Source organism: Amblyomma maculatum, chromosome 9, assembly GCF_055883805.1.
Source record: "Amblyomma maculatum isolate TAMU_Amacu chromosome 9, ASM5588380v1, whole genome shotgun sequence".
Taxonomy (NCBI): domain Eukaryota; kingdom Metazoa; phylum Arthropoda; class Arachnida; order Ixodida; family Ixodidae; genus Amblyomma; species Amblyomma maculatum.
The window spans coordinates 38,801,932-38,874,020 of record NC_139352.1 but is presented as its reverse complement, the minus strand read 5'-3'; the positions used below and the strand labels follow the sequence as shown (position 1 = coordinate 38,874,020).

Below are 72,089 nucleotides of genomic sequence, written 5' to 3'. Positions count from 1 at the left end.
TGTCTCATTTACTTCCCTAGTACCTTCTCCGACATGCATCCTGTTAGCCTAACTTCTCATGCGTACAAGAGTCTGCGATGTGCCTTTTGTGGTTGCTTTGTTTTTGCCGGACCTCTGTCGCAGGCTTATGTTGCGTTCACATCCTATCACCGAAGCTGTGCGCTATAATCACTTCTCACCCGCGCGGCACACTATGATTAAATCCTTGATCCTGCGCTCTGTTTCTAAATGGCGAGGGCTGCCTGTCACCATAACACAATATTTCCTACCTCAAGACTCCGCTGTGTCCACCATTGTAAAGACAGCTCAGCGGCTCTCTTAGCTCCAGGCTGTTTCGAAGGCTTTTCTTTCCCCATTCCTTCTATGACCCCCTTCCATTTCTCGCATCTCATTGCATTCATTTCGCACCTGACATATAATCAGGACACCTTTGGTCTGAGATAATAGCCGGCAAGCCATACTGGCATGAGCGGTGGGGGTATCGGTGGTGGTGGTACAGTGATGGATGAATAAGGTATTATTTAGTTGTAAGGCGTAGATGCACATGCGCTCGTATTAGAATGTCCCTAAAGCTATACATCACGCTCACTTCACAGCATTGTGACAACTATGCAACTCCAACATGTCGGCAATGTTTGGGCATAACAAAAAAAAGCAATTGTATTGCATATGATCTCTATGTTATTCTTGGTGTATTGATCTCGAAACGATTCAATCTTGGCATCTTCATTGATTAGAAGCGGTAATATTCAATCCGTACCTCGTCCAGGCAGTAGCAGCAAAGCAGGACATCCTGTGGGTTGACAGGGATGCCCTCGAGTAGCAAGGCCCTGCGGTCGAAGTAGTCCTTGCAGAAAGCCGCGGGGAAGAAAGGGCTCGTGACAAACAGGAAAGCACAAGACAGCCTGAACTCGTCGCCGTCCGTCGTCTCAACCACGATGTCGCAGCACTCACTACCACCCTGCATCGAATTCACAAAGCCAGACATTTCGTCTCCAATGTTTGACGAGGAGATTGATATGCGGGACACGGGGTGCGCTTCTTTACTCATGGTGACAACACGAACCCAAAGCGGTGGTGCGTGAAACGCGCATGCGGCTCGTTGCGCTGCCCTTGGCTCTGTTGCATGCTGTCCACTACAGTAGACACATTTCTACAATCTTAAGGGAAGTTCAGTGCATTACAGATACCCACGTTTATACTGGTTACAATAGTAGCCAAAATCTTTGTTTCCGCCGCTCTAGATGGCACCGCAATAGCGAAGACTTAGTTTCAACAATGGGATCATCCTGCTCGGACGGAGAAGTGACGTCCATATCCAAATCACCTTTGCCTATAATTTGAAGTGTAGAATTATATAGAAGCGATACAAGAGGCACTCATAGATAAGCGCTATCAATACTGTCAATGAGTAAAGCGGACAGTTTTCATAACAGCGTTTGTAAAATGGCCACTACAGTGGACACCAAGCATGGATAGAAAAACCCCCCGTACAGAACATGCGAGCATCTCCCGCGCTCTATCGCTTTCTCTTCTTATAGCATCACCCACACAGTTTTTTTTTGTTTTTAAAATTTTTGGCATCGGTTTTCAATAGGATAGTGTGGGATGCGAACAAGAAATGTTAACTGATACCAAAATCGACGAAACATTTGACGCTTTTTTTCTCCGACTTGGCGGTTGTTAACGCATGGCTTTTACCACCGTCTCAGACAAGACTGTACCATCCAACTCATCTAGTTATCAATGGCTACAGGGCTGATAAAAACCGATTCAGTGGTCACATCTGATGACGTCGAGCTTTCTGTGGACCTACAAGCAGCTTCTGACGCTGTAGAAGTAAGGGCACCTGTGAAATCAACCGCTGTTTCCAACGGTGTGCTTGTCATTTTCCTCTCAACAGTCATATCCTGGTCAATCGTGTGAGATGAGCGCCCGCAAGAGCAAGAACACGTATCTCTGCGGAAGGTGCAAGGTGTACTTGTGTTGTGTTTTATGGCACATAGGCAGCTAAGGCCATCATGCGGAAAACTCGGGGTTTACATATCTGTTTGGTGAAAGGAAGCAAACGATTAATTTAATACACAGAGTAGGTTTAGGATGTTGGCATCTTTTGAGAAATCAACGAGAGACGTTTTAACCAGTGAGTTTTCTCCTAAGAGTAAGCTAGGGTGTAGGGGAATGTAGTTGTCATAGAACTGTGTGAAATGCATTTTTCTAAGTTGATCGAGTTTTATACAGGATATTAGGATGTGGTTTATGGTGACCGCCTCTCCGCAGTGTTTAGATATGGGTTTGTCTTTCTTTGCGTGAATGAAGTTATGAGTCAGGTGGGTGTGTCCGATACGAAGGCGGGATAAGATTACAATAAAACTTTCTTGATTGCTGCATGTTTTCCATTCTTCTCTAACTGGCTTTACTATGTGTAAGTTGTTATTAACTTTGTTATCCCATGCACCCTGCCACTTTTGTCTGAGTGTTTTTCGAATGAATTTTATGCCATAATTGCGTGGAATTCTCACTTTCTGTACTTGAGAGTGAGAATTCCACACAATGATGCCATAAAGTGTTGGTTGGCTGGTTTGTGGGGTTTAACGTCCCAAAGCAGCTCAGGCTATGAGAGACGCCGTAGTGGAGGGGAAATTTCGACCACCTGGGGTTCTTTAACGTGCACTGACATCGCACAGCACACGGGCGCCTTGCTTTTCGCCTCCATCGAAAAGCTGCCGCCGAGGCCGAAGATTGCAAAAGTTACTGCTTCTGCGTTATAATGCACAAGTCTCCTTTTCCTCAGCAGTAAACACTGATTGCCTGATTAAAAACATTACTTGTACATCCGCCTCCAGAGCTGGGGTGCATGGTGTCTACGGTAGTGGACATTCTATATCTTATGGAATAAACACTTTCAAAGCAGCAAAATGTTTCCTTGGTCTTTCGTGTAAGCTCAGAGAAAGAAAACCCGCAATGAAGTTTGCAGTTTACACATGTAATCTTTCATCATGTAACCAAGGGTTAATCTATCTTTCATCATGCAACAAAGGTTTGGTTTGTGGGGTTTTAACGTCCCAAAGCGACTCAGGCTATGAGAGACGCCGTAGTGAAGGACTCCGGAAATTTCGACCACCTGGGGTTCGTTAACGTGCACTGACATCGCACAGCACACGGGCGCCTTGCTTTTCGCCTCCATCGAAAAGCGGCCGCCGAGACCGGGTTAAGTTATGACATAATTTGCGCGCGAGGATCAAAATACCTGCAATTTTGAGGGAGTTGCCCAAAAGTTTATTCTCAGTTTGAGGCTGTAGTAGTGTGCCCCGTTCTACAATATATTTATGAATCCAGCTTCCACCTATTCTTGCTGAATCGCTGTAAATTTCCTTTTCATTGGAGATGGAAGCTAATTAGAAAAAAACGGGAAATTTATTTTCAACCCAGTGAAGATGTGTGAAATTTGTGCTATTCCTGGAAACTTTTTCCAGATATGCTTCATAGGAAAAATGTTTAGAGAAACAGTGAAAACGCCGAGCTGACCATTTTTGGGATTCAGATTTCATCCGGTCTTCACTTTCCTGCATGGCCGTGGTTGCAAAGCCAATCAATTGCGTGTGTGGCACACCGCACAAGTGCCCAGCGGGTGTCATATTCCAGATTCATTTTTAGGAAGGTTGAAGCGAGACAACTTTATTTTCTTATAGTCAGGTGTGTGGTAGATTCCAAAGTACATATTCATTCCCGCAACACAATAAGATACATTCCGAACAACTTTCTGTGGCTCTGTAGTCAAAGCCATGGAGGAGACAGATTTTTGTGTGCCATACACGATCAGGCTTGAGCTCAAGGGTGCGGAGTGGAGAAGGGGGTAATTAGGTTGCAGAAAAGTGCGGGGTGGCTTGAGGGAGGGGTTAGCGCAGGCAGCTACCGTCAGAATTTCCAAATAGCATATAGCTAGAAACTTTGTGACTAGTGTTAGATTGATAGATAGCTTCGAACTTTATGAGTAGGTATTATATTTTGATAGTTTTCCAAGGAATCTGACCGGAGATGATGACTCTAAAATTATTGTTTCACGAAAAATTATTTCGTCGAAAACAAAAAGGGAAATTTGCTGACAAGTGGAAAAATCCAGCCGAGCAGTGAGGTAGGACCGCTTTCCCATCCCAACACCGCAACAGGCTGCAAAACCGCCATTTACCAATGATGGCGCAATTTCACCCATGTTTATAGCACGCATTCGTTATTATATAATGTAATGTTGCAATGAAATAGCACCATTATGTTTATAGTAAGTAAAAAACAGCGCTCACCTGGACGAGGACGAATGAGGCAGAGTGGACACACGAGCGCTCGTGTGTCAACTGTACATCCTTTGCCCTTGTCCAGGTGGGCGCTTTTTTCGGATCGTGAATTTGCGCTCTTGTTAATGTATTGCTCCAATGAGGAGTCAGACGGTTACGACTACAACCGGTATTTTAAATTTAGATCGACTTCCCATAAATGTCAATCACCGTTGAAAGGGGCAAGTTTTCCTTGAAAGTAGTGATATACATTGAAGTTGGGCTAACACGATTGAATTTTGCGAAAGGACAGTAGCGAAAACATCACTAGGTTGTGTTGGTGAGGTGAAAATACGGACGCAAAATGTAGACTCATAGTGGATGTGAAAAGAGAAGCCACGCCTGTGTACGTTGTTGTTGCGGCTGCAGGAATATGGAAAAGAAAATACACGGGCCTGCTACTGGCTCTGTAGCTGAGCCACCTCCACTGCCTCGTGCAGACAGAACAGAGAGAGAGTAGAGAAGAAAGAAAATGAAGAGGGAGAGGAAGACGCGCGCCTCAACAGCCGTCGTCCACCACCTAAGCGGTAGCGGGTGCAATGACGGCCTACAACAGATGAAAATTCGGTGGCTTGCGAGCCCCCGCCGCAAGCGGCGCTAACCTACCAGTCCCAGCTTTATAGGGCCAGGAACAGCTACCCTTCACCGCCTCCCCGTGCGTGTATGCAGTGAAGTATAGTCTATGTGTCAAAGAAAAAAACTGACATATACTGCGCCTTTCCTTTCTTGTAAATCACTTACTTATCAATAAGAAAGTACTAGCTGGGACTACAAAAAAGAAATATTAATCGTGGTAACTATTATTATTCCTAAATTGGTCGTAATACTTTCTGACAGTGAACACTAGCGGTAAGAACAAAAAAGTAACAGATATATCAAATTTAAGTAGGATAATGTACAATCAAATGGACGAAAAGAAAAAATAAAAAAATAAAAATAATGAAATAAATATTGCAAAAACGTTACGGTGATGCTTATGCTTTCGCCTTATCACAATCTGGTTTGTGTGGTGACTTACGGCTTTCTTTTTACAGCTATAATAGCGCCGTCCCTATTGTTACAAATACAAGAGACACTGTCCAGAACATCAAAGGAGGGGACACTGAACTTTGAACGTGCGTGACCACGCAAGCGTTCAAATGCTCCGTCACAAGCTGTTTCATAGATGTTACAGGGTTTGGAAAATTTCCGGCTTGTAATCGCTGCCAGGCTATGGTCTCTTTATTATTTAAGCTAGGATCCAGTGGCGGCATTAGAAGTCTTCCCAATCTATAATTTTCGATTATTTCTTTATAGCTTTGCAAACGTTCGTCCATCGCCTGGTAGTCGGGCGGCTCCGCGTTTGCCCGGAAGTAGAGATCTCGGGCTAAATCATGGGCCGCCTCGTTGCCGGGGACGGACATGTGTGCTGGGACCCAAATTAGGGTAATTTTACGATCGATTTTAGCTACAGCTGTTAGAAATCGCGCGGCTTCTTGCGAGACCCTGCCTTTTCCAATATTCCAGAGAGCAGGTTTACTGTCGCTAAAGAACAATGTAGCCTTTGTTCCGACGCAAGCTAGCGCTATTGCGACCTCTTTCTGCTTCGGATGGTGGCGAAGACGACTGGTGCGCCGCTACTATCGACTACTGCGGCGACTGCCCCCACTGATCGGCCGCTTGCAGCGTCTACGTAGGAAACTTCTTTTACTCTGAATTCTTTTGCTCTTTTAACCAGTGCTTCTGCTCTCTTCTCCCGTCTCTCCTTGTGGTATTCTGGGTGCATGTTGCGGGGGAGAGAACGGACAATGATGTTCTCGCGACATTGTGGTGGTAGGGCAACCTTGTCGGCTGTGCCTCTATCTGTTTTTGGGCCCACCCATTCCAAGATGGTTCGATCCGTGCTCGACCTACTGTCTGGTTGTTTCACAGCCAGATAGATGAGAGAAAAAATGATAAATGTAAAGCCTGTGAAGCGAGGGGGACCCTCGACTATATACTTTGGGAATGCCCTAGTCTCCGGGCGCTAGGGACAACATTAAAAGTAGAGAAGCCTGGGTAACCCCGCTGTGAAGTGACGTCCCCGCTGACCAGCAAAAAGCCGTCCGCCTGGCGGCTGAGGCTGCGAATAACCAATTTATATTCGCCAGTCCTTAGTCGCGGAGGTTCCAGCCCCCGTTCCTCAGGCCTGCGTGCCAGAAGCGGGTAGTAGGGGGCCTCCTAAATTAGTGGAAATTGAAGTTTTAATCAATCAATCAATCATAGATGTTACAATGGTTACTTAGGTCCTCAAATGAGGAAAAATAAGCAAACGAGTAAAACTTTGCTGCCTGTGCTATACTCTGCACTGTGCATAGAAAGCAGCGCCCCGCCTCGATGGTGGAGAGGTACGACACTTGAGCACTGCCCCGCCGGGGTGGTGCAGTGGTTATGGCGCTCGACTACTGTTCCCAAGGATGCGGGATCGAATTCAGGTCTCGGCGGCAGCTTTTCGATGGAGGCGAAAAGCAAGGCGCCCATGTGCTGTGCGATTCAGTGCACGTTAAAGAACCCCAGGTGGTCGAAATTTCCGGAGTCCTCCACTACGGCGTCTCTCATAGCCTGAGTCGCTTTGGGACGTTAAACCTCCTAAACCAAACCAAACAAAACACTCGAGCACTGTACTAGAGTTTCCAGATTCGAGCCCAACTGTCGGCGGCTGCGTTTCGATGGAGGCGAAACGAAGTGGCGTTTGTGTGCTGCGCGATGTCAGCGCACCCTAAAGAAGCACAGGCGGTTCAAGATTGGCGTTCAAGATTGCGGAGTCCTCCACTACGGCTTCTGTCATAACCTGAGTATCTTGGAACGTTTGACCCTATATACCTGACTAATAACAGACCACAGGTTAAAACAATAAGCATTTCTGCCCCATGAGAACTACACAAGAGTGTGGTCGCAGGTTTTGTAATCAAAGAAAGGAGCCTTTGTAGACATTCTCATCAGTCGAGCTGATTGCGTGGTCACCGGTGTTGCCATCTGCCGCCGTAGCTCAGAGTGAGATATGTTGATTTAGTTGAGACAGTTGTGCAAGGGTAGCTCCGCCGCGAATAATCACTTTTCGGATATGGAAGCTTATGATAGCTTGTAGTGTAGCAAAAGGAACGCCAGCTTACGTGCTGTGGTGGTGGCAGCCTATCATGATCATAGAATTTTGTGTGCGAAACCCGAATGTAGTTCTTGTGATACGGCTAGAACAAAGAAAAAAATATATCGTGGGCTCTTCGCGAGCCGGAACACGTGGTCGGGATGCCTTTCAGAGCATGTTTCAAAATAGCGTTCTGCTCTCGGTTTTGAACAAGCTGCCCACAAAACACCTGGTTCGGCCCCTGAGTAACTGCTTCACTAAACAATTTGTCCGCATTGAAATATTTAAGAAGGTACTGAGGGAACTTACGTGCCGAGTAACTTGATCCTGGCTGCAGTGGACCATCACAGTGACGCCTTGGTAGTGGCAGTTGGGCCCGTCCAACACGTAGGTGTAGCTCCTCTCGGTACACTGGGCGTAGAAGCTGGCAGGAAGGACGTGACAGCAGAGGAGTATCGCCATATGCGAGCACACCGGATCGCAGTAGGCGATTAAAGGCCGGTGCTCCAGAATGCATGTTCCGTAATAGCATACGTCATTGCCAATCCTGTGGAGAGCATGAGGCCTAAGGGCTGCACTTTCTTCCACTACCGATGCCATTTGCACCGCCTCAGACAGAACGCAAGATTTAGTATCTGCCGCCTTAAAGAACCGTATAGTGATCGCTGTTACACTTAGTAGCAGCCACGGGCTTATAGTGATCGAGGGCTCCAAAGCACGACTGACACGGAGCCAGTGGAACGCTGAATACGGTTTTAAAATCACGTGCGCGCACGTTGGAATCCATTGCTGGCACGAGCCGAGGTGGTGGCATTGAATGACGTCAGTCGGTGAAACTCGAAAGGTTCTTACAATCATATTCACAAATGCCAAACGATTTCATGGAAATGTTTTTGAATATGCATATATTGATAACGCCAACTAAGAGGCTGCAATAGGGGCTACGAATGGCGCTATGTTTTGAAATTTCTAGGGAGGAAACCATGGAATCTTTTTCTTATCTTTGAACAAAATGCTGAAACAAAACGTAAAATCTATGATAAACGGGTCTTCGGTGTTTTGTCATGGTGACGTTTACAAGACCAGCGCAATTTTTCTCGTCTTTACCGTGACGACGTAATAAATTTAATAAATAAACGAGTCTTGGAAACAAAATACGAAACCCTACCCCAGCTCGGAATAAAAACAATCCGGGCTTTAAGCATGGCTTGAACCTAGTGATAGAGGGAAGCTGCAATGTTTACAGGGATAGCACAAGTAACACTGAATTTGCACAGTAGGAGAGGTGGGGGGGGGAGGGTGGCTGTTTATTTCCCTACGGGGCGGGGACTTGTACGTGAACACCGCTTGCGGCGGGGGCTAGCCTGCCACCGAATGTTATTGTGGCTGTAGGAAGAAGGAAAAGAAAATGCACGGGCCGCGTATTTGGGTTTGCTCGGTACGGTGGCTCCGCAAGGGACAAAACGACAGAAGAGACGAAGAAAGCGGGCTGTTCCGACTAGCATCTACCGCCCCCAGGAGCCGAGCAGCCTAGCGATTAGCGGCGCATGCTTTTTCAATGGGCGTCATGTTGGACGCGGCACTAGCTTGAGAAAGCCTATACTACTACTGATACTACTGTTACTACTACTACTACTACTACTACTACTACTACTACTACTACTACTACTACTATTATTATTATTATTATTATCACTAGCTTGAGAAAGCCTATACTACTACTGCTACTACTGTTACTACTACTACTACTGCTACTACTACTACTACTACTATTATTATTATTATTACTAGTAGTAGTAGTAGTAGTAGTAGTAATAGTAGTAGCAGTAGCAGTAGTAGTAGTAGTAGTAGTAGTAGTAGTAGTAGTAGTAGTAGTAGTAGTAGTATAGAGCAAGACTCGTTTCACTAAGTTGACATTGAATTGTCTGTAGGTAACGGCCAAATTAACTGGCTAAATATTATCTTCCCAGTTTTAATTATTAATGATAATAATAATTGGTTCACAGGAAGGGAAAGGCGCAGTATCTGTCACACTTGTGTCTGTGGATTGGTGTCCACAGACACAAGTGTGACAGATACTGCGCCTTTCTCTTCCTGTGAACCAATCATTATTATTATAAATAAAACTGTGAAGATAATATTTAGCCAGTTAATTCGGCCGTTAACTAGACAATTCAGTGCCGACTTCGTGAAACGAGTCTTCCTCTATAGTACTACTACTACTAATGATACTAATAATAATAATATTAATAATACTAATTAGCGGATAAATATTACTGTGTATTATTATTATTATTATTATTTAGTAGTAGTAGTAGTAGTAATAGTATCATAGGCTCTCTCAAGCTAGTGCCGCGTCCAACGTGACGCCCACTGAAAAAGCATGCGCCGCTAATCGCTAGGCTGCTCGGCTCCTGGGGGCGGTAGATGCTAGTCGGAACAGCCCGTTTTCTTCGTCTCTTCTGTTGCTTTGTCCCTTGCGGAGCCACCGTACCGAGCAAACCCAAATACGCGGATGCTCGGTACGGTGGCTCCGCAAGGGACAAAACGACAGAAGAGACGAAGAAAGCGGGCTGTTCCGACTAGCATCTACCGCCCCCAGGAGCCGAGCAGCCTAGCGATTAGCGGCGCATGCTTTTTCAATGGGCGTCATGTTGGACGCGGCACTAGCTAGAGAAAGCCTATACTACTACTGATACTACTGTTACTACTACTACTACTACTACTACTACTACTACTACTACTACTACTACTACTACTACTACTACTACTACTACTATTATTATTATTATCACTAGCTTGAGAAAGCCTATACTACTACTGCTACTACTGTTACTACTACTACTACTGCTACTACTACTACTATTATTATTATTATTATTATTATTATTACTACTAGTAGTAGTAGTAGTAGCAGGGCCTGCTACTGGCTCTGTAGCTGAGCCACCTCCGCTGCCTCGTGCGGATCGGAGAGATTATAATAATCTGTTCACAGGAAGAGAAAGGCGCAGTATCTGTCACACTTGTTTTTGTGGACACCTGAACCGCGCCGTACGGGAAGGGAGGAAGATGGGAGTAAAAGTGGATAGAGAAAAATAGGAGCCGTAGAGGAGAGCTACGGAATAATTTCGAGCACCTGGGGATATTTAACGTGTGCGGACATCGCACAGCACACGGACGCTTCTTCGTTTCGCCTCCATCGAAACGCAGCCACCGAAGTCGGGATCGAACCCGTGTGCTCGGGCACAGTAGTCGGGCGTCTTACCACTGCACCACCCCAGCGGGGCCCCAAAATGCCCCTGCACTCCCTTTTATTCCTTTGTCTTCCTCTCTCGTGACACATACATATGCTACAGTGGGGTTGTTTCGTGACGCTGTAAACTAGACTTCAAATACATGTGTCTGCAGTCTAGTATCTGTTCTATGAAACAAGTCAGAAATTGATCTCGCAAAAAAGTGAAAACCTAGCACAAGCCTCCCAGACGCCAGCCAATTGAAAGCTTTACATGCTAAATGCTTTTAAAGGCAACGCTCCCCTTGACCTCTCTGAATACAAGCAAATATTGAAAACTCACTAAATATCTCAAAGCAAGTTAGAATACTTTCAGGCATATTAGTCAATGTGCGCAGGAACTCCGTCTGGTGTATTATGCTGCATTGTGATTTTCGCTTTCCACACGCATATTATTCTAAACTGGACAAAACTAAAACTGGAGATAAGAACTGAAGACCACTGGTTCTAATTGCTAGATGAGAAGAACAACTGTATTACTGGGGCTGAGTCGGAAAAAAGATCCAACAAATTGCTCCTAAATGTTGTTGTTGTGGCTGTAGGAAGAAGGAAAAGGGGCAGCGCCGCACATTGCGAGGAGGGGTTCTTCTGTGTTTGCCGCAAGATGGCTCTGCATGTGCGCAGAGCGCAGAAGAAATGTAGCGGAAACGTACTTCGCTACTCGTGTAACTGCGACTTCTGTAAGTAACATGCTCATAATTACCGATATACACTGCAGTATAACGTTCTACGACATGTTTCTAAGGCAACACCGCATTCACTAGAAGCGCTTTTGTACCGCTTTCAAGCATCGAACTCGTGGCTGAGTGGTAGCGTCTCCGTCTCACACTCCGGAGACCCTGGTTCGATTCCCACCCAGTCCATCTTGCATGCCGGGATTTATCGCTCACTGGACGCCGACGACACCGGCTTTTCTGCGACACGAGCTCCTTACCGCTACCGCGTTAAAATGCACGGGCCTGCTACTTGCCCTGTAGCTCAGCCGCCTCTGCTGGCCCGTGCCGACAGAAGAGATTAATTTATAGGAAGGGAAAGGCACGGTAACAGTCTCACTTGCTTTTGTGGACACCTCAACCGCGCCGTAAGGGAAGAGAGGAAGGTGGGAGTCAAAGTTGATAGAGAGAAAGAGGAGCCGTAGTGGAGGGCTACGGACAATTTGGACCACCTGGGGATCTTTAACGTGCGCTGACATCGCACAGCAAACGAACGCCTCTTCGTTTCGCCTCCATCAAAACGCAGCCGCCGAGGTCGGGATCGAATCCGGGTACTCCGGCACAGTAGTCGGGCGTCTTACCACTGCACCACCCCGGCGGGGCCACAGAAGGGAAAACAGTGAAGAAAGGGAAAGAAAGAGGGAGAGAAAGACGCGCGCCGCAGCAACAGCCGTCGTCCACCACCAGCGGTGGAGGGTGCAATGACGGCCTACAACAGATAAAAGTTCGGTGCCCGGCTAGCCCCCGCCGGATGCGGCGGTGACCCACCTGTACCAATGTACACCTGTACCAACCTGTGCAACTCAGGCTATGAGAGACGCCGTAGTGGAGGACTGCGGAAAATTTGACCACCTGGGGTTCTTAACGTGCACTGACATCGCACAGCACACGGGCGCCTTGCTTTTGGCCTCCATGGAATAGCTGCCGCCGAGGCAAATGTCTAGTGACTTAAAAAACAGAAATGAAAATTACTCGAGTGAGAGAAGTAACATTTTTATGTGCCTGTCAAAATGACGGGGGAGATCGCTTTAGCCTGAACCCCCTTCACTCCCCTTCGCTCTCCCAAACGTCGGCCTGGTTTTCTTGGGTCTCGGCGGCGGTCAGGGCGAGGCGGATAACTGTGTCGCTCTTCTGCTTCGGGGTTGAGCTATTAGGTCTCCGAGAATTTTATATTTCTATTCGTGCCATTATAGAAGGGCTGGTCACATGTAGACTAGATCTGTAATGCTGTGGCAGTGTGTTCACTTCGGAGTAAAGAAAAACAATAATAATAATAATTTGTTCACATTAAGGGAAAGGCGCAGTACCGGTCACACTTGTTTCTGCGGACTCTTGAATCGCGCCGTGAGGGAAGGGAGGGAGGTGGTAGTGAAATTGGAAAGAGAGAAAGGGGAGCCGTAGTGGAGGGCTGCGGAGTACTTTCGACCACCTGGAGATCTTTAACGTGCGCTGACATCTCACAGCACACGGATGCCACTTCGTTTCGCCTCCATCGAAACACAGCCGCCGTGGTCGGGTTCGAACCTGGGTTCTCCGGCACAGTAGTCGGGCGTCTTACCACAGCACCACCCCGGCGGGGCGGATTGATGATTCCGGATGCCATTTCTGTAAAACGAGGGTTTGGAAACACCCCAGTTTGCGACTTCCCTTACATAATTTCGCCTTTTCAGCATAGCTCTATCCATGGATGGATAGGTCTTACGATTGAGCTTGTTATGAAGCATTATTTCGAGGAATGTTCTGATTTCGTCACGAAAAGGCAGTGGTTCCTTTATTATTTTCTAGAAAAATATGTGAACACAGTTGTGAACTTACCAAACTCAATGAGGGCTTTTGTAGTGCAGATAAGTGATGCATAGCGGTGTGCGCACTAATGTGAACATGCAACGCTATTCAAATCTTCAGTGGTAATTTGCTGTTTGTCATTTGTTAACATTCATGTTTACAGTCAATTTTCATTTGGAGGGTGTTGTCTTCCTGTAATCCCGCAATGTGTCCTGCTCTCACATGATTACATTAACCCCGTGCCATGGTGTTGACGGGTTTGTTTTGTACCACTGGACTGGACTTGTCACCTTCGGGTGTCATAAAAATGTTTTCTTTCGCCTTGCCAGATGGGGTATTGTACCCAACTACCAGTGTGCCAACGGCGGTGTCCTCGAGAGCCTGTCGGATGTTTTTTTCGAATGTGTAGTTATGAGAACAGTGTGGCGGCTCGCAATAGGATGTTTCACGTCCGCATGAACCCCGGCGTCAGGCGCCGAAGCAACCCTTTTGAACAGCTTGTGTTCACTGTGGTTCTGTTTGTGTTATGGTGTCGCAGGTGCCTCACTGAGGCACGCCGTACCCCCGCGCTATGTACCCAGCCTTCCAGAGGCTGCGCCTCGTCGTCTGGAAGAATCTGTTTAGACGGTTAGAAACGGAGGGCGAGACGCGGTTTCTGTGGCGCTGGCACACGAGCTTCTATGTTGTACGGGGGAGCACACTTGAGATGCCTGTCGTCCTTTATTAGCCCCCCCCCCCTCCTCCTTCTGCTATTGTTTTCCCCTCACTGGGGAATTATGTTTTTCAATTTATTTGTTCTGTATAGTATTTTGGTGTGTGAGTAATGTGCGTTTTTGTGTGTATGTATGCACCCAATACATTCTCTTTACTTCTACTATATATTAGGCTGCTTGATATCACGGTTTTAAAGATTTATTAGACAATAAATGCGAGGAGTCCTGAGTTTGCCAATTGGAAATCCATCACTTAGAGGCTTACACCGTCCCAAGTTATTCTCCATACCATATAGACTGCTTGCTGACCACCGGGTTGGCGCAGTGATTAAGGCGCTCGACTACTGTGCCCAAGGACGCGGGATCGAATCCCGGAGGAGGAGGAAGAACATTTATTTCCGCCGAATATGGTGCAGCAGCCACCTACGAGTCCGCACGCAGGCGTCTGGGGAGGCAGTCTGTCACACCGCGGCCAGAGGACACCCGGCCTCGTCTAGGAGAAGAGGTCTTCAGCCTCGGCCGCCAGGCGGACGGCGAATCGCTGTGTTTTTTCGTCGGAGCTTCTTAGCGTGGTCTCCCATTCATCGCTAGTTTTAATCGCGTTGCGCCCTGGGGCACGAACGCATCTCCATATTATATGATCTAATGTTGCCACGTGGCCGCAAAATTTACAAATTTCGGTTTCTGCACCGTCCCTCTTCCGCCCTCTGGCGCCCGTCCAACTCCTCCACAGGGGCGAAAAGAAATTTCGAGCTTGGAGTCTTCTCCAGTCATACGATTCCTTTTTACTCAGGGATCTAACCGGTGGCGGATATATCCTCCGGTCTTTCTTCAAGTTGTCCGTTACATCCCTAAAGGTACCTATACATTCTTTGGTTTTAGATGTTGTGGAGGCGTCCGCAGCACCCCGAGGTAGCGAGGAGCGGGCGAGCATGTGGGCAGCCTCGTTGCCGGCGAGACCGGCGTGTGCTGGGGTCCAGATTATGGTCACGCTTTCGGCGAGAGACGACTCGTTCAGAAGTTTTGCAGCACGATTGCTGACTCTACCCTTGCTAAAATTTCTAACCGCCGCTTTGCTATCGCTGATGACGTGTTTCACGCCTGGTCGTGCAATGGCAATGGCTATTGCAATCTCCTCCGCCTCTACCGGCGGTAGATCTCGATTTCTTTCTATTCCTATGGCGATCCCAGTGTCCAATAGGGCGACCGAGGTTACGTCGCCTTCTTTCCCGATCGCTGCATCGGTGTAGGCGACCGATCCCGGCGGGAGTTTGTCCAATTTGTTAGCGAGGTGCTTAGCTCTGCTTTTTCTCCTCCCCTCGTCGTGTACGGGGTGCATGTTCTTCGGTATGGGCGAGACGTATAGATGCTTTCTGATTTCTCGATCTATGCTTTCTCTGACACTTTCGCCTTCCCCGGGCGCTAGTAGGTTTACCCAATCGAGGATTTGCCTACCCGCCGCCGTTCCTGCGAGTCGCTCTCTCTGGGACAGCCTGACCGCCGCAGCCAGCTCTTTCCACTCATTATGCAACCCCATTTTCTCTAGAATGTCGTTAGAGGTAGTTATGGGGAGTCCTAGAGCGCACTTCGTGCATCTCCTAATTATGGTGTTTAATTTGTGTTCTTCGGTCTTGTTGATATTTAGGAATGGAGTCGCGTAGCACATTCTGCTCGTGACAAAAGCTTGTACGAGTCTGAGTCTACTAGCCTCCGTGAGACCACTCCTTCTGTTGGACGTTTTCCTAAATACTCTGACTACGAGCTCCGCCTGATCTTTTAATTTCTTCATCAGGCTTTTGTTACTACCCCTGCGGTTGATAATCATACCTAATATTCTAATTTCATCTACTTTCCGGACTTCGTTTCCGTTGACTTTAATTTTGATATCTGGAGTTATCTTCCCACTACTGCTGGTCATTACCAGAAGCTCCGATTTTTCTGGCGAACAGCATAGACCTACGTCCTCTGCGTGATAGCTGATTATATTTGCTGCCTCTTGGAGCCTGGATGTGATGTACGAGTCGTTCCCTTCGCACATCCAGACGGTCACATCGTCCGCGTAGATGCTTAGTTTTAAGTCATCGAGATGGCCAAGCTTACTGGGGAGCTTCCTCATTACGATGTTAAAAAGGAAAGGTGAGAGCACAGCTCCCTGCGGAGTGCCTCTGTTACCCAGCGGGAACTCCTCCGAACATAAGCCCTGAAAGCTGATGATCGCCGTCCTGTCTCGCAGGAATGATCTAATATAGTTGTAGGTTCTTTCGCCTACTCTAAGCTCAGCGAGCCCGTCGAGAATGGCGTCGTGACTGACGTTGTCAAAAGCTTTCTTAAGGTCTAAGCCTAGAATAGCTTTCGTATTTTTTTTCCTGAAGTCTCTGACAACATCGTTATGTAGTCTGAGCATGGTATCTTGCGTACAAAGGCCGGGCCTGAATCCGACCAATTCAGCCGGCCACGCATCATTCTCTTCGATGTATTTGGTTAGCCTCCTCTGAATAACTTTCTCAAGTAGTTTGCCTACGCAGGATGTTAGCGATATTGGGCGGAGATTCTCCAAGCCCGGTGGTTTTCCCTGCTTGTGGATTAGGGTGATCTTAGCCCTTTTCCACTCTTGGGGTACTTGACCACTCTCCCACACCTGATTTAAATATTTGGTTAGGGCATTGATCGATTCGTCGTCCAGATTTGCGAGCATCTTGTTATTAACGAGGTCCGGCCCGGGGGCCGAGCGTCTTTTTAGGCCGTGCAGCTCCGCTCTGACTTCTGCCACTGTTATGGACGCGTCAAGCTCGCTGTTCGCCGGTCCGTTGTAATCTCTGTAATGCGCTGTGGCGGGGGGAGCTACGTACATGGACTTGAGCTTGTCAATGAGCTGTTTGTCCGTACCCTTAAAGTTATACCTCGCCTTGACCTGTTCTATATTGGCGACCGTTTTGGACTTAGTCGGGTCTATCAGGAACCTGAGCAGTTGCCACGTCTTGGCCCCTTTCATGGTGCCCTCCATCTCGTCGCATTTGTTATCCCAACGTTGCGACTCGAGTTTCCGGGCGTATTTTTCTATTTCGACGTTGTGTCTGGCTATCTCTCTCCTGAGATTGCGGTTCCACTTTTGCTTTTTGAGCTTCTTCGTTAGCTCTTCTTTCTTTTTGAACATGCCGAATAACCTGCTATCCATCGCCTCAGGCAGAGCTTCGCCTTTAATTTCTTCGGTGGCCTCGTTGACATGGGTAATTAATTGGGCGGCCCAATTTTGAATGCACTCTATATCTCCAATTTCTTCCCGTTCTCTGATCTGTCTGAATTTATCCCAATCCACTTGGGTTTCCGTCCGACACACAGCGCGCTTAACGCTCACTTTCCTACTTAGTTCTACCTCTAGCACGTAGTGGTCGCTACCTAGATCCTGATGCTTGTTCGTCCACTTGACTATGCCAGTTCTATGGCAGAGAGTCAAGTCCGGGTTTGTGTCCGCTGACACACTGTTGCCCACCCTCGTCGGGCATCTAATGTCGTTAGCGATGTAGAGGTTTGACTCAGTGATATCTTCCAACAGCGTTTGACCGTGTAACCCCATTCTCGATGTCTGGCATTAAAATCGCCGGCTATTATTAGTGGGTTCTTACCTGCCAGGCTAATCGCTCTCTTAAATATCGGGCCAAACCTCGCCTTCGTGCACTTCGGGGAGCTGTACACATTGAGTAGAAATATGCTGCCTCTGTTCTTTTTACCGGTCAGGATTTCCACAAAGACCGTTTCGGTCTCCCTGTTACCTACTTCGTGCTGGACGACGGCGACGTTGTTTTTGACGTACGTCACGACCTGTGTTTTACTTCCCTTCCCGCTATCGTAGCTTTTGTACCCCGAAAGCTTCCATACACCTCGCGTTTCCTGCAGAGCCATTGCCAAAGGCTGTGTGTTCTGGCTAGCTACGTACTGTTGCAAGAGCCATCGCTTCATTGACAACGACCGGCAATTCCATTGCCAAATTTTAGACGTTTTGGGATCCATTATGATTTTGATATTGTATACCCGATGCGTTGCAAAGGGCTTGAAGCATCTTTTCTAGAACTCCAAATCTCGCCTCAAGTTTCTTATTCAGGTTCAATTCGAAGTCTATGATTTCATCCTTGACTAATTTTCTAAAAGCCACGTGCTTTCTGGCTTGTCCAATTACACTAGTGTCATCCGATTTACGTTTCGCAGGTCTAGCCTGATCGATATTCATTTCATCTGAGTCGTCACTGTCCCTGCCACAATTGCTCTCGCTCGCCCCACCGGGGCCCCGTATGACGGGCGGCCTGAGCATCGGAGGTGCCGGTGCAGGTGTAGCTTTTGCCTCTTTTAACTCTTTAATTACCTCGACTAGAGATTTGAGGGTTTCTTTAATCTCTTTGATGTCTTCTTTAATGATTCTGATTTCTTTGCTATGCTCGGCTTGAGTCTGTTGTAATTCCGAAAGTTCCAAGTTTTTTTCTTTGGAGACCCCGCTAGCGAAGCTGACCGACTTACCGCCTGCGTTAACTTCTTCATTCGTCTTTGCTTGTCCGGCCGGCGTCTCCCCGGGCTTCGGCCAGTGGTTCTTGTCTTCCTTGGGTGGCGGTGGTTGTGGCGGCCCCCTGTTCTTGCTCTTGGATCTGGGCTCATCTCTGGTGACGGATGCGCTGGAGTCTCTCGCACGGCCCGTTGTGCCCGCGGCGTCGCCTCTTCCTCTCGATCTGCCCCGGGTTTTCGTTGGCTCTTGCTGCTTGTTTTGAGCCTGGGTGGCTTCTTTCTCTGCTTGTCGGACTTTGAGAATGTGCGGGGTCCGGTACATGCTTCTGCAGCGGTTGTGCCCCAGGGGGTGGCAGCCGCCGCACAGTAGGCATTGCGGCTCGCAGTTTTGTTCGTGCCCCTCCGGTGGATTAAGCATTCTGCACCCTCGGCATCGAGGGCTGGTGGGGTCCGGGCAGACGTCCGACCGATGTCCTAGGTTGCCGCATGCGTAGCACACATCGAATTTCTTTTTGTAGAGGTTGCACCGGTATAGCAATCCGTTGAACCACACCTCTCGCGGGACTTCTTGGTCTTCGAAAATGATGAGCACGGTTTTAGACTTTTTCCCGAGCCTCCTCGCTCCAATGTAGCCGGGGTTATCTCTGAGTCCCTGCCGAATTTCCTCCTCCGTGACGTCCAGCGGAACGTCGTATATGACGCCCTTGCCGCCCTCCGGCATGGCCGCGTGAGCAGTTGCGTCTATCTCAACTGGCCCGATTTTTATGGTCGTAATTTGCTCGTACCGCTTTGCCCTGCCGAGCTCCGGGGTCATAATTAGTAGGGACTGATTCTTCGGGTTGGCGATGAATCTGTCTTCCCCGTTCAGGTTGAGGCCTGCAGCCGTAACCAGGACCTGGCGCAGCTTCGGTCCCGCTTTCCTTGTCAGCTGATCGGCGCCGCCGTGCGGTCGCAGCACTACGCGGAACATCTCCTTCGGTATTTTCGATCTGACCGTGCCTACGGATCTCTCGGCGAGTGACCTTCCTATCGCTTTTTGCCGCGATTTGGCGGCCTCGGTCCCTTCGCTCCCCTTCACGGGTGCCTCCTTCTTCGCTTGGGACGCTGCGTCGCATTCCTTCACATATCGGCCGCTTTTCGGTGGAGGCGAAAGGCAAGACGCCCGCGTGCTGTGCGATGTCAGTGCACGTTAAAGAACCCCAGGTGGTCGAAATTTCCGGAGTCCTTCACTACGCAGTCTCTCATATAGCGTGAGCCAGTTTAGCATAAATTATTTTCTTGGAATAAATCCTATCATGCGGTACACATTATTTATGAAATAACGAAGAGTCAAAGAGCTTCTCAAAAGAAACTTTAAGAGTAAGTTTTCAAGAATATCTAGTATTTATAAGTCACGTAGAGGATTTGGCTACCGATATAGTTCGATGAATTGGGGGTGCCTAAAAAAAATCTAAATAAACACCGCTTTACGTGTAGTGTTACGGATGACGTTTAGGGCTGCTTATTTTCTCTGAATGCATAAAGATTAGTGTACAATCCTCACTCTCTCGCACACGTCAGGGCTGACCACTCGAAGATTCGGGTGGGGACGCAATTTTGCTATGTGTGATGCCCAGGGCCAACCAGATATTTCGGGACTGACATCAAACTTCGTGTCATGGCCGCAGTGCACTATACAAGCACTATAGGGGACATATACATAATAAACTCAAATACACGATTCCCCAGAGAGGGGGAAACAATAGAAAGGGAGGGGGTTCTAATAAAGAACGACAGGCATCGCAAGTCCGCTCCCCCGTACAACATAGAAGCGCGTGTGCCAGCGCCGCTGAAACCACGCCTCTCCTTCCGTTTCTAACAGACCGGACAGATACTTCCAGATTACGATCGCAGCCTCTGCAAGGCTGGGTACATTGCGCGGGTGGGGGTACGGCACGCCTCAGCGAGGCACCTGCGACGCCACAAAAAAACTACAGTGAACACACGATGCTCGAAAGTGTTGCGCCAGCGCCTGACGCCAGGATTCACCCGGACGTTAAACATTCTATATGCGAGCCGCCACATTCTTCTCGCAACTACACATTCAAAAAATAAAACATACGAGAGGCTCACGGGAACCCCGCAGTTGGCACACTGGTCAATGTGTACAATGCCCCATCTGGTAAGGAGCTGTCTCCTGGGGAGGACGCCCCAGCGCCTAGGCCAGTAAAAATCCCGCATTTCAGTTGGCAGCCGACAAGCTACCCATGTTCACAATTTGAGAACAGCGGTCTTTCGTTGCTCATCAGCTGAAAGTCTGCGAACGGCTACTAATTCGCTGATGCGTATGGCTGGCATGTCGCCTACATTAACATCTGACAGGTCTGCATCGAGAGTCGATTTTATCTCGGCAACCTCGCGGTGAAATGGCAGAGGTCTTTCTGCCTGTGGACCGAGGTAATGCTAGGGTGTAAGCATGCGACGCGCCCTGCTCGTCCAGTACAGGATGAGGGAACGACCAGGGTAACACGTTCCTAAAATCAAGGAATACATTTTAAACCAGCCGATAACACACTTTGGAACTATATGCCTTGGTAAGAAACCGACTTTGATTTTAGTGCGATTATTTTTAATTCCCATTCGCACTTCGAAAATATCCATTCTCAGATCACTAGCACCCAACCTGACCTTTCCTCTCTTAAAGCGCGGAACATTGTTAGCTGGAAATAGATTTCGAAAAGCGAATGAACTGATTAGACTAAACCACCCCGCACCAAATTTCAAATATAGGGGAAACGTGTTGGAAAAAGACTGAAGGCCGCTCCATTACCGATGATAATGCATCCGACACAAAACAAGGAGCGCAGGGCAAAACAGTGAAAAATACAAGGAAACGACTACGAGGAGTAGACTCTACTCAAATTGCGTACTGAGATGCGGCCTGCAGCCTAGAAGGGATGGCGGTAATCGCAGTAGTCGATGAGGACTACGAGACGGTAGTCACAGGATCCCTAAACACTAGAAAGCACTCATAGCGGAAGAGGCTGCTCTGGCGTTAGCCTGCAGGAGTACCAAAGCCAAATACATGCTTTGCGGCTGCGAGATAGCAGTCAGAAACATTCATATGGGGATCGTTTCGAAAGAAGCCATTAAGATACTTGGTCCATCGGTGTTTGATAGAAATCTCCATCATATGGGTCCCAGCTCACGAGGAGATTCCAGGCAATGAGACTGCTGCTGTCTCGCCCGAGATATCTACACCCGGGCGAGCATGGAATCACCCTTATCCGCGTCGAAGGATCCGCTCATCATGTACATGGAAATCACAGCTGCGCACGGGAATAATATGCTAGTCCTCCCACCCCCAGATAGGTCTCTCACACCAAAGGGGTGCCGAGACTGGCGAATATTACAAACAAACCGATTCTTTCCACCTTAAATATACGGGAAGAGATAGAAACCTCTTATGTTCCGCACCAAATGCGGGATAATAGTCAATCAGGTTCATCTCATTTAGGAATGCCCCGATTCTCCCGGGCATTTTGATGGAATTATAGAGAAAGAAACCTGGGGTGTCCTTCTCCGGAGCCTGGCTCCGGTGCGGCAAGCTCGAGTATTCCGTCTGGCACGGGACGCTTTGCGAAAGACGTCCCCCAGTGGGACTCTCTCTCCCTTGTTGGCTCATCAGGGTCTTTCTGAGGGAGCGGAGGGGCCTCTACATCGACATCAATAAAGTTACCTTGAACTTGAACTTAAATTTAATAAGAATAATTGGTGTGGAGAAAACGATAGACTTTTTCTGTGGACACCGGTCCCACTCCGTAAGGGAAGAGCGGAAAGTGGGAGTGAGAGCGGAAAAAGAGAAAGAGATAACGGGGTGGAAGGCTTTGGCGTAATTTAGACCACACGGGTATCTTTAACCTGCACTGACATCACACACTGCACGGATGCCTCTCGCATTAGGAGGCGGCTACAAGCCGGAAACTACATTTGCCCGATCTAATCTTCCTGACACAGGCCGAGGAGGACGAAGTTCCGAAATACAAAAATTGCGGCCAAAAAGGCACACTAGATCGCATTATTTAGGAATGCGCCGACTCTCCAGGCGCCGGCATGAACAATAATAGTAGATAAGCCTGGGAGATTTTGCTGCGGAGCGGAGACTCCGCCGTTAAGCTGCAGCTAGGCCATCTGCCTGGCGACTGAGGCCGTGAAGAACTGTACCTTCACACTTTCACAATTCCTTACTCTGCGGGGCTCTTACCGACCCCCCCCCCCCCCCCCACCCCCGTTTGGCCTGCGTGCCGAGGGCCGGAAACAGAGGGCGACGTTTCAGTGGAAAATAAAAGTTTCCATTCAAAATCTCCTTGATTCGTTTCCATTTAAACGCTCCCATCAGAGGTAGGGACCGAAACCCGGGTACTCTGGCTCAGTAGTTGGGCATCCTAGCCACTGGACCACCTTCGCGGGGCCGAACACGAGTTGAAAGAATGGAATCTTCAACTTAGTGCCCACGAGCGCTGGCTTTCACTTAGGAACTCCTAGAGACAAAAAAGCTACATAAGGCGGCACCTGAAGTGTTTAGCGCAGTCTCTCTCTACTATGCCTAACTACACAAGAATGAGGTTGTGCATCTTGCATTCGGCCTCTGTATCATAGTCTTGAAGGTCCATATCGGGCTTACTGTTTATTCAGAGCAATATTGGATTATTAAGGGTCTCTACAAAACCACCAGATGTAACTAAAGTAGGACGATAGACAGTGGTGCGATGGTTCTCGTGGCCATTGATCAGTGTTGGCCCGCTGAGGCTTCATCGTACTTCAGGTAGCTATCTCAGCTGGCGGCTTCCCCGTCTCTGCTTGAGGTATGTTGTCCACTAACTCGACGCCACCGTGAAGCTACTTATGGGAGCCACTAGTTCTCGAATTTGATAAAGGAAACTAAATTTGTGCTCTGGCTTTATGCTGAAAACCATGAAATGCGGTCCCTGAACTTGTGGAGAAAATATCAATTGAACAGTTGGAGACAACATGCCCCAACGCTCTCAAACACTTGGACGTACTACTTACGTTCTAACGTACGCAAGATACCAAAGAAATTTAAGTGCGCGTTAGACACACTTCTCGCTCAGACTTGCGAACAAATTAGTGAAAGAGCGAGTCTGCTAAACGTCTATTCAATCTCCATCTTCATCACACAGTACGCAACGTCACCAGCCAGATGAAATTGCGTCTGGTTAGTTATATCTGTTGAAACAACAAAATGCGGTTACCAGCCCTTTTGATGCCTTGTCAATGAATAAAGCTTGGCCTCACCAAGTTGTAGGCGCATATTTTGCTCAAGCATTTTTGAATAACAGTTTTTCTTGCTTGGTATGGATACGCACTTACAAGTGCCACACACAAGAACGACGTGCTTAAGTGGCGCAGAGTAAAAAAATGTAAATGTGTGGCGAGAAAACAATCACAATATTGACAAGCCTGAGAAAATCATATTTAAATATTGGAGCCTACACGGCTGTTGTACCATAGCTCCGAATATCAATAAAAGAAAAGACTATGTTGCGCCATGTCCGTCTACGGCTTTGTAACTATAGCACATAAGGAGAAGAGTTCGGCGAAGCCTCTCCTCAGCTACTGCAATGAAAAAAAGAAATGCAGTGCAATCGATAAGGCATTAATTCCGAAGAGTAAAATAAGTTTTAAAGTGCTTTATCGAAGAATATGAAAACTGGCTGGAAATATGGGTGAATAAAACAATAAAAAACATAAAATGGAGCATCAACAGTTATAATCTTATGGGCGCATGGCCACACAAGGAACATTTATATTGCAGGTGTGTACGTAAAGAAAATTTATTTTGTACATACACATACAAAAATGCACATTACTCGCAGCTGAAAGCAATATGCAAACACTATAGTGTACTTATACATAATAAACTCAAATACATGATTCCCCAGAGAGGGAAAAACAATAAAAAGAGAGGGGGGGGTCTAATAAAGTACAACAGGCATCTCATCTGCTCCCCCGTACAACATAAAGCGTGTGTGCCAGCGCCGCAGAAACCGCTCCTCGCCACAAGTTTCAAACTGACAAGACAGATACTCACAGATGACGATTCGCAGTCTCTGCAAGGCTGAGTACATTGCGCTGGCGGGAGTGCGGCGCGCCTACGCGAGGCACCTGCGACGCCACAGCTCATCCGGACGTTAAACATTCTATATACAAGCCGCCACATTGTTCTCGCAACTACACATTCGGAAAAAAAAACATATACGAGAGGCTCTCCGGAACCCCGCAGTTGGCACACTGGTCAATGGGTAGAATACCCCCTCTGGCAAAGCGCTGCCTCGTGGGGAGGACACCCCAGCGCCTAAGCCAGTCAAAATCTCTGAGTTCAGTTGGCAGCCGACAAGCTGCCCACGCTCGCCATTTGGGTACAGCGGTCTCTCGTTGCTCATCAGCTGAAAGTCTGCGAACGGCAACTAGTTCGCTGATGCGTATGGCTGGCAGGTCGCCTACATTAACCTCTGACATGTCAGCATCGAGAGTCGACTTTGTCTCGGCAACCTCGCGGTAAAAATGCAGTGGTCTGTCCGCCTGAGTACAGAGGTGACGTTCCGGTGTAAGCACACGACGCACCGTCTTTATTCAGTACAGGATGAGAGAGCAGAGTAAGGCTCGTCAGCTAATAGCCTCTCCACCAGCCTTAACGCGAGTACTCGAGACACTGTCGGGATGCACGGCAGGTCAAGGCCTCCCCTGCTCCTCTGAAGGTGTATACGATGTGACGGGCGACTAGCGCTGTCCTGCCATCCCAAACAAAATTCCCTATATGGGACGCGAGCCGGTTCGCCGCACAGCGCGGGATTGTCGCGATACGCGCCACTTAAAGGGTGAAAGCGGACGCTTGTGCCTTGGCGACACTGAAGGTTGAACCGCGCTGTGTCAGAAAGAGCGTGCGTTGCTCGTGAGAGAACTACGTTCCAGGTGAGGAGAGAGACCCCGCTTGGCTCAAACAGCACACCAAGTACATGCACTGCGTCCACAGATGGTACGGCGGTGTCGAAAGGGCCTCTAAACAGACCGAAGCGGAATTCGTTACTTTTATTCGTGTTGAGCTACGCTCCAGACACAGCTGCGTGTTCTGAAAAGGTGTTCACAAAAAGAATGAAACTGTCATTGTCACGCACGAAGAGTGAAATGTCATCCGCGTAGGCAGGGACAATGACCGTCTACTATCCTGCTGATGGAAAACCTCAAATACACCTGTCTGCGGCGACCCTACGCAGCAGCGCGTCGAGCGAAAATTTGGAGTCCCGGCAAAAGCGGGAACCCCTGACGCACTCTGCGTAATCGGAAAGCTGCCGGCAATTTGTCCATTCAGTACCAGTTCGCGGCTTAGGTTTGTGTAAAGGCCGCGTAGGAGCTGAACGAATTCGCCAGGAAAATAAAATGAGCGGAGCACGGCGGACAAGTAACCATGTGGTACGCAGTCGAAGGCCTTCGACTGGTCTAGGTAAACGAAAGCTCCAATAATTCGTTGGGCACAGGCGTATTCGAAGACGTCTCTCGTCAGTGTCAGCGAAGCGAACACCGATCGTCCAGGTACCGCACTGGACAGGTATGACGTAAACAATGCCGGTATTTCAAACGTAATCAGAAGCCATACCATGTGTGTGCTTATTGAATAGAACAATCAGAAACTAACAAGGTGACACGAGTAAGTTTAGAGTTATATAATGAATTTCACCTAAATTATGAAAGACTAAATCCACCGATATGAAATGTGACACTGCGGCAACCTCTTTCTACATACTTGTTTGTCTCGCTTGCAGAAAGTGCACAAATAAAACTAAGCTTTTAGGAGTACTAGATGTAATCTTAAGACAAAAGGTCAAATCTACTTGCGCTGGTGAGGCAAAAAGAATCGCACCAAATTCGACCTTTACAAATATGCAGTGACCTAAAACAGAAATATAATAATAATAATTGGTTCACAAGAAGGGAAAGGCGTAGTATCTGTCACACTTGTAGCTGTGGACGCCTGAACCATGCCTTAAGGGTAGGGAGGTTGGTTGGTTCATAGGAAAGGAAAGGCGCAGTATCTGTCACACTTGCTCTGTGGACACCTGAACCGCGCCGTAAGGGAAGGGATGAAGGTGGGAGTGAAAGTGGATAGAGAGAAAGGGGGGCCGTAGTGGAGGGCTTCGGAGTAATTTCGACCACCTGGGGATCTTTAACGTGCGCTGACATCGCACAGCACACGGACGCCACTTCGTTTCGCCTCCATCGAAACGCAGCCGCCGAGGCCGGGATTCGATCCCGGGAACTCCGGCACAGTAGTCGGGCGTCTTACCACTGCACCACCCCGGCGGGGCAAGGGTAGGGAGGAAGGTGGAAGTGAAGGTGGATAGAGAGAAAGGGAGCCGTAGTGGAGGGCTACGGAGTAATTTCGACCACCTGGGGATCTTCGTGCGCTGACATCGCACAGCACAGGAACGCCTCTTCGTTTCGCCATCTAAAACAGAAAAATGAAAATGGCTTTTAAGATGAGAGATTGTGGTTTATTTGCACCTCTCAAAATTGACGAGGGAGGAAGTTTTAGCCTAACCCCCATTCAATCACCATCCGTCGAATTGCTGGGGCTATGCGGCGGCCAGGGATAAACCGATGACTGCGTTGCTTTTTTCATTTTGATTTAGTAATGAAGGTCCCTAGTATTCTAAATTTCTATTCGGGTCGTTTCAAGAAGTGCAGGTCCAGACCACCGGGACTATATCTGCAATGCTATTGTAGCTCGGGGATTAGTCTTCCCAATACATTTACTGTACAGTAGAGGGATTCCAAACACCACGGCTTGCAAGTTTCACCAACTGTCACAGTAGCTGTCAAACTTGTTCAGTGGACGCCTGAACTATGCCGTAAGAGAAGGAAGGAAGGAAGGTGGGTGTGAAAGTCACGAGTCACAAGACCATGAGGCAGATATTGACCACTTGTGGGTTCGCCCGGCACTGAGGCCGACGAGAATTCGGCACTTGACGGCAGAGGGCCTTTCGCCGAACAACTCAAATTTTTTACGTATTCTATAATGCCTTGAGGCAATAAAAACGTTATTACAAAAAAACGGCAACTAGTCCGTCAGGTCGGGGCGCGGTCGAGTGGTTCATGGCGCCTAAGGCAAAACGCACCTCCTCCAAAGTTGCTGGCGTCTTGAGTGTTGAACATGCGTCTCCTAGAAGTTGAGTACGAGGGCCACAGAAGGAGCCGACAGCATTTTTAAAATACGCCTCCTGATCGCGGCCTTGCGACAAAAAGAGAGACGCGAAATGCTCGCTAAACAAGCTTTGGATGCCCGCGGGTTACGAAGACGTTGTACCTTCCGCAAGAATGACACTATCCACGCGAGTTCGCCTGTTAGGGTGCTGGCCAACGGATCGAGCGTGTCCGAGGCCCGCGGCATCCTCATGCAGCACGTTGGATGGACCCGCCGAGAGTAGTGCGCGCGAACTGTCCTCTAGGATGCGCTGACAACGCTCGCGCAGCGTCTCGAGATATTCGCGTATCGCGAACGTAAGCATTTCGCCGCCACGTACGATGCGCATACGGCGCAGGACGTCATTCAGCATGGTCGTAATGCGGACACGGCGCGCCTTCCTCGCACACACAAGAACATCGCGCCAGCGTGTTTTCAGTGCGCCTCAGGTTGCAAGAGTTATATCATGAACTGCGGCCACCGACAAGCACAACTCTCAGGGTATATCAGCTATGCACTGTTCATCATGGAGTACCGCTGCAACCATGCGCCACATCAGGGGGCTGTTTGCACGGCCTGGGGCTGCCCGCAGAATAACCATAACTGGGAAGTGATCACTTACTTTAAGGCCTGATGGGAAAGGCAATACCTCAAACTGCAGCAAGTCAGGAGCCATGGCGGAGGGGATGTAAAATTGATCTATTCGGCTTGCGCTCTGGCCGCAGACTCGTTTTGCCTGTAAATGGTCTCTGTGATGTGTGACCCACGCGTCATCTAAGCGTAATAATCGCACTAGCTTTTCAAGTTCTTTCGCGTGGTAATTGTAGGCGCCCTGACCAGGCCCCCTGATGTCGCACATTGTGTCTATAACATACTTGAAATTCCCGAGCAGAAAGTCGGGCCGGTGTTCATGTGTAAACAATTACTGTTTAAAGCAGCCAGTTGTTGTTGTTGTGGCTGTAGGAAGAAGGAAAATAAAATGCACAGGCCTGCTACTAGCTCTGTAGCTGAGCCACCTCCGCTGACTCGTGCAGACAGAAGACAAAATAGAGAAGAAAGGAAAAGGAAGAGGGAGAGAAAGACGCACGCCGCAACACAAGAAAAAACGTCCTGAAAGCAGTTTCCTAGCATTTCAATCAGAAAGACCATAAGATCGAAGAAATCAAAGTATATATTTTCCACTCAGGCTTTAAATCTGCACGGGACAGAAAGTATAGAGATGCATATCTAATCCATAAAATCAGAACATTGGAACCAGTAGGACTATATATCTCTGAAGGAACGTTAGAATCGTTTAAATATATTCCCTCTGCACCAGAACTATTCGGGACAACAATCCCATATAGCGTTAATAGTGCAGTTTATTCACACCATGTGTACACTCTATCCCCCCTCCGAAATAGCATAAGCTGCACATGTTTCTCCAAACGTGTTTACGTTTTATCACTTCCTACATTATCTCGACCTTGAACTTTTTTTTTTGGCGTGGCAGGTGTTGTCAGTGTCCTGTTACGGTTCTGTTCCTTTGTCCTTCCCCTATGCGGAAAGCTTTTGAGAATTGTTCCCCTGCAGATATATTCCTTATCAGGAACCTTTGGAAAGCCTGTCCCTTTTCAAGAAAGGTGTGTCTGCACCTTACCTGCATTAGGTGCCGACTAATCATCTACCCCGCATTGTGGGTTTTTCTGGTACTGCCGCTTTTTCTTTTTGAGGCCATAGGATCCCCGGTTTCAGGCTGTGAAATACATACTGAAGAAACATTTTTTAATTTTTTGACTTCTTGACATACATCCTTCTCACCCATCCTCCCCCTCTCTAGCATTTCTTCTTCGAGCAGGCGAACATAGGTCCACTTGTCGAAATGTTGGCTCGACCTGCTAACTCGGGCTTTTCCCCCTCTACCCTAGTTCAGTGCTCTTTCATACCGTGTAGCCTTCTTCTTTTTTGTTCTACCTGGATAATCAGACCTGTTTGTCATCTTACTTTCTGTTATACGTTTTAACTTTTAAACTTTTCGCTGCAAGTGTACCGTATCTCGGCTAAAACCATCGATTTCGAAGGTCAGTTCTTTTAACGCTTCTTGGGACGAAACGCTGTGTACATTCGTGGACTAGGCCTTTAAAAAAGAAGGTTCACAGGGCATTCACCTTGCAAGAGTTTTTATAAAGAAGGATGTTGAGGATGTTGTCATCGAGGACTGCGTTGTCAAGTCTACTGTTCAAGACCTGGAGATACCCAACGTGGACTTAGCCACGTTTCTTAAAGAAGCATGGCGAGAGGAGCCAGACATGACGGCTATCGTAAGTCGGAAAAGTAGCAACATTAGTGTGTTGCTTCTTAGTTTGAGGTTACGGAGAAGTAGCCGCATGCTTTACTGCTTATAAGCGCAATCGTTGTTTATGGTGCAAACCGTGACCAAACATGCGCTTTTTTCCCCCATTGGGAATCGTTGCAGCAGAGCCAGTCGTATAAACTATACCTGATGACTGCTACCTAAGATTTGTTCTAAAGGTGAATTCATGTACTAAGCTTGGTTCTCATACGCACGGAATAATAATGAAGCAGTGCGATGTCTGCGTTGATTCATGCTTTTCCTTCCTACGAGCTGTTTCAAGTGTTTAAGAATTTAGCGAAACAGAAGGTCTGAGTTGGTGGAGGAGAATTCCTCCGCCATGGAGGAATCTATGGAATCATGGAGGGAGCTATGGAAGGCGGGAGGAAAGATTTAGTAAATGGTTAGTATGGTAGCCGTTGGGCATATAATAGGACTCAGTGGAGAGGCAACTTTAATCTGGTGAAGAAGTCAAATTTTTGAAAGTAGAGGTTCAGGAGCAGGCAAAATTCTTATCAGTTTATTGCTGCGTGCTACGCACAACGCCATAATGAAAATATATTTTAGCGGCAATATCACAAGACGAAGTACACAGAAGCACGCACAAACTATTTCGCGTCGTGGGATTCGAGTGGTTAGAGCGCCCAGCTACTGAGACGCAGGAAACTGTTTTTTTTTTCCCGGGCTCGGTTGCCGTATTTTAATCGAGACAAAGCGTAAATCTCTCCCGCGTTCTGTACGACCAAAATACCTTAATGATCAGCAGTTGGCGTAAATGATTTTGAAGCATTCTAGTTCTTGTCTCTATTCGCCGATGTGTCGCTTAGGGAAGTGAACCCCCGAGTTTAAAATACACGTGCTCCCATATGCAGGTGCACAAACGCTGACAGGAATGCCGACACAAGCGGTATTTTTGCCGGAAGGGGTTTTGGTCCGAACGCAAAAAAAAAAAAAAGGAAAACGGAAGACTAAAACGATTTTAATTTTCTCTACTACTGCGTGCGACACTCGATTTCAGCATCCAGATTAAGATTGATGTGATGACCTGCTGCACACTTTAGTCAAAAAGTAAATAAGTATTTCAAATCTACGTACTGCAGTGTACATAACATAAAAACAGCGTTGCACGTTTCACAGCCCCAGGTGCGTACGGGACGATGTCATAAACAAAAAAAAAAAAACCCCATTGGAGGCGCTTGACCTAATGTGTGTGCGGGGCAATATTTTAAGCCATTTCCTTCGTTCAGCATCAAATGTTCGCTCACATATCACGGACGATGTTTAAAAAATTCCAAACGTGTTACGTGCCTAAACCTAGAAAATGTGCGAGTGCATTGTTTTGGCGCAGTTTATCTTGGGTTGTGGTAGATTTAGACGACAATTTCACTTATGATGCCATCAGCTGTCATAGTTACGTTCATGAGAACGACATGATGCATGTTCCCCAATTTGCATGCGTTACATAGACGAAAGCCCATGTTTTGATTACGCTGGATACGAACATGCCTGCGTGGCCTAAGGGCAGCAGGTATACCTCGGTATCCAAGGGCACTGGAATGCTGAAGTCTTATATCATTATCTGATCTGATTACCCAAACTCGAGCTGGCAGCACTTGCCAATTCGGCGCCGCAGAGAATGATTAGCTCGCTAGACGTCATGAAGCAAGGCTTTCCCTCTAAAAGGCAAATATTATAGCGAAAGCTACAATACTGTAGGTTTTCAAGCCGTCAGCGTGGCACTCTGGCACCGTGGCAGGAGCTGCCAACTTGGATCTCTCGTTTCACATGGGACGGTTATGTCAGAAACAGCCTGCCAGGACCCTGGTATTCACTTTACTCCTATAGGCCGCTATGGCACATTCATACGGCTTGGTTAAAGCGGTGCTTTATATGTGGGCTGGTAGCCTACGCTATCGCGTCATATGCTTAAAGGCGGAGCTTAAGTGCACCCCATATTTAGATGCAATAAGTGCCTTTACCACAGCTACCTAAAACGAAGGTGAACTTTGGATGCGTTCAACGGAACGCTCGTGTTGTTCGATGCAACGCTTGGTCGCCCGCAGCCAAAGCATTCGCTCCACACTCGGTTCAGCAGCGTTGAGAGCGCGTAATTTCTTAATCAAAAGAATTAAAAGCTCGGTAAACCCAGGCTGAACCAGTGAGGTTTGAACTCAGGACGAGACAGAAAGGTTCCTTTTGTTCGCCGCTGCATTGGACTGCTTCGCTATCTCGTTTTTTATTACATGATTTAACAGAAATGCAGTAAAACCAGAAAAGAACAAGAGGACTTGACAAAAATTCATTTTCACATCACGCTCACCGCCAGTATTACACGCTGCGCTTCGGATGTCATCGTCTTTCACTCCTCGGACATTGGAAAAAGTTGACCTTCATTAGTCGTTTACAGTCCTAACAAAAACCTAAAGCAACCATTAATTGCATAGATAAACATTGCAAGAATTGTAAACGCAAAGGGGAACAACGTAATGCTCAACAGAATGAGTGCTATTAATTGCTTATGTACGTATATACAGACATTGTCAAGATAAACATCTGCTTCTCATTCTTTTTTGCAATAGTCTCCATTGAAACGTGGCAGCTATGGCGAGCGATTGATCCAGAGGCCTAGTTTTTAGCACTTGATAACCTTAACAAGTTAATCACTCAGGCGGGTCTATGGCTTAGTTATACCGGTAACTGAGTGCCAGGCTTCAGCTTGAATGGTTGCCTTCAAGGAGGACGCAAATCCGATTGTTCAAACAAGGCTTTTGAATATCATTGGAAGCGTCGACTGTAGGACTATTCCAAAATTGCTTATGACTGCAAAGTTTGCAAGATGGCTTCTCGCTATGCTTAGCTTCCAAAGCGTTGCTTCCGCACAATCAAAAAGAAAAAAAAAAGCAGAGCTGAGAATATATTTGCTGCTTTTCTTTGTCTTACCAAAAATAACGAGATTTCTTTTTTTCCTATGCATACATAATGATCCGCCATACACTATAGCGGAGTGTTGTATTGATTAGAGTAATTTCTCTGTATACACTTATATACTACAGTTTTCGCTAATCGCAGTATATATTTAGTGTTCAACCACGTGCCTACTGGTAAACGGCTTAACATTCTTCTTTGGTCATTATGCTACACACAGCCATCTTTGTACTGGAGAACTTTCCAGAGTAGGCTGTATTCGCATTGTGTGTGCGTGTGCGTGTGTTTGTGTGTGTGTGTGTGTGTGTGTGTGTGTGTGTGTGTGTGTGTGTGTGTGTGTGTGTGTGTGTGTGTGTGCTTCTAAGCTTCTAACACTGCCCAGTGTCTCCTTGGATTACTATTAGCCCTATTTAGACATATCTGGCACTTTAAACGTTTTATCTTTGATTTCGTAACTTATAAATTCTAAATCAACAAACGAAAATGTTTCACGCAAGAATCCGCCACCGAGTGTATTGGCTGCGCTTATGCAAACAATGCCTCATTTGGAAATGTTTCTGCCTCTATGTGATTGCCCAGATCGATGCTGCTACCGGTAAGCGCTACACAGGGAAAGACCTTGAGGAGTCCTGCGAACGGATCGCAGCCGGACTGCAGGAGCTGGGTTTCGAGCCCGGCGACATGATGGCATTCGTGTCAGCCAATAGTGTCGACCTATTGCAGGCGTTTTCTGCCGCCATCTTCGCCGGCGGAAAGATTGTCCCGGTCAAGACTGGGTTCAATGAGCGTGAGTGAACTATAAGTGAATCGCTAGCTTTATGCGGAGCATAATGTGAACACAATTGGTATTTCCGTAAAATGCCGTGGGCGACAAAATATTTCACGCAGCTATGTAATGTTTAAGTATTCATTATTCTTGGGCGTTATACGTATAAATAATTCACCACTCAATATTTCAGCGCATTTATAACGTTTTGCAAGGTGTAACGTTGTCGGCTATCTACTTACTTATTTCTTGGAATGATTAATAGTGGTATGTAAGAGTTTTCTACATACAAACTTGTAAACGACAGTGTAACATTAAAAAATGGGACTAGTTGGCGAACGTTAGTGTGGCGCCGAATTAGCACGACAGAGAGAGACAGCGATTAAACAGGAGAGAAGAATGTCCGCGCTATGCAAGCCCTAGCTGTCCGCATTTGCCTACCTCATGATGCACGCTTCGCACACCGCCATTCTTTAGGAATATACTGTAGAATGTCCTGCACCCAGAACATTTGGACAAATTCTGAACATGTTTTAGCGAAATTGTTTTTTACACAACGTATCCTGAGGACTTCTATCGCAGTTGTAGCTTTTTGTTATTTTTTTTTTCAAAAACGTAATCTGGGATCATTTATATTACACTATCATATGAACCTCTCAAAATTTCTAATCTGCTTCACAATAATTTCGAAAACGGAGATCCTTAGTTTTCTATGACAGTTATGATTCCTCCTTGTGAGGGAAGGACAACATTCGGGAGCGAACGTTTGGCCCATATCGGAAGCTTAGAAGATTTCAGTGTGTTTAGTAAAGTGCCTTATATATTCTGCATTCCGCTCACAAGTACTTTCTAAAACGCAGACCGTTGGTTTTGTATGTTAGATTTGAATAGTCGCTGCGACCGCAGAAAAACTTTTCAAAGCAGCTTTTTGCATGACATAGCACGCTTTGGCCATTGTCATCATGTACACAGAAAGATTTTTCAACATCTCACCGCTGTCTCACAACTGAAAGTTGTGTCCCAAGAAGCTGAACTTGCCTTTTCCCGCATTACCTAGGAGCTCGAACAGCATAGAGTCATGCCTCTTTGCTTAGCATTAAAGGTAGTGCAGAACATCTTCGCACGCTAAATCAATTCCCTCCGGCGTGTGCATTGACACAGCGTTCCGGGTATATACTTGTGCATTTATACAAATATGATCTCCGCTTCTCCGCTTCTATGAATATGAATATGACAGAATGACGAGCTTCGCGAAGCTCAAAGACACACCTAGGAGTCATTTCAAGCCGCCAGCACCTGCCAACCCAGAGGATGTGTTGCTCGTGTTCCAGACGAGCGGGTCCACTGGCCTCCCCAAGGCAGCTCTTATCAGACACCGCAACTTCATCGCCGCACTGGTCACCTTCAGGTATGGGCACCAATCTCACGATTAAAACAGAGCTGGGAGCAGTACAGAGCGGTTCAAAAACAACATGAACTGGGCGTAGTTGGGTCACCAAGGATTCAAAGATGAAGACAAGATTAAAAGGGGGTGATATTTCAGTTAAAGTACAATTGCAAAACATAAATGTACGCATGGCATGTTGTTGATGGATTGTGGTTACGATACGCAAGAGTGATAAAAAGGCAGCGAGCATACGGGTGGCAAGTGTTCCTCTTGCTTGCACAATTTTGGATAACTAATTCGGTTTAGGGGCAAGTTAGTTGTTTTATCTATATGACAAGGTAAGGCAAGGGTCCTTGAAAAATTAAAGCCGCTTGTGCCTCAGTTGTCAAAGACCGGCAAATCTGGATTGTCTATAGGGTTAGAACATCTCGAACACATGACCTCACATGAGAAATATAATCACTCCATAGTGCTGTGAGACCGCTGAAGTGACTTCATATGATTTGTCGCTCGTGTCATGGCTTTGTACGTTAGCCTCGAAATCTGGGATGAATTCGTCCTATGTTGTGGTCTGATCTGGAGCATGACCTTACCACTTTCGAGTCTCGACGTCTTGACTGTACGAAACGTAAACAGGCGCCGGTCTGACGCAGTGGATTGATAACGCCGGACACGGTTACAATGGGTACAAGCGTCCCCCGGCCTGCCGCCCGGCTCTCACGGGAGTGTGTGCTTGGAAGAGGCACCGCAAATTCCGCTGCGCTCCTTCTGGGGCAAAATAGTTTCGAACACTTCAGCCTGCAAAGGTGGTTCGAGTTACCGGGTTTCACGGGGTTCAAAACTGAAAACGAGTCGTGTCTTGCACACGCGAAAACTCAGAAAAGCCTTGAAGTTTCAAGTGCGAAATGCTTTAAGCCAGCGTGTCGAAAGACGTAAAGGTTCACTGCCACTGATGGAGTTCACTTCTCAGAGATCACTGCTGCCTCTTACAGAGGAGCCGAGGCATGGGACGCGGCGGCTATCACGTCAGCACTACAAATAGCCCGCCTTTCGAGTACAACTTCAGTAAGAGACATTGATTAAGGCATTAAATAAAAGGGCAGTACATGACGTTTTTGCAAGGCGGCTTCCAGAATAACTTTCCGCCAGTCGGCGGTGGTGACCGTTATGCCCAGGTAAACTACGAAAACTTGTACTAGGTTGTTTTACTGCCGAGTCTGGCCTTTGAGGGCCTTTCGGAGGTAGACTTGCAAATTCCAATCGAGGCGGGTAAAAAGTGGCTTTTTGACGTCTCATAGTAAAACATTCCAATTCACCTCCTCGGTTATGTCGGCCAGTTCAGCGAAAAAACCATTTCTAATCTGCAACGTACCTAAAAGAACCGACTCTTTGGTAAGTCATATCTTGGACGAGGGGTGCAATTTCCACATTATGGTCCTCAACACCTTCAACCGAGCTTTAATAAATTCCTCCCAGTGGGTTATAGTAGGCTCGCGGTTCTTATATCACTTTCGGGAAGCAGTAACATATACAAAGAAAACTGCTGAAGTTTCAATTCTTGGAGGCTCCATCACTTGAGTTCTTGTCCAACCGGCCCTCTGCATTAGCGTTCGGAGTGCCGTTGAAGATGGGAGGTGTCCGGGGCTGCTAGATGACAGCCGGAAACGACGCTATGGCCGTGAGCCAGCTTTAGCCATTTTCGGTTTCTAGGAAAAATAGAAGGACATGGAACTGGGCAATATTTAGGCGGCAGCCCTTGAAGGCAGCTGCTTGATCAGTGAACTAGGAGAACATTTCGGAAGCAAAGGAAGAGAGCTGGTATCACGGCTTTAGGTCCAGATAGGCAGGAGCGATGACGTAATCAGTCCACGGTTTCGTTAGTTCTTTACTTTTCTTTTTTTCTTCTTTTCTCTTCTGTTGTCACACAACTGCTGTCTATATTAATCTCTTGCAGACAATGAAAACGATGCAGCGTGCGTGTTTGCGTCGGTTTCTTTTGTTCTGCCCGTGTTGCTACTACGCTGTAGTCCTCAGAACCTCCATCAGTTACCAAGTAATGATGACAAGAGTCCAGTGTTCAGTAAGGCCCCGAAAGAATTTTCAAATAAATTCTTTATTTGGCGGACGTGAGTTAACAAAGACCTAACCGACTCTGCGGCAACGAGCATGTTTGCCTGTCAGTCTGCTACTGACTGCCTGCCGCTGCCCGCTGCGCACCACTTAAAGATGCCAAGGTAACTTATGATAGAGGGAAAAAAACTTTTTTTTTCGTATTATCGCCAGGGCTTGCACAAAACATAATAGAGGGGAGGGGCAATAGTACATAGCTATATCAAAATATAGCAAAGAAAGTTTGGTTTGGTTTTGTTTAGTTTAAAAACAATATGAAGTTAAAAAACAATATGAAGGAAACCTAACCTCCACTTCTAATGGTATTAAACTGTAGCGTATGCTACCACCAGCCATATAAAGGCCTAGTTTAACCAAGCGTTGTGAACCTACCCGCGTGGTCAAGAGGTAAGGTGAAGTCAAATGTCCTGGGAGCCTGATTCTGATATCCCCCTTTCATCTGAAAGGAGGGGCCCGAGTTGACAGCTTGTACAGCTTGTTTCAAACACAAGGTAAGGCAGCCGTATGTCGACTCAGTGCTCGGTCATGTCGCTTTCCAGCTGACGTCTGCTAGAGTCATGTTCGTGAAGCTTCGCTCAATATCCCAACCCTTGCGCCGACTTTTTATTTTTCGGTGAAACCTCCCTTTAACGATACCGCGTTAATTATTGTGGTACCCCGTCGAATGTCCCTTTCCTCGAGGCACTCTTATATTGCAATGCGAAAGCGTTAAAGGCCATTTTCTGGAAAGTTTCCCACCAGGGCGAAGACGTTAAGCAAAATGTATAAGGAGGATGATAGGGCCGCTTATTTTGATGCGGCAAAATACAACATTACAGGAAAGGAGACTTTCGCTGTGAGCGCGGTGAGCCTCTACCGTAGCGTAGCGGCTACAGTGGTCACGGGCCGAGTAGAAGAGGCAGAAAAGGCCGCAATAGCCCTAGGAATTGTTCAAAACGGAATCGACCAAATTCTTACTGATTACAAAACGGCCTATCGCAACTTCTCCAGGGGTCGTATCTCTGCCACTGCAATCAAAATTCTTAGCGCGTTGCTAAACGATAGGAACGTAGTGGATCTTGTATGGGCCCCGGATCACTCGGGCATCCCGGGGAACGAGGCCGCTCACCTATAAGCTCGAGGTTTTGTCAGCCGAGCTGGTGAGGGGATCTCGGACGCAGGTGCCCGATGGGGTGAGTCACTGGATATGTACCAGGCCATTACAACTTATAACAAGGAGCCCAGGGTGAGTTTGTCTCCTCCGCACGCTTCGCCGAGCCGAGAACAGGCTACAAAGTAGCGGCGGCTGCAAACCCGGTCCCAGCCAAATCCTTGGATCTATGCTAAAATCTTTCCACGACATAGTGAATCCGTACTACTAACTGTGCGGCGAGCCTGCCATCTTATACCATATAATCTGGGACTGCGCGGAGGATCCGCCTCCGGCAGATCTAGTGCCATCTCCCTCGCTGGAACACTGGGAAGCTGTTCTCGCCAACCGGGACCCAGACGTCCAGTCCCGGGCCTCGGCAAGAGCGCAAAAGGTCGCTTACAGACTTAAACTTCCAACCACCTGGTGCAGCTGAATGCAACCCAAGGCAAAAACCATCTAAATCTCTGAGAAAAAAGTTCTCTGTCTCTCTTCGGCATCGGCGTTGTGATGCAAAATTCGGGAACATGCCCCTGGCAGGTGGGAGTAGGCAGGTGACATGGCTGACCCTGATTGGTGGGCAGCTTGTGTGACTTCACGCTAACAGATGGCATTTCCAAGCCGACAGGGCTTGAGAAGTGGGCAGCTTATTTGTGATGAAAAGGTGATAATAAAATCGAACTATACGAGACCCTTAAATCCATAGTAAGACAGGATACACCTGTGGAATGAAGCCACGCTCGTATAGCTTAGCAGAAGCAGGGATTTATATCTACTTTGAGTAATTTCTCCTATATGCGATATCATATGTATGTATGGTAATAATGCATGCGCAAGGTAACAGAAACAGTACTTCAAGTGTTCGAGATTAGGTCATTATCGATGTTCACATATGCTAACTGAAACCCAAGAGAGAAACCATAGGCGCGAGCCGTTAGCTATGCTGCGTCGTGACCCAGAGTTTACGTCGAAAGTTTGCACATCTTGTTAGCAGATGGGGAAGAAGTGAGTGACTTCAAGCCCTCATTACGCTAAAAGTAAGGGCAAGTCTTAAAACACTTTACCGATTACCAAACAGATCAATTGCAAGTATAGAATCAAAATCTTGCTCGAGATCTTCTTGCTCATCAGCACATTATCACAGAGATACTCACTGCTAAAAGCCTTAACAAACTAAAAATGACTATCTGAAGTTCTCATTGCGGTGTTGGTTTATGTAAGTACCAGTAACGGAAGAAAGAAATCAGGAAAAGAGAACAGAGCCACAAGACAATGAATCATTGGTAAGCCTTCGAATTCACCGAGATGCGTTAATCAGCTCGGATCCGGCCGTTCAAAAGCGGCTGACGGACTGGGTTTTGGGTGTCGCTGGGAAGCACCAGCTTCCGGCCACAACACGCAGCCAAGAGCCGACCCGTCATTAGCATGTAATCACTTAAGGCTCCCAAATATAAAGTTTTTCACCCCCACCACCATATCACAATGGCGTCAATTAAGAGCTCCGTTCTTTCGAAAAAGGCTTTGTCGGCGTCCTAGTTCTCGGCGCTGTAAGCGACAAATCACGAGCATGCCACTGACAGATGACATAGCGGGTAATGTGACGTCACAAGACACCTTGCTATGGCCGATGCAAGCAGTACACATTCAGTTTGATCCTTCATGATTGCAGTGTGAGATGGAAATCTAACCCCCTGAGTCACTCAGCTCTCGAGTCACACAAGCTGCTGTTAGTAGGCGCGTCCGTAAAGCTTGTTCAAGCGGATCGTTGTGGTTCAAGCGAATCGAGTGGTTTTGAGCCTAATGTGGCCGCTTAAGACCGTATGCTAAATAGTGTATGAGGTCAGCGTCTCCTCTGTGTCATTTTTATTGTGGAGAAAGAGCCGTGGCCAGTTCCGAAAAAAGACGCGCCAGCAGTTATTAACTATCATTGTAAACTTGTTGCTGGTAAAGGCACACAGTGGAGCGCATGGGCCGAATATGCTGCACGTAGGCACGCATTGCATTCAGCTTATCTAAACGATAGATTCTATATCTTCAATGCCAGCGACAACGATCGCTTCGCAAAGGGAGCAACTTATACGATTTAGTACGTTGCCGATACGTGGCGCTTCTCAGATGGAGAGGGAGCGACTTCAAATACTGAACTCTGAAGCTGCTTGCGACCAAGTTCAAACGTCTGTCCCCTGGTTCAGTTTATCCGCTCTCCGCCACGGAAGCACTACTCAAGTAGCACTCTCCCCACATAAGCGCAATAGTCGCAAAGGCTGGCCAAAGGACGAGATCATGAAAGTGTAAGACAGAGTTTTGAATGGTCAGATTGGCATGTTTCTGGCATCGAACAATACAGAGGGCAGTGATAAGATAATAAATCTGCAAAATAATTAAGTGGCTAGGCTGGTAGCAAATTGCATGTACAGGCTCTTTCACACTGGGAAGGAAACCTTGGAGCCAGTGAATACAAAAGTGCTGGAGCGGAAAGGCTGGGAGAATTGGCGGCAAAAGCGCATGCTTAAAGAGAATGGTTGGCTGCTCTTTCGGAGCGTGGGTGTGGCGTCATAAATATTCGCCGGCCCACGAAGCGAAAGATTCTGACAGCACATTGGTAATGCGCTTCTGGTTTTCCTCTGACAGTGAAACAGTGTACACATATGACGAGACTCGAGGGAAACCGCAGGTGGAAGCCATGAAAGCTTAAGTGCGCCAAGTTTCTCACTTTTTAACCTTAGTCCAATGATGGCCCGTGCAGCTACAAGAACGAGGGATTCACCAAAAGGGTCGTTGCCCTCGCATACTTGCCGCTGATGCACGCCTTGCCCGTCTGGCTGATATTCACGATGCTGACACACCACATCCAGGCAGTCCTTGCGGCGCCCACAGACCTCAGTTCTGTGCTTGCGCCTATCGTCAGGTACAAGGTGAGTAGTCATAACAGCCAACGGTGGCAGTCAAAAAGGGTACTTTAGTTTAATAGGCTCCGCCTCTTCCATCTCTGTTCCCTGAATTTATCTTCAGCCAGTGATCTTAATTTTTGTAGTGTCGGGATTATTTACTAAAGGTCTGACAATGAAAGCAGCTATCGACGAGGTAGCAGAAAAAAAACAAAAAACTTACGAATTAAGCCTTTTCAACAGAGGTCATGTCTGTGCATTATTTACAAAAATGCACGTTTTGCTCACTCTGTGTACCAAGACAGGGTGCTGACATTTCTCACTTTTGTAAATAAGTGTCAAATTAACAGTCTATGCCAGGTCATAATTACCAGCATTTTTACCAGGGCTGACCGTAGAATATAAAACCACCTTCTCCTAGACAGCCCGCAAGTCGTCCAGTCGCTGCGTTCCCAAGTATGACGTATGAAACTCGCAGACATTTGACTAAGTGCATTATATCTAGAGCTGGGAAAACAAGAGCGAGAAAATGGTGCCTCCCCTTTCTAACCGCACTTTGTCGTTCTGTCTTCCACTGCAGTTTCCTCTCCTTACGTGGTCATGAAGCTGTGTCGACACAATAGCAGTCTCGCATAAAATTCTAACCTTCTGATTATTCCTCCACAGAAACTTATATGGGCGCGGTCACCAGCGAATTATAAATTAAGGTATTCTCTTTTAACTCTTATCTTTATCTACTATATCTTAATGGTCTCTGTAAGTAAGCAGTGAATAGCAGTGGAGAGATCGTGGCTCGGGTTCTTAACCCCTTTATTAATCAGGCTATTACTTTAGGTATGGAGCAGATGGTGTGCAGCCCTTATAGACATTTTCTGCTGCTTTCGCATATCGCTCTTCTAGACCCACGTGCAGTGATGCTTTCGTGGCTGAATATGGAGAACATGAAAAAAATTTCAAGCTTCCTTTTGTGCACAAACGCGCTGTCATTGCACGTTCCCTGCCTAGTTCCTTTAATAGCTCGTAGTGAGTTTCGTTGCTGTCTTACATAAAAAATTTACTTTCCCTTTTCTTACTTATATTGCCAGTTTTTATCAGCTTCCTTCTATTTTACGAGCGAAAATTTGGTAATTTACTATTATTTTTATTCCTCTGTCTTGCTTTTTTTGTTCAATATCATTATTTTTACATTTAAAATTTTTACTTAATATATTGCCGTTGTACTCTCCCTCAGGGCATTCCTGCGTCTCACGCTTGAAAAAGCAAGTTATAAACTGCATTGTTGTCAGGAAGTCAGCGTAGAGTAGTGTTTACACGCTAGATGGGAAAGAAACGACAGCTGCTTGAATCCTGACATGGACCAGAATCACTTATATTTCTTATTGTTTAAGTGAAAGCTTCACTGGCCTATCCGGACGAGTTTCCTCTTCTTATTCTACATCGCCACTTCTACTTCGCACACCTGCTGCTTTTTTACAGTGTTCGCAAATGTATTCGTACGGGTTCAAATATCCACACATGTACAATATCGCCTGACGCAATGTCACACAGCCTTCCAGTCCCCTGCCTGCATTTTCTTTACACCACTACCGCTGCCCATCTAGCTCGCCTCATGGTGCCTAAGCCTCAAAATTCTCTCAATATTGTTACGTGGAAGGTTTACAGTCCCAAAGCTGCCTGCACAACTAACGTTGATGAGGGCACCGATTTCACAACACTCAGCGTCGTCGTCTTCTCGGAGTCTGTTGCCCTTCTTCATCCTCATCACGAACAGCGAATACAGCTAAGTAACACTACCCCCCCGCGGGAAAAGCACAGTCCCGGTGCGATCTATGTTAGCGAAATAGAACGTTGATGATAGGGCTTTAGACGGGACACATGCACTATTTCGGAGGTTGGAGCTGTGGACGTGGACTTCGGAACCACAGATTCAACTTCGTAGGTGACGTCGGTCACAGGGCGCAAAACACGGTAAGGGCCAGTGTAACGGGGCAAAAGTTTTTCACACAAGCGCACTCGACGGCACGGGAGCCACAGCAAAACGAGAGATCCAGGAGTGTAGTGGACATCACGGTGTTGGCTGTCGTACCGGATCGTTTGGGAGTCTTGGGATGCAGAGAGCCTGGCATGAGCTATCCGGCGGGCATCATGAGCGCGGGTGACGGCATCACTGGTGTAAGTACTGGTGGCGTCTGCCGCGGGTAGAGAGATGTCAAAGGGTAGTAACGGGTGTTGGCCAAATAATAAATAAACAATAAACAACGTAACAATATCTTCGTGTCCTCTAGACGAGGCTGTGGTGTGCACGAGGTTCGCAGACAGTCACGGAGAAGACGCATGTTGAAAATAAACCTTTGGCTGCGCTTCCTTCACATTCGCTGAGAGCCGTCGAGGAGTTAAGCTGCAGCATACCATGCCTCACGATGGCTAATCCAGATTCTGCTATCTAAATCACGTTATATATTACGGCGAAAGCCATTAATGGCTGATGCTCGTGGTCACAATCATGTCCGTCCGTCCGTAACGTTTTTCGTAAGTTGGAAATAATAAAGAAAAGTGCAAAATAATAGTTGCGTCAGATAGAGGAGAAAAAATGCACTTCGAAGTCAAGTTTGATGACGATAGAGTCATTATTTAGTAATTTATGGACAAAAACGTCAAAATTTCGTCAGAATAGCGCAGATGGCGATATAGCCACGGGACGATGTGGTGTCATCGGCCGGACGTCGCTTGCGGTCATATCAAATAACCGATCTGACGACACGACTATCACGTCACGACTGGTCATAAAATACCCAGGCGATTCACGCATAGTAGTAGTAGTACAAGAATTTATTAAGGCGCAACACTTTCTTTTCTATTATTCTGTTTCGTCCCCACTTCAGATTTAGACTAATTCGAGGCATTACCATCCTGTGGTCCCTGCATCGCACTTTCCTGATTACCGCTACATCCTGCATAATGGTCGGGTTAGAACACAGTATGAGTTTCATTTTTAGCCTCCTCATTGGGGCTTTCCCATGACGACTTCCGGTTCTTTCGTTCGCCGAAGAAGCCATTCATGATTTTTTGGTTACTACGCTCTGCAAGCTAAACTAGATACTTCCACTGCTATTCCTAGAACCAATGCCATAGCCACACACTGCCTGGTTTTCTGTCTGCTTTTTCTCTACTTTGACATTGAAGTTGCCCATTAGTGCAGTATACTACTTCCCTTTCCGTACTGTCGATTCTACATCTTCGTAGAAGCTTTCAACTGTCTGGTTATCCTGACTACATGGAGGTGCGTACACTTGTACGACCTTCAGCTTATAGAGCTTATTTAGTTTAATTACGATGCCTGCCATCCTCTCATTATTGCTATAAAATACCTCTATATTACTAGCTATATTGTTATTGAGGAGGAGACAGACTCCTAGTTCTCACCATTCCGGTAAATTTAGATAGCACAGTACATGCCCGTCCTTCAGTGCTGTATTTGCCTCATTCGGCTTCCTAGGCTTACTAAACCCATGTGATGTACCATTTCATACCCTCCAGTTCCTCTAAAAGCATTGATAAACTAGCCTCAACAGCTAGGGTTCTAGCATTAAACTTTCCCATGGTCATTTGCTAATGGCGACCTGTCCAGATGAGTCAGAAATTTTTAGCACCCTCCGCTGTGTCACAGCTCCCATCGCCGCCGTGCTCGGTTGCTCCGCAGCCGCTGGTGAGTGAGGCCCGGGGTGTTATAGGACTAATCATGGGAAGTTGCGGCCAATTACTGCCCCAGAGGAACCAACTACTATTCTGCTGAGGGAAAACGTTGCCGGAGTTAGTCACTGGTACCAGGTCGCACCCCAAACCTGTTTTTGCTATTCCATCGAAACTCGAATTTTCGTTTTTTAATCTGGTAGATAATAGCGCTCCACCGGGATTCGAACTGCGGTCCTCTTGTGTGCGCAGGAGATGTTCTACATCCACGCCACCGCTGCTGTATTTTTTTCTGTAAACCATAATAAATTTAACCTTGGCGCGAACCTGATAAAGTGTAAGCGTCCCCGATTACCTGGTGTCCACCCGAATATGTTTCCGCCTTGCTTTCCCAAAAATCTCCTCTCTCGAGAGAAATATCGAATTAATATGGACCCCAGCTCATGCAGGGAATCCGGGAAATCAGGTTGCCCACCAATACGCTCGAGAATTAGCCGGCCGAGCGGTGGCGCAAAATCAGGAACCGGAACCCTTCGGTGAGCCAGCCGTATCATACCACGAACTCACTGCACATTGGTTGGTTGGTTGGTTTGTGGGGTTTAACGTCCCAAAGCAACTCAGGCTATGAGAGACGCCGTAGTGGAGGACTCCGGAAATTTTGACCACCTGGGGTTCTTTAACGTGCACTGACATCGCACAGCACACGGGCGCCTTGCTTTACAAAACAATGAGAAGAACACTCCCAATACTCCATAAAACACTGACCAGACAATAACAAGTAATATGGAGACAGCTACAGACGGCGACCCTCCCCAATCCAAACTACATATTAAAATTCATAAATAAGAATATGAATCCCTTCTGCCGGTTTTGCGGGGAGAAAGACTACTTCGAGCATATCATCTGGGCGTGCAAAGCCCATAAGCCACCCTCAGAACTCTTGCCTGAACCCTCTAAAGAAGCTTGGGACGCTAAGGTCCAGCGATGACCCTGGCATTCAGTTCAAGGCCGTCGAATGGGCCGGCGTTTCCAAAAGTCTCCCCGGCCTGCGGCAGGCTAGCTGACTTCTCCTATTCCTCCCACTTATTGCGAATAAAGTTTTATCAGCCTCAGCCAAAAACCTAGAATCATTCGTGCTTATGCGATGTCAGTGCTGTTGTTGTGGCTGTAGGAAGAAGGAAAAGAAAATGCACGGACCTTCGACTGGCTCTGCAGCTGAGCCACCTCCGCAGCCTCGTGCGGACAGAAGAGAAAATAGAGAAGAAAGGAAAAAGAAGAGGGAGAGAAAGACGCGCCCCGCAACAACAGGAGTCGTCCACCCCTGAAGCAGTGGCGGGTGCAATGACAGCCTACAACAAATAAGATTCGGTGGCTGGCTAGTCCCCGCCGCAAGCGGCGTTTCTCTACCGTCCCAGCACCGCAGGGCCAGAACTGCCACCCTTCATCACCTCGCGATGTCAGTGCACGTAAATATCCTTAGGCAGGTGAAATTACTTCGCAGCCCTTCCCTACAACACCTCTTTCTCTCTCTCTCTTTCCATTTTCACTTTCAACTTTCTCCCTTCCCCTACGGTGCGGGTCAGGTATCCACAGAAAACGTGTGAGATACTACTCCTTTTCTTTTCTGTGAACCAATCATTATTATTAAGGGTGACCGAGAGATGTCCATGTACTGTCCATTATCAGTGCACGTTAAAGACGCCCCGCCGGTGGAAATCACTCTAGACTCCCCCAGGGCTCATCGTTCTCTCTTTCCAATTGCACTCCCACCTTTCTCCGTTCTATTTTGGCCCTGCTGTGCTCAGAAGAATGTCAGGTACCACTCCTTTGCATTTCTGTGAACGCCTGCGTTCCTCCACTGGATTGATTGGTTGGTTCACAGGGAGGGAAAGGCGCAGTATCTGTCACACTTGTTTCTGTGGACACCTGAACCGCGCCGTAAGGGAAGGGAGGAAGGTGGGATTGAAAGTGGCTAGAGAGAAAGAGGAGCCGTAGTGGAGGGCTACGGAGTAATTTCGACCACCTGGGGATCTTTAACGTGCGCTGACAACGCACAGCACACGGCGCCTCTTCGTTTCGCCTCCATCGAAACGCAGCCGCCGAGGTCGGGTTCGAACCCTGGAATTCCGGACAGCTGCGTTTCGATGGAGACGAAATGGCGCACTTGTTAAAATACCCGGCTACTCTTCCGGAGCACTTGGGTTTGATACCAACCAGTGGCGGCTGCGTTTCGATAGAGCCGAAACGGAGTCATCTGTGGGGCTGTGCGATGTCAGCGCACATTAAAGTTCCCCTGCTGATTGAAATTACCCCTTAGCTCTGTTGTTTTTGCGCCTGAAGCAAAAAGGAAAAAAAAAATTACTACTGGCTCTGTAGCCGAAATACAGAGGCTTCGTTGTTGTTGCGACTTCAGGAAGAACGAAAAGAAAATGCACGGTCCTGCTAGTGGCTCTGTAGCTGAGAAACCTCCGCTGCTTCGTGTGGACAGAAGAGAAAGTAGACAAGAAAGGAAAAGAACAGGGAGAGAAAGACGCGCGTCGAAACAGCCGTCATCCACAACCAAAGCGGTGGCGGGTGCAATGACTGCCCCCTCGCAAGCGGCGTTGCCTTACCAGTACCACTGCCGTAGAGTCAGGAACAGTAACCCTTCACCACCTTCCCCCTTCACACAGACACGTCCGTGTGCTGCGTGATGTCACTGCAAGTTAAAGGTATCCAGGTGGTCAAAATTGCTCCACAATCCTCCGCTACTGCAGCTCTTTCTCACGTTATACTTTTACTGCCACCTAACTTACCTTCTTTTTCGTCCTGCCGCTGTGGTGGAGTGGTACGACGCGCGATTGCCCCGATCATCGGTGGCTCGATTGCATCAGAACTGAAACCAAGAAAGAGAGGTCTGTGCGCTGTGTGTAGTCAGTGTACGTTAAAGATCACCAGATGGTCGATATTACTCCTTAGCCTTCCTCTATGGCTCCTGTTTGTTTCTTTCCACTTTCAGGCCAACATCCTCTACATCGAGGTTCAGGTGTCCAAAGAACAAACAGATACTGTGCCAATCCTTTTCTGTGAGCATATTTGTCAATTTCCAGTAGCACCGCCGCGGTAATCAGCGGTTAAGATGCTCGACAACTGTGCCAGAGGGGGCGGGTTCGCCCCAACCACCGGTGGCTGCTTGACACCGAAGGCGAAAAGAAGGGGCGTCCGTGCGCGGTGCGGTGTTAATTTCAGGGCAGGTTGTCGAAGTTACTTTGCAGCCTTCCACTAGGACACCTCTCTCCCTCTCATCTTTTTAATATTCACCTTTATTCACCTACGGCGCGGCTCAGGCATCCAGAGTAAATTTGAGAAGGTACTGCACCTTTTCTTTCTTTAAAATTAAGTATTATTCTCCACCGCGTTTCGCCTAAATTTCCATTTTTTCTTCGTAACGGAGTCAGTAATCAAACCCTTTCGTCTTCCTAAACCTTCTACTCTAAGCTAACATTCATCTATTTTTTGAGAAAAAAAAAAGGTTGTTTATGCAATTCGTGATGTTGGACGAACAGATTAAAACGATTAGCGAAAATTACTGAAGATCCTTTGAGAAGGAAAATTAGTTTCTTAACACGACATGGAGGTCCTAGTGTGTTTAAAATTGTTAAATGGTTAAAACAGTAATTCCGGTCATCTCGCTCGCTCCCGGCTAATAGTCGCCTCGGCTGCGTCGCTGCGGCCTGCGAAGGGTGACATGCGCGCGTTCTATGCGTGGAGAGCGTCACGTTTGCGGACGGTACGACGTCTTCGGAACCCGCGGACATCCGCAACTCGTTTACCGAGCATCTCGTGGCACTCTTTTCGTCGCACGGCCTCGACCAGGAGGAGAATTTTCAAGAAGCTGTCGGCTCCTTCTGTGGCCCTCTTCCTCAACTTCCAGAAGACGCATGTTCGGCACTTAAGGAGCCGGAAAATTTGGAGGAGGTGCGTTGTGCCTCAGGCGCCATGAACCAGTCGACCGCTCCCGGTCCTGACGGACTTTTAACCGGTTTTTATTCTACTTTCTTTGACATCATCGGTCCTTCTTTACTTAAGCTCGTAAATTGTTTCCTCGAGAGCGGCACCAAGCCACCCTCGTTCAGTGTCGGCCGTATCGTTCTATTACCGAAGGAGGGCATGACGCCGTCGAGTCCCTCATCGTGGCGACCGATCACTCTCCTTGCTGCGACCCGTTAGGACGGGTGTGGCCTTTCGGCCTGCGGGCCACTATGTCGATCCGCGGTGAAAACTCGACTAGCTGTGCTCGTCCAGTAGAGTAACTGTGATCGACCTGGATATTACTTACTGTCTGGCAGTAGCCCATCGTGCCGCAAGAATATTTATTTTATACAGCCCAAACTAACGAATGTCTAGCAGTGTCGTAACCTGTAAGGACAGTTTGTCCTCAATATCACTGTGACAACCGGTAAACCACTTGTTCTTGCAACTAAGGCCAAACTAGTGCATCCACTAGTTTGGGCCTTATTAACGTCTTATACAAATGAAACTTAACAGAACTGTATGCAGCTGTAAAATGGCGGCATAAGAAGCCTAGCGTGTGGTTAGCCTGGTTAGATATATAGTTCACGTGCATTTTCCAAGCGAGATTATGTGTTATGTAAACTCCGAGATATATACATGATGAAACAGGTGATAGCGGAGTGATATTAGGAAGATAGCGAGTGGTGTTCGGTTAAAAACACGCATGTATTTGCATTTAGTAGTGTTAACCTCCATAAGCCAGTCGCTGCACCATGAAGAAATTGTATCCAAATCTGACTGGAAACATGCTTAATCAAGGGGATTAGTAATGATACGGTAAAGAGCACAGTCATCTGCAAAAGGTTTAATATGGGAAGAAACATTTTAGAAAGATCATTATATAAATTGGAAACAAGAAAGGACTTAACACAAAACCATGATGTGCTCCAGAAGTTACAAACATTGGAGGCAGGTCATAATCATTGACTGTGACATATCGGCTTCGGTTAGAAAGAAAACATTTAATCCAGCCCAATACCTGACTCAATATTCAGAGCACTGAGCCTAACTAGTAGCAAGTCATGCGAAACAGTGTCAAAAGCTTTAGCAAAATTAAAAAAATATACAGTCCACAACAAAGTTAGCATCCAGACCTCGGAAAAGATCATTAGTGAAAGAGAGGAGTTGCATTTCCCACGAGAAAAGTCTTCGGAAGGCATATTGGTATGAACTAAAAGAATGTTTAGATTCGAGGAACGAAACAAGGATAGAGTAAATTATGTGCTAAAGAAGTTTGCAGGGTATGCTGGTTAGTGAAATGAGCCTATAGTTAAGTGCTGAAACAATGTTACCTGATTTATGTAAAGGAACCACCTTCCTCACCTTCCTATCATTGGGCATGGAATAGCTCTGCAATGACTGCACAAATATTTCACAAAAAATCAAAAATGAGCTTTTCAAAAACTGATGTTATTGCGTCCACACCCGAGGAAGCTGAAACCTTCTGTCTTTCAATTAAATATAATACACCGACAGAATCAACGGTTATCGTATCCATAGCTAAAAAAATAAGACGTACAAAGATGGGGAAATAGTTCAGAGATGTAGACGACAAACATGAAGCAAAATATTCGTTCAACACTTTGCAGCATTCACTCTCGGGTATTGATACGTTGCTCTAGTCGGAAAGATCTACTATATTCGACTTATTCCCGCTGACCGCATTCAAAAATTTCTTTGGATTTTCTTTCAGAAGAGATGGGAGGGTGTGCTGGTAAAATTGCTTTCTTGTTTCAGATGCAACTATTGTTTGCTCTCAGTATTAGCTGCAGCGTAGGCGTGCCAACGTTAGGCCGTTGGTGCTGCCTTGGCCCGCCGACATAGTCTTATCTTCTTGTTCAGTAGGCCATTGGCCTTTTCATAGTGGGAACAGAAGTTTTCAGTTCGAAATAAATTAGGCAATAATCACCTAAACCAGTCATGCATCTTTAACAGGAAACAAGCTGAGGTGTGGTAGTGAGGATGAGGTCAAGGGTGTTAGTAGAGTGCTGTGTAGATCACGTAGGCTGCAGAACTAGCTGCTTAATTTTAACATCCATGGAAAGGTTTACGAAGAGAGAGCACTCAGATGAGCCATCTGATGCAGGAAGTGAGTCATGCCAATTAATTGCTTGATAATTAAAATCATCAAGAAGAAAGAGCGGACTTGAAGGCAACTGCACACGTAACTCGTTTATTACGTCATGTAGATCAGAAGATCAGAACAAAATGTCATGGACAAAGCGGGTGGGCTATAAGACACGCAAAAAATAAAATTGCGATATTCGAGGTTGACACGTGCACACGCAATTTCTAACGGTGAAGCGATATCTAAAAGACAAGATCTCAGAGCATCACGACAGCAACCAGTACCCCGCCACCAGTACGCAAGATGCGGTCACAGCGAAAAAATTTCAAAACACTCTCACATTTCATCATCTTCAATATCACTCGAAAGCTAAGTTTCGGTTAGGGTAAGAATGTCGGCTGAACACGTGTCAATAACTGAAGACAGATCGTCACTTTTGTTACGGACACTGTGTACATTCGAAAAAAAGAAGGGAAACTGGCTTTAAGACCGGGCGTGTAGGTGGCTATTGCGATGAGCTACTAGTAGTATATGAGACACTCGTGGTATTGTCCATGGAATTCGAAACAGGAGATTGGTCTCTGTTAGCGCTAGAGCGACTGTCGGTAAGATCTACTTCCCTAACGCGATCGATTGATTAGACGTAGCATTTTTTGTGTAAGTACGATCGGTTCGCTCGCAATGAATACTTCTGTCCTGAAGCCCTTCCGAATTCGGCCAAAGTTTTTGCGGGACTGGCATGTGGCGCTAGAAAAGTAATCACTAATCGCTATTTTAGAACCTTTGAATTTAGAGCGCTGCGATAAAATTTTGTCTTTTAATTTGGGGGAACCGAATTTCACAACGATAGGTCGACATCCCTCCGATATATACAAGCCCAGTCTGTGAGCACGATGGATGCACTCACCAGGAAAAGAAAAGGCTAATGTCTCAGAAAGAATTGTTCGAACGTGTTCTTCGAACTCAACCCAGGCTTATGAGCCATTGTCCGGGACACCGTAAAAGATAAAGTTGTCTCAACTGAATCGGTCCTCGAGATCGTCTAACCGTGAGTTTATTGCGGCAGAATCAGCATGAACAGCAACGAATATAGCATAAATGAGTCCGTGGGAACATTCGCCTTCCAACGTCTGTACGTGGGACTCAACTGCCATAAGCCTGGAAGTGAGATCAAACACTTTCTGCTCTAATTCAAGTCAGCCTTGAGCTGCGTTAAGGTATCCATCAGCTCAGCATGGCGGGTATCTGATTTTGTTAACAGCGCCGCAATAGCAGTAAGAACATCAGCATTAGGGCTAGCTTCACCTAGTGCCGGCCTAGGGTTTGACTCAATGGCGCCTGCTAACAATGAAAGTTTTATAACATGCATTTATTCTCAGATCGTTTAAGCTGACACAAGTGGGCAAGGGAAGAGGAGCGTACAAACTTTGCTGGTACGTTTAGCGTGTGAGGAAGTACTATTACCAACCTGTACAGCAAAGAACCTACAGCAACCTGTCGGTACAGCAACCTGTACCGACCTGTACAGCAAAGAAGCAGAAAAACTATCAGGCGTCCGTATTGCAGCTGCTCTACTCTGCTCACTGAAGAAGTCGTTGAAACCGCTGGCTTTTATATCCGCAGTGGGTGGTGCCGACGTTCCTTTGAAGCATGCTGGCGTTGAGAAGAGGAAGGTGTTGGCAGAATTGATGACATCAACCGTCCAGTTCGCTGCCACAAACCACGATGACCTCGCGTTGATGTCGATATATTGACAGCCGGATGCAGATAACCACGTGCCAAGAAGAAGGGGAGTCTGTACAGCAAAGAAGAAGAAAGAACTTTCAGGCGTCCGCATTGCAGCTGCTCTTCTCTGCCCACTCCTACTTGGCAAACCCGCTTCGTCTTTTAGTTCGTACACCTGATAAACTTTATTCGTATTGGTACATATCGCCTCAGGTATGCAAAATTGTCTGAGCAGAAACAGCCTCCCTGCCCCGCATACCCTTTACTCCACCGCCTCCACTGCCCATCTCGATCACCTACTGGGACCTCCCACATCAAAACCCCCCAAATATTTTCTTGACCTGTAGACCCGACGGTGGCCTCCTTGAGGTTAGCAGACAGTCAGGGAGGATTCGAGAGCTTTCGCGTTGTCTACTTAGGTTTAGTCATGTTTAAACTTTTTTAAATTTTTGTTTACAGCCCCCCCCCCCCCCCCCCCCCTCATTAAGCCTTAAACAGTGCAGGTCACACTGCAAACTTTGTAAAGCTACGTTGGCCGGCTCAGCGCTCCAATAAGTGAAAGTTCTTATACAATCGGTTTGCATGATCAGCAGCCCACATTTTTAGGAACAGTCAATACATCAAGAAAACCATACAAGAGTTCCATAAGCTCTATAGTCAATCAAAATCACAATCTCCGATACAAAGCACACTAGTAATTAATACAGACACAATATAAGGAGAGTGCCTCAATGCTATCTACGAAATGATTGGGCTGTGTCTGTGCATAATTTCACTTTGCGCTTGTACACCGACTGAAATTTTCTTTCTGGCTCAGGTGACCACGGTGTTCCTGTACCCTATGCACGTGCAGCTGATCGCCCACCGCGGCGTGCCACCCTCGCTGGACGTGAGCAGCGTGAAGGCGGTGTATACTGGTGGTAGTTGCGTGGCCCCCAAGGTGCTTAGGGGACTAAGCCAGGTCTTCCCCGGCTGCATTGTCACCTACGGTATGCTGGCATGTGTTCTTTTCGCTCTGTTTCTATGCGCCGTTTTGATCTATGTTCATCTGAAATGAGTGTCGCCACCTTTTCTCTGAGTTTTATGTAGTCAAGTTGGGAGTGGGCTGTAGTCGCCCAATACTGAGACCGTTCCATAAAGGAGAAAGAGCTACAACTCCCTTCTGGTGCTTTGTCTGAACTCCTTTTGTCAGACTCCTCTTGAACATCGATGGTGGCCGTACCTTGAATCGACCAACAAGCAGCTGCCCCGTGTTTTTGCTACATAAATAATTCTATTAAATAATAAATACACAATAAATACTTCTTGTTTTAAATAAATTCAATAAAAGATTGATATATACAAATTACACATGTATATAAAATCCTTGTTCCGGTAACTGCTCTAATAAACATTGTATTTATCGCAGCTTTTTGAACTCGAATTCTGTTTGAAGAACTATATGTAAACAGCATTCAAAGTGAGCGCGGGTTCACGATTTTACAGTAAATACATGTTGAGGGTCGCCATTTCTAGAGTGTCTCTCGTAAAATTCCATAAAAAATAAACTTTTACGGCTGAATTCAGAAATTCTGGACAGAATAGTATGAAGCTATAAGAGCGTCGAGTTGATCTTGGATAAGAGACCCTAAACAGAAAACAATTCATTGCTGGTAGGTGGAACCTTCGTCCGGAAACAAACAAGTATTCGAATAAAAACTGCCTAAAAAGCAGAGGACTCATTAGAGGGTTCATAAAAACTTTCACTAAAACTATATAATGTGCACGAGCAGTATAAATTCCATCATTTCACTCCGCAACACAGACATATTCAAGGCAGCCTCATTAGCACCTAACATATCGGCAATTTCAAACGTTCTTCCTCTCCCCGTCAACTCAGCTCACGCCAGGGCGGAAGCAAAATGCGAAGAAAGGAAGTCGTCACGATGTCCCATGCCGCCCCTTCCCGCCCCCGTCTTTTGGGAGCGTATAATGATTGCGGTGCACCCAGCAATCTCCGATGACGCCATAGAGAAGAGGGCGCGCTGAGAGGGGTCGCCCTAACAAGTTGGGGTGGCTTCCAGGGGCATTTTGTATAACAATAGTCAGAAATATTGGTAGCACGTACAGTTTTTAATTTTGGCTCGGCTACTTACATATACCACCTCTGTGGATTCTTTGCATTGGAATAATATCGAATAAAACGTTTCAGGAGCCTTTTAACAATCGACGTGAGCCTGGGGTGGCTACTTGTGCCTGACGCAATCCCCACCCCATCTCTCTAGCGCGAGCCGCCTTGCAGGAACGACATCCGAGTTGGAAGTTATGGAAGTTCAAGGTGCGTCCTCTATATAAGCTTTGTAAACGGCTCCCTTCTGAATGCTGCACAGCGTCCGTCGTCCACTCGGCCTCTCTCTTGCTACACCGCCGATCGGTGTCTTGCCTGGCGGAGAACTCATTTTCAAGTAGTGTGCGTCGACGTCGACAAAAAGGGTCGACAGTACTGCGGATCAGCCGTATTTCTGCGTTACGCCGCTTACTGCGCTATCCACAGGCTTTGGTGCTTCGACTTGTCTGTTATATTTTACAGCCACCCGCAAAGTGAAAAAAAAGTGACCATGGTTTAACATGGTTAGAAGATTTACACTTGGGAAAGTGCTGCTGGCTGCACTGTTCGCTAACTCCGAGATACCTGGAACGGAACTCATTCTGGCTGCAGTTGAAGGAAATCGCGGCGTTCGTGAATCATGGTAACCACCAATTCACGAGCACAAAGTTCAAGTTCAAAGGTTGAACTACTTTGAATTTACAGTGGCCAGGCATGACGCCGTACTGAGGTAGGCTTGGGCTAAGCGTGAGCGTTACTGTTGCTACGACCACTTACCTGAGCCACAACTTCACTGACAGTAATTATTCATCTCAGATAAAGGTGAATGCTTTCGTTATTATATTGCCTTCTCTTCTTCCAAAAGAAGTGAAGGTAAGCGGTAGGGATGTAACTCCGGCGCTCTCTTCCGCTTCCTATTATAGCCGCTCGCAAAGAAACTGAAGTGATTAAATAAATCAAGAAGTGGAAATTCTCCATAGAGGGCGAGGAGTGGGAATTACGGCGCGTCCTTAAGTCCCATTCCAAAAAACGAACTAATGCCTGCCGTCTCCTGCATCCACTTTGCGCATTCACGCTCTGCGTAGTTCGCTAAACCACTACACACCTATATTGTGCCTATTTCACCCCTCAGATACTCATTATCATATAGTCGAAAGATAGCACCTCATTCGGAAGCCGACCCGCCATAAAGTTTTTAAACAAGGGACTCAAATGGTCCGGCGGGGCCTAGGGGTAGCATGCTAGCTTTGGAGTTGAAGGGTTGCAGTGGGCAAGACGCATTGATTTATTTGCTGGTTGAGTAATACTACAAGACTAAATGGTATGGCGAGTCGGAAGGAGCTACCAACTGGCATTGCTCATTTTATGGGAGAATACGCCGTTGCTAAAGCGAGGTTTCATATCTTTATCTGGTGGACTCTCACATAATGTGGCAGATTACTACACTATGCTGCTGAGTGTAGGTGACCCGAAACTAAAACGACTGTAGTGCAAGCGCGCGCAGTTAGCATTTGACCTAACCGCCCTAAGCAAGTACTCATTTGCATTCTTTGTATGTAACTTCTCTCTTTTTGTCCATGGCAGCATCCTATAATCTCTTCCTCTGACCTCATTTTGTTTCTTATCGCTGTACTCTTCTTTCTTGCACGGTTTGTTCTAGACAGTTTGGTAGGCGAACTTGGACGGACTTCACTCACGCCAAGTCTGAGGGTGGGTTCTGTAAAACGGCTCACGGCTTGAATGCAGAAAGTGCACCGCACTTTTTCGTTAAGCAGTTGCCTCTGTACTGTGTATTCTTTCCTGCACAGGTCTAGCTACCGTTCTGTTAATAGTGACGAATCGACGAGCATGGTCCGAAGTTTCAATACGAACCAAAGAAAATAAGTTGCTATATTATATAAATGAACAAAAATGTAGGAATGCACATACACACATCTCAAATATCAATCACATACGTTACAAGAATTCTTATACCGTTATAACTTTGTTGAAGACATTCGACGAATGATAATAGAGCCGTAAACAACGGAAACAAAGAGAAGAAAGAAAACTGAAAATATTGTCGTGAAAAATACATAAAACCATCTGCATGTCTACACTCTGTGCAAACGTGTAGGCGTGCATCCTGTTGTCCCAAATGCGGAACATGCTTTGAAGCTTACCAGCACAATCAGTCCAGGTAATTGCAGCCACTTGTTCATTAAGTATTGCGGTAGTTTAATTCTACTACGGCTGTATGCCGTAAATGGTTATAGTCATCAAAAGCTTGTTATATTTATGTCTAAAACCGTACCTTCACCAACTGTTATGCCGAATTCTTTTTCATCCTTATGGAGTGCATTCATATTTAGAAATAATTTGATTCGGAATATGCATGACCTGATTCAGAAAAAGGTTTCTAGGTTCTCAAATTGCAGTTATCTCGTACAATACAAAAGTACGGTGTGGGAATTCCAAATTTCCCTTTTGTGTCACAAGACCAGAAAAAAAAAAAAAAAGAGTGGAGATGAACACATTTGATGCTTTATAAAACATGTCTTCGACTGCCATACTCTACAGCCGCCTGAATCCCGTCTATGACAATTCGACAAATTTTTGAGCAATATACTCAGACCTGAAAGATGCAACGCCCTCCAAAGGAACGAAATGTGTTGTGCAGCCAGTGTTTCAAGAACCGCTGTTCTGACCAACTCTTTTCCTCATCGGCTTGCACAGGGTATGGACTGACGGAGGTGTGCTGCGCCATCGCCCACACGAGGGGGATGTGCCATGATTTCAAAACGGTTGGAATACCTATGCCCTACGTAAGCGTGAAGGTTGGTCAGTGACCAATTTTGACAGGTTGCTTCTCAATTACTCTGTAGGTTTTGTTTTTACTTGTGTTAAACAGTTTGCGAAAGAAGTTTTACTGCTAAGAACTCAGCGCCCCTCAATTCTGTTTAAGTGCCCATTGCCCTAGCCAATGTTTTCACTTGTATCCTTAAAGCCCCATCGCCAGTCATGCTTTTATATCATCTCTGTGTCAAACAATAGCAAGCGCGTTTGCCGCAGTCATTATCTATTGTTGTATTAACAGGCCTAGCTATCCCGTTTCATAAATAGCTACCGATCAGTCTCACACCACCTGTCGTTTCTCAGGTCATATTTCTCAGGTTCTCAGGCCACGTTACCTAACGCAGCCTAAGCAAATGCAAAGACATATGACGGCAAAAACCCCTTAAATGCCGGGAAAGTATCACAGAACCAAATAAATGTTTGTTTGCAATACTGCACCCGTAGTGTAGCATTTTTGCAGTTTGCCAAGTAAAAAATTAAGAGCAACGGAAAGCATCATAGTTAATCTAGTTTAGATAGCTGTTCAGTTTCAAAATTACCAATACTGCACGAGACCCTGAGGGTTCGTAGCAGCCTCCACTTTTATTGCGTCGATGCTTTCCTCCGCCCTTTGGTTTTTAGAGGCATGAGCAAGAACACTGCGAAACAGGGCTAGCGTAGTACAGAGCCGCTGTACCGTACAAGCCCATGCATGAACAAAAACATCTTTGGAATTCCAGGTGCCGCACTGGCACATTGTAATCTAGAGGGATGCTATACCATCTAAAAGAAGCAGCTTTAAGAATGTGTCTTGCTGACGACAGCAGTTCTCGAGCAAAAAAGATATGAGGCTGCAGTTGGTTTTCTGAGATATTTTTTTTTCTTTTTTGCTGTAGGTAGTGGACGTGGAAACTGGCAAGAAGCTGGGTCCCGGTGAATGCGGTGAAATCTGCATCAAGGGTCCGACTTGCTTCAAGGGCTACCTAGACAACCCGGAAGCCGCGTCTTCCGTGTTCGACAAAGATGGCTTCGTCAAATCAGGCGAGTGCAGTCGATAAAAATCAACGCCAGTTCAGCTGGGCAAAGATAACAAAAGGAAAGGTTAAGTGCTCTTAATGGACTCTTCGATGGCTGCACAGCATCCATAGTCAGAGAAGAATTGTCTCAACTACTAGTTGCTGGGGAATACATTTCTCTTTTGATACTGTTGAATTACGCTATAAAAGTGTCAATACATACACAGAGCTTCTTTCGGGAGGCTCGTAAGTTTGTGCTTTTAAATTTTTTTTCGGTCGTCAAAAGTGCTCACTATTGGTTTTCAATGACTGGTTTTGCTGTCCACCAGATAACTGGACAATTTCAATAAGCGTATCCAACACAGTACATATTGTCTCGCATTCATTATTTATGCCCGAGAAAGCGACAGTAAAAGATTACATTGCCAATTACACCTCACACAGCAAATCTTATCACGGTAAGGCAGCTCGACGAAATTGTTTCTAAAGCGGCCCTTTTATCTTTGACGTGCAGAAAAAGTGCCAGCTGCCATTAGCGATTCACGCAATTCACGTTTCTCTGTTTATTCTGTTGCAGGGGAAAGAAGATATAATAAACGCGTAGGGCATATTTCCTCATTTTTCAACGCAGAGGCCAAGCCCTGTATGAACAGTTGCCCTTTTTAACATTCTCTGTTTATTCTGTTGCAGGGGAAAGCAGATATAATAAACGCGTAGGGCATATTTCCTCATTTTTCAACGCAGAGGCCAAGCCATTCCCTGTATGAACAGTCGCCCTTTTTAACAAAACGATACTAAAAGAGAAATTTTCAAATCTTTAGAATAAAATGACAACAAGCTAACTTATTACGCTGCTTAAGTAGCCTAAGTAATGTAATAAGGTTACAGAATTTTGTTACAAATAAACTTCAATTGCAGGAATTTACACTACGTTACTTACGTTGCGTATGTCATAAAGTCGCCGTCCTGACCGTTAACAATAACTACCTGATGGGAGCACAAGGAAGCGTCATGGAGCTGATGCCTCAGCACAGTGATATACTGAGTGTGTAAGTTACCGTGTCGCCAACATTGGAGACGGCTCGAAAGTCATTGTTCACCGCAGCGCCCCATTTTCTCTTGAGTGTCTGAGTACTCTCGCTAAATCTCGTTCGATCCCGGATGAACTCCCGCTCCCAGATAAGGGTTATCTGCCCGGATAGCTGCCTGGCATAAGTTTTTCCTCCAGTCAACCCCTCTCGCGAAACACCTAATCCACTCCTGAGGTACACCTTCCATCTTCTGTCCTCGTCCTAACACGGAACCGCCCAGTCATCCATGTACAGCCTTTGTCAAAAGTTTAGAGACCAGAGAGTTTGTTTTTAAGCAGTATACTATGACTTCTTCAACAGTCGTGGAAGCCATAGCCATTGGAGAGGGTAGGATGAAAAATCTTGTCTCCAGCTAGTATGGAAACCTGGGAATGCATTATGAGCCACAGTACGTATACGGCTCAAAAGTATACCCTGGGCTTTAAACTTTGAAAAGGGCTGTAGATTAGGTTAGTTCGCTTCGGCACCCTCACTAGCATGCGAGTCATGCAATTTCTCATGGCTCATCCGTGCGCTGTTGCGCTGCGCGCGGTGCACCAAGAGAAATAAAAAAAATCCCGTGTTGTTGGAAACCCTTTGAGGAGCCGGGGGCGAAAGTTAAATGACAAATCTTTTTTTTTCTAGCATTGGAATTAGGTGTTCAGACTTGTCTGTAGTGTGTAAAATCGTACTATGGCAACACTGCATGGAACCACAACAATGGCGTTGTGTAGTGCGACGCTACGCTTCAATCAAAGGATAAATCTATGGAAATCGAAAACAAACGCCAGTGATTATATAGCTCATGAAGCATTATTATGAGCACGTGGTATGTATTTTATGCTCATCTGAAGAGAAAAAGAGGGTGGATAACGAGAAGCGGGAAGGTGTACAGAGAATATTGTTCGGCAGCTTTGGATGACACATAACATATGGTAGAAGACAGCAAAAATCTGAAATTCAGCAATAGTGAAATAATCAGAGTTTTCGCGCTTCTCCAACACGCTGGGGAAAAGACTGAAATCTCCAAATTTTATTCTTCATTTAGTTACAATTCAAAATCGTAGCGCAAAATTGCTTGTCCCGCTTTCCCACAAATTTGCGCATTAAGTTTGTTGAATTTCGTTCAAATCAGCAAAAAAAAAAAAAAAAGCTATATCAGTTCCTCTTCAAGATCGGGAATTTCCAAGGTGATTTCCACCCAAAGGTCGTTGAGCTTGGCGAAAATATGACATAAGAGGACGCTAGAAGTTTTAAGGTTTTTCTTTTCCGAACTTTAGAATTGATCTCATCAATACCTGAAATATCAGCAATTTAGGGTTGGCAATGTGACCTGAGATACCTGTTAGGTAATGCCAACTGCTATCATAGATGGACAATCATGTTTGATTGCAGTGGGCACATTGGAATGGCATTCAGTCAATGTCTATCCGCATACCCGTCCACATGCCTATTTGTAGCATTGCGGAAGCCTTGCGAAGGGTATCAGAGAATTTCAGTGTGTCGACGCCATACTCATAGGCGTTGACGGGTTGTTTGGTTCTGCGATGTATATTGAAGTACGTATATTTAGGTCTGTTAAATCCTGGTAATAAATATATTAGTACGGCAAACAGGAACCCATTTTTGTACCATCAGGAACAAGCAGTTCTCTTGCTTCATAATACATTTTCTTAGCTTCCCATTTCTCCTGAATTTCCCAACAGAACTGATTCGACAGTTTTCTTAATGCTCGTGAACTGGGATGATGGGAGGCAAATAAATTAACCGAGGCGTTTCTGTTCCACCGTAGGCGACACGGGCTACTACTCTGCCCGAGGAGAGCTCTACGTACTCGATCGCATCAAAGACCTGATCAAGTGCATAGACCAGCAGGGGGCCCCCGCCGAGCTGGAGGAGTTGCTCCACGAGCACCCAGACGTGGCGCAGGCGGCAGTGATCGGCGTACCCCACCCGGATTATGGCGAGGTGCCCCTCGCCTTCGTGGTGCTCGACCGCCGCCCTGCCACGGAACAAGAAGTTCGAGCCAAGAAGGCGGCCATTACCGCCTACATCAAAGGCAAGTCTTATCTGTGAAGCGAAACGGACCTATTCCACATGAACCATGCATATGAAACTATGGGAATGTAGGGTCCGCATGTTATGAAAAATGTACGTCAGTTTACAGATTTGTTTTATATGTTTTCCATTCTGGGGATATTAGTGGTGGACTGCCACTCTGCTCCCACTTCGCGATTAAGAAGATTCCTCGCGAATAACAAAGATTCGCGTTGGAGGAATCAAAAGCAGGAAACGATAAAGCGATTACACTAAATGATATTTATAGCGATTACAACTAATACGGAACATATCTGTTCCCTATATAAAACCAACAAGATTTCTTCCTCTATCAGCACGAGGCAGCGGAGGTGGCTCAGCTACAGAGCCAGTAGCAGACCCGTGCATTTTCTTTTCCTTCTTCCTACAGCCACAACAACAACAACAGAAGAATAAGAGGTGGTGAAGGGTGGCAGTTCCTGGACATACGGGGCTGGGACGGTAGGGCAACGCCACTTGCGGCGGGGGCTAGACTGCCACATAATTTTTATCTGCTGTAGGCTGTCATTGCACCCGCCACCGTTTTGGTGGTGGACGACGGCTGCTGCTGCGGCGCGCGTCTTTCTCTCACTGTTCCTTTTCTTTCTTCTTTATTTTCTCTTCTGTTTGCTTGAGGCAGCGAAGGTGGCTCAGCTACAGAGCCAGTACAGGCCCTTGCATTTTTTTTCCTACTTCCCACAGCCACAATAACAACAGCAAACATCGTCTGTAATTCCAGTTTGAATAATGACTTGTTTTAGCGATAAATACAAGACACGGTTTCTGCGGCGCTTGCACACGCGCTTTGTTGTATGACGAGCCGACTTGAGATTCCTGTCGTCCTTTATTAGAGCCTCCCCCTCCCCTTCTATTGTTTTGCCCTCTCTGGGGAATCATTATGTATATGTAGCATAGAGTGTTTTGTATAGTGATTTGATCTGTGATTAACGTGGGTTTTTCTATGTATGTATGTACCCAATAAATTCTCTTTAAAAAATATTTTAGGTGATGGAAGTAAGGAGTTCCTCCGACAATTTTCTACGAGGTTTACTCTTGTTGTAAACAGCAGAGTGCTCGCGCTAATCTTACCAGTACTTGAAATATAGAAAAGCGGGTTTGGATGCCATGATGTCCGGTTCCAAGAACTAAAGCCACACAAGTGTTATTATTGCAAAAAGCCTGAATGACATTTATATTGTGTGTATGTGCAGGACTTAGTGCTTATCAGACCAAATATTGTCCAAAATAACTGTATTTGAGCTTGGAGATTATAATTGAAATTAAATATTTCCTAATTGATCAGAGCTTGAGAGGTGTCTGTTGCTCTGATGTTAGCGTTCACTGGATGACCACATATCCAATTGAACATATTGCACTCCTTTATGTTTTCTATTTCCCACTGACGCATGGCTGTGTGTTTTCCTGATTTCATGTTTTTAATGAATTCTATTCAACCTGTTGCACGTTTTTGATTTAGAGCGTTATTTGTTGCATTGCAGTTATTTTCATTGCAGTAGCGGACGAGAAGAGATTGCCGAACTCTTCGGTTTAGGTGCCAGCGAAAAAGCCATAGATGGATATGGCGCTTCGTTGACTTCTCTCGTTCCTGATTCAAAGTTGTGGCACAGTAGGCCATGTGTGCGTTGAGACTTACATTTATTTTTCTTAAGCTTGTCACAATTGTAATTTATCTATTGCTCAAATTCATATTTATTACTCTCATCTGCCGCTCATGAACATCGTGCTTGTGTGTGGCACTGCAATGCAAGAATCAAAATTATTGGGGCAAAATGCTTGAACAAAATATGCGTATATAACTTGATAAGACCAAGCTTTATTCAAAACATGCCATAAAGAGAGCTTGCAACTGTATTTTATTGTCTCCGTAGTAAAAGCTAATTACACGCAATTCATCGGGCTCTTGACTTTCCGCACCACTATCAAATTTAAAAAGATTCAATTGACATTTTGCAGGTGTATCCTTTCATTATTTTTGTTCTCAAATCTGCACAAGGAATCTGCTCAACGTACAATGAAATTTCATTGATGTTTAGCGTACATTTAGAACGCACAAAGGTCGTGTAAGAGGGCTTCAATGCCACTGGGCGTGTGGCCCCCGTAACTTCAATTCTTTATTGCTCAACGTGGTCAGAGAACATATTACATTGTTTCCAGCACGACGTCAGAGCAAACATTTTGTCGAACTATTGAAATTCCAGATCTCGTGGCTCCCCACAAGCAGCTTCGTGGTGGCGTTGAATTCGTGGACAACATCCCGCAAACTGAGACGGGGAAGCCGCATCGCCGACAGCTCAGAGATAGCTACCTACAGAAGAAGGAAGCCTCGACTGTCCAACACTGATCAATGGCAACGCGAAGTTTCGCAGCACTGTCTATCGCCCCGCTTTTGACATTTCTAGTGATATGATGGTGCCTGAAAAAGCCGATATCGCACTGTTTGAATAATGCTCTGAAATCGGCACTTCAAAGTTTCGTCAAGGCCTAATTGCGAAACGTAAGTTCCGTTTTGTGTAGTTAGACACGTGTTAAGGGAGTGTAGATTCTTTTACAGAATCAGCACAGGGCTGAATATTGATTACACACTATTTCGACAATGGCGTCCGAATTCTTCAAATATATCCTAAGTATGGCAGTATAAATCTTAAATCTTAGACCTCTTTTAAGATCTCCGAATTGATAAAAAATATGACACCTCAAGGAATATACTGAGAACAAAATTTCATTTAGGCTGATGGCGATGTTATACATCCTACCGAAAACCGTTTGGTGAATATATTAATTATTCTTCTGAATAAAAGTATGAAGCCCTGTTTTAGTGTCTGTCCAGATCAATTTGGTGATGCACTCCCCAGCGTCAACTCGCTGATGAACTTTCACCAAACTCTGTGACGAGCGACCAGAAGAGGGGCGGGCAGCAAGAGTCCTGGACTTGCGGAGCTGGTCACGGCAGCGGAATAGAATTCAGACTTAACAATCGGTTGGCATAGTAGTAAATAATTATATGAGCTCTCGATACAAGAGTATGAAATTATTATGTCTAACGGAAGAAAACCACTTAGGCGAACACCACTCGATCGACTGAATATTTTACAAGTAGGCGCTTCTGTATGCTCTGTTTCTCTTAATATTGCTTGCACATCTGCTCACAATCAGTGGGGCTGTTTCAGTTTACACTACGGCCGCGACATTACAGCTTACATAATATGCTTCATTCGCCGTCGATGGCTTTTGAGAAACTCGTTTTCAAGCCAACACGACGGTCGCCAATACGTCATGACACGTACTTGATTTCTTGTTCTGTATACGGGCAGGCGGTAAAGCAAGGTGCGATGAGAGGCACATCTTATGGAAGCGATAAAATGAATCTCTTTATCGAAGTCTGTTGAACTTGCCAATCAAGACAACGGCTTGGCCGCCTCTTGAAGGAGAAATCCGTCATTACCATACTAGCCGTTTGATCTCATTTGTGCGACGAAACGTGTGCTATTGAGTACTATACCTCAGCGTAAACAGACCACTCTCGTCTGTGGCCTGGTGGGGCTAGGAGAGGTAGGTCACCGCCGCTTGCGGTGGGGGCTAGCCTGCTTTGAATTTTTATCTGTTGTAGGGCGACCCAGCCGGGCTGGCGCAGTGGGTACGGCGCTCGACTACTGTTCCCAAGGGCGCGGGATCGAATCCCGGTCTCGGCGGCAGCTTTTCCATGGAGGCGAAAAGTAAGGCGCCCGTGTGCTGTACGATGTCAGTGCACGTTAAAGAAACCCAGTTTGTCGAAATTTCCGGAGTCCACCACTACGGCGTCTCTCGTAGCCTAAGTCGCCTTGGGACGTTATGCCCCACAAACCAAAACAAACCAAATCTGTTGTAGGCCGTCATTGTACCCGAACCGCTTCGGTTGTGGTGGACGGCGGCTGTTGTTGCGGCGCGTGTCTTTCTCTCCCAATTCTTTTTTTCTTTCTTGCCTATTTTATCTTTTGTCCGCACGAGGCAGCGGAGGTGGCTCAGCTACAGAGCCAGTAGCAGGCCTGTGCATTTTCGTTTCTTTCTTCCTACAGCCACAACAACAACCCTCGTCTGTGTCGTTTGCTCCAAAATCAGGCTCTGATAGAGAATTTCTGCATGTGCGAAGAAGGTAACGCATGAGGGTAATTCATCGAGAGCGAGAAATGTCCCAGGCCTCAAAAGCGACCACCACCGATTCTCTCAAAAATATTGAGGTAATTGTCGATTGTGTGAATACTGTTTTGCCAAATCATTTTTGCGAAAATTCTCACTTAAATGCCTTCGAAGTTTTCTCGAATATGCAAAATATGTTTGCAACTAAATATTTTTAGATAAAGTGCGAAAGCAAATAAAGTACCAGATTCTATTTTAATTACCACGATGGTTGCTTTCATGCAACGTCATTAGTTCCCCCATATAAGAATTTTATGCGTTTTCTTGGTTCAATAGAAGAGGTAAAATGGTGCGTTTGCAGTATTTGATCGTAAACGTCGTTCATGGCTTATGGCTTAGTAACAATGAAATATTTCAGCGTTGATCTGTATGTAGCGTTTATGGCAAATAATTTAGGCTTCCTTTAAAACATACTTTTTAGGAATATCACATCCAAAGTTTGCAGAGTGATGCGTTTCTTAGATTGAGATCTAAATTGAAAGTGAAGGCCGAATAGAAAAAAATTACCTGAGTTAGCTCATTAAACTCATATATTACTTTGCCTGCGCCTAACAGTTTTTCGTTTGAGTCAATTTGTTTTGTGCTTCACAACCAGTGTGCGAACTGTGTTTTTACTGCATAACACTTGTGCGGCGCCAAACATATATTGGGAAGCATGTTTAGTTTAGCTTTTTGCCAAGCCAACACTTTCTCCCTCAGTAGACACCAACAAAAATCCATCTTGGACGATGCACTTTCCTGAGTTTGAGACTCATGTTTGGCCTCGGCATGATCAGGAACCGTAATAATGTGACGCAGGCTAGCCTCGCCTAAAGCGGCGTGGACCTGCCAGTCCTAGCCCCGTAGGGCTAGGAACCGCCACCCTTCCCCATCTCCACCTCCCCATCGCCACAGCTGTCGTCCACCACCAAAGCTATGGCAGGTGCAATGATGGACTACAACAGATACATCTCCGGTGGCAGGCTAGCCCCCGGCGCAAGAGGCGGTCACTTACCAGTCAGAGCCCCCTTGTTACAGGAGCAGCCAACCTCCTCCCCTCGCGATGTCAGTGCACGTTAAATATACACAGGTGGTCGGGCTGTTCTTGGCCCTACGGAGCTGGGACTGGTAGGCCTGTAGTGGGAGGAGCAGCCACCCTCCAACCTCACAGCCGCCTCGTGCGGACAAAAGAGACGAAAGAAACAAAGAAAGAAAGAAAGAAAGAAAGGAAGAAAGAAAGAAAGAAAGAAAGAAAGAAAGAAAGAAAGAAAGAAAGAAAGAAAGAAAGAAAGAAAGAAAGAAAGAAAGAAAGAAAGAAAGAAAGAAAGAAAGAAAGAAAGAAAGAAAGAGATGGTTGGTTGGTTTGGGGGGTTTAACGTCCCAAAGCGACTCAGGCTATGAGAGACGCCGTAGAGGAGGACTCCGGAAATTTCGACCACCTGGGGTTCTTTAACGTGCACTGACATCGCACAGCACACGGGCGCCTTGCTTTTCGCCTCCATCGAAAAGCTGCCGCCGAGGCCGGGATTCGATCCCGCGTCCTTGGGAACAGTAGTCAAGCGCCGTAACAACGGAGAGAGGAATACGCGCGGCACAACACCCGTCATCCGCCACAGAAGCTCTGGTGGGTTCAAGGAGCGCCTACAAGAGGTACAACCATTGGTGGCAGGCTCTACCCCGCCGCAAACGGAGGGGACCTACCTGTCCAAGTCCCGTAGGACCAAGAGCAGCCACCCTCCTCCACACACCCCAAAAAGGCTCACCGGCATGTGGACACGATGGTACCCCGAAGCGACTTCTAGTGTCCACAGAAAAAAAGTGTGACAAAGGCGAAAACCTTTGCAGGCTCATCGTGAAAATCTCACGTCAGCGAGATTATTCGCTGGATGTGTAAGTGCGATTCCATGAGAGACAAGGGTTCCTGTACGAACTATAGAAAGCCGGTACACTGTGATGGGTCCACAAGATTCGGAAACATAAAGCACTCGAAAGAAGAGAATTTTTGTTTCATCGGGAGATCCCAGTGCCAAGTCCAGACGAAGCGGAGTGAACCTCAACCTGCCGATACCGAAAAACAAAAGGAGGTCTTAACCACAGCTGGTGGTAGCAGTGTTGAGAGGAAACGAGAAGTGCGCAGATGACACTCGAACATGAACGAGAAAGCGGAAGTAGTGCGAGAAAATACACGGGATGGAACTGCTGCGTATACAGGGCTGCGCCAATCATCGATTACTTCAAAACATTAAGGCAGTGAACCTCTTTTGAGTGATTATGTCTGCCTAATGCTAGAGCTGAAAAGGAAGTTTTATGAGCAAGAAAGCAGAGCAAAAAAAAAAAAAGGTATAGTACATGACCTTTGCCCCAAGATCATGGTCTCGAGATTAAGAGATACAATTCTTTGGAGCATCGGAACCACAAGGTCGTAAGTGAAACACAATCAAGGCGCAAATTGGAATTCTAATCTCAAGAGACAAAGAACGGTGCCGGTCGGTGAGTGTAGAAGTAAAGCCCCCAAACGGGGCACTTTATGAAGATAACTCTGTGTTCAACTGCCCGCAGGCAAAAATGACACACTGCAAATCCAGTAAAAGCGATTGTCGTTGAATATCAAAGAGATGCTTACAGAATGGAAAAAAAAAGTTTCGAATTTAAAGTGCGTATTCTCGACATTCGCCAAATTGCATCGTCCACACTATTTTCTCCCGGCTTGAAGTGATACACACATGGTGTGCGTGTACATAAGTCATCAAAACTTTAAGCTGATGCTTTCTTCTAGCTGGCTTGAGCAGAACATCGAGGAGCTATCGGCTACTATAGAATGTCATATTAATAATGAAGACTGCATTTTCGACAAATGGACAGCTTTCCCAGGCACGGTTTACGCCGAAACCCTACTTCAGTAAAGTCTTACTCATGTCATCGGCAGCAAAGACTGCAATAATGTCCAGCAATGGATAAGTGTAGACCCGAAATCCTTGATAGGAACTAACAAGATTTTTTTTTCGGAAAATTCACGGGTAGATTGAACAGGCTCAATATCCACAATTTTATCAGTAAGCAACAAGCTACCTATTTTCAAAACCTGATTGTGCAGCTAAATCAACATTTGGCCGTAATGGGGATGGAGTTCGCAGACAATTACAGCTTCATAATTCAAGAGGCACCAAATTCTTACCACTGGGTAAACGGGCAGGCCACCATACATCAAATAGTTGTTTATTATTCCAAGGAGGAAAACAACCCTGTAGAGGTTTCTGACTGTTTGGTTCATGGTGCAGTTCCAGTATATGCTTTTCAGAGTGCAGTGCTCAAAGTCCTGAAAGCGGATCTACCCCGCTTGAAAAAAATTCACTTTTTTTTTTCTGATGGAGCTGGATCACAGTATACGAACGAAATAATTGTCTGAATTTCTGCTATCACGAAGAAGATCAAAAAGGGTTTGGAAAGTGGAACTTATTCGCCACTTCACATGAAAAATGTGCAGGCGAAGGCGCAGGTGGTACACTGTAACTTCTCGCTGCGAAATCAAGCTCCTGAAGATGCCATTTCATGATCGAATTCAGTCACCAAATTATCTGATTGCCTGGAAAAAATTATGTAAAAGTGATCACAGTATCCAGGTGCCGAACACAGAAATAGATGAAAAAAGAAAAATCAGGTTCGCCATGGAAGTTGCAGTGAAAGGAAGGCGACAGCTTCACTACTTCAGGCCAGCGATGTCTTCAACACCTCTTGTTGCAGTCACATGAAACTTAAAAATCCATGAAACGCACTGAAAAAGCGATATGAACGTACATGTTGTCTTAATGTGAAACGAAAGATTCGAATGTTGAGCAGGTGACGAGATGAGAAACCGAAGGCACAAGAGATGTGTAAAGAAATTTCCTCTATACAGCTAGGTTTACCCTTCTTCTGTACGTTTCCGTTGGTCATTCAAGCCATCATTTCGTTCTAGTGTGAGACATAACAGAAATAACAAGGCGATTCTTCTGCGAGAGCAAAGTTTACAAATTGTCACATAATAGGTGTCACATTGGTACTCTTCGCATTCCTGACCACGCCGATGCCAAAAATGAGCCTCAAACTCCGGAAAGCGCAATGTTCAAGATCAAATTTTGTTCACATCAACTGAGTGAGAAAGTGTTGGCTTGGGGAAAAGCTAAACTAAACATGCGTCCCAATACATTCTAGGCGCCGCACACGTGTTATCCTTAAAAGCACAGTTCGTACACTGGTTGTGAACATCAAAAATATATTTCTCTCAAAAGACAAAATTTACCCAAATAAAAAATTGTGGACTGCAGCCTAAGAAGTTTATGTGTTTAATGAGCTATCTCAGGCATTTTTTTTCTAGAGAGCCTTTAACTTCAATTTAGATCTCAATCTACAAAAACCATCACTTTTTGCAAGTTTTGAATGTGAAATTTCTAAAAAGTACTTTTTAAAGAATGGTCAAATTATTTTGCCATAAACTCTACCGACAGATGAACGGTGAAATATTTTTTTTGTAATTTGGCCATGAACGACGTTTATGACAAAAATACTGAAGACACCATTTTTTTCTTCTCTAGTATTGAATAGGGGCACCAATGACATTTAGTAGAAAGCAACCATCTACGGTAATAAAAAATAGTCATGTATTTTATTTGCTGTCACACTTGATTTAATAATTATTTAATTGCAAACATATTTTGTCTCTTCGAGAAAACTTTGAAAGGCGAATAAGGACGAATTTTCGAAAAAATTATTTTGGCAAAGCAGCACTCCCACAACCGACAAATACCTAAATTTTTTAAAGAGAATCAGTGGTGGCCAATATTGATGCTTGGGATATTTCCCGTGGAATGACCCTCATGCGTTACCTTCTTCTCCCCTGTAGACCTTCTCTATAAGAGCCTGATTTTGGAACTAACGAACACGGCAAAGACGAGGGTGGTCTGTGTAAGCTGGAGCATTGTACTCAATAGCCCACATTTCGCTGAACACAATTGATATCAAGCGGCTAGTATGCTAATCACTGATTTCTCCTACAAGATGCTGAAAGCCACCGTTTTGATTGGCAAGATCAATAGACTTCAGCAAAGTGCCAATGTTTGTCATCTCCATAAGACATGCTTCTAATCGCACCTTGCTTTTCTGCCTGCTCGTATACAAAAGAAGGAATCAAGTACGAGTCATGACGCATTGGCGACGCTCGTGTTGGCTGGAAAACAAGCTTCTCCAAAAGCCATCGACGGCTTATAGACATCAGACATGCAAGAAGACATGCAGAAGAAGGTAACAACTTTTGTCAGTCAACAATGCTATATAATTAGACAATGACGTTATAAGCGAATGAAACATGTATGCAAGCTGTAATCCGCGAGATTCTTGGCATGAATCCGCCTTTTTCACAAAATGTGGCGCCCTCTAGGAGTGGTTGCAAATTCGTCTGCTACTGGTTGAAAACTGCCTTGCACCAGTGCAATGACGGTGTTGTTTTTTTACAGCTAGCACCATCTATAGCATACGCCTGCCACAAATACTAACTACACATGACCTCCTAGATAAGCTACGGCTGCGCCGATTGCGGAGGCCAAGAACTGCGCACGCGCAGCTGGGGTTGGTGGCTTGCTTTCAACCAGGGGGAGACGCGCATGCGCAGAGCGGCCTTGTCAAAAAGGCGGATTTAGATGGCGCCAATGATTGTGAGAAGATATGCAAGCATTATAAGGAGAAACAAAGCGGATGAAAGCGCCCACTTGCAAGAAATTCAGTCGAACGAGTGGTGTTTTCCAAGCTGGTTTTCTTCCGTTAGACATAACTTCGTACTTTTGTATCAAGACCTCACATGATTAAATTACCATGCACACCGATTGTTAAGTTTTAACTCTATATCTATTCCGCTTCTGTGACCAGCTCAGCAAGTCCACGACTCTGTAGCCCGCTGTCTTAACTGGGTCGCTCGTCACCGCAGTTGAGTCCTGTCTTTGCATTTCCCGAGAGTTTGGTGAACATTCATCAGCGAGTTGAGGCAGGAAAGTGTAACACCAAATATATCTGGACAGACACTGAAACAGGATTGATACTTTTATTAAGAAGGATAATTAATATAT

General features: G+C 46.3%; 2 protein-coding genes across 2 annotated transcripts in view; one reads left to right on the top strand and one right to left on the bottom strand.

The window, feature by feature from the left end:
* Positions 1-28,192: 28,192 nt before the first annotated feature.
* Positions 28,193-64,183, top strand: LOC146178881 (uncharacterized). The gene is made up of 10 exons (XM_084580062.1): positions 28,193-28,276; positions 29,838-29,966; positions 33,503-33,714; positions 34,927-35,097; positions 41,082-41,250; positions 53,577-53,748; positions 57,561-57,661; positions 58,556-58,700; positions 61,538-61,804; positions 64,041-64,183. The coding sequence occupies exons 1-10, from the start codon at positions 28,193-28,195 to the stop codon at positions 64,181-64,183; spliced, it is 1,593 nt and encodes a 530-aa protein (XP_084436188.1).
* A 7,867-nt stretch (positions 64,184-72,050) lies between these two features.
* The window catches only part of LOC146178880 (luciferin 4-monooxygenase-like), a 54,223-nt gene continuing 54,184 nt past the window's right edge, over positions 72,051-72,089 (bottom strand). Inside the window, exon 11 of the mRNA XM_084579812.1 lies at positions 72,051-72,089. This exon is cut by the window's right edge and continues 558 nt beyond it. The gene's annotated coding sequence lies outside the window, so the exon portion shown is untranslated.

Coding starts and splice junctions, on each gene's coding strand:
- LOC146178881 (XM_084580062.1), top strand. CDS start 28,193: ATGGAGTACCGCTGCAACCATGCGCCACATCAGGGGGCTGTTTGCACG. Junction 33,715..34,926: donor ACTGGGTTCAATGAGCGTGA/GTGAACTATAAG, acceptor TGAATATGACAG/AATGACGAGCTTCGCGAAGC. Junction 61,805..64,040: donor CATTACCGCCTACATCAAAG/GCAAGTCTTATC, acceptor TTGAAATTCCAG/ATCTCGTGGCTCCCCACAAG.